This window comes from Coregonus clupeaformis, chromosome 1, assembly GCF_020615455.1.
Source record: "Coregonus clupeaformis isolate EN_2021a chromosome 1, ASM2061545v1, whole genome shotgun sequence".
Taxonomy (NCBI): domain Eukaryota; kingdom Metazoa; phylum Chordata; class Actinopteri; order Salmoniformes; family Salmonidae; genus Coregonus; species Coregonus clupeaformis.
This window is the reverse complement of record NC_059192.1, coordinates 77,005,578-77,077,666: the sequence shown is the minus strand read 5'-3', so window position 1 is coordinate 77,077,666 and position 72,089 is coordinate 77,005,578. Positions and strand designations below refer to the sequence as shown.

General features: G+C 42.0%; 2 protein-coding genes and 1 pseudogene across 13 annotated transcripts; 2 read left to right on the top strand and 1 right to left on the bottom strand.

Moving 5' to 3' along the window:
- The first annotated feature begins 12,286 nt into the window (after positions 1 to 12,286).
- On the top strand, positions 12,287 to 13,847 carry LOC121584350 (annotated as a pseudogene).
- An 843-nt stretch (positions 13,848 to 14,690) lies between these two features.
- Positions 14,691 to 34,739, top strand: exoc7 (exocyst complex component 7). 12 transcript variants are annotated; one of them, XM_041889302.2, is made up of 21 exons: positions 14,691 to 14,883; positions 15,266 to 15,331; positions 15,546 to 15,730; positions 16,090 to 16,195; positions 16,447 to 16,669; positions 17,620 to 17,787; positions 20,413 to 20,505; positions 21,148 to 21,216; positions 23,309 to 23,454; positions 23,922 to 24,074; positions 24,253 to 24,351; positions 24,539 to 24,601; positions 24,740 to 24,806; positions 25,704 to 25,742; positions 26,293 to 26,352; positions 32,255 to 32,375; positions 32,670 to 32,765; positions 32,944 to 33,007; positions 33,620 to 33,661; positions 33,868 to 34,001; positions 34,236 to 34,739. In XM_041889302.2, exons 1-21 carry the CDS (start codon positions 14,824 to 14,826, stop codon positions 34,336 to 34,338), a joined length of 2,157 nt encoding a protein of 718 aa, XP_041745236.1. In that variant the 5' UTR covers positions 14,691 to 14,823; the 3' UTR covers positions 34,339 to 34,739. The 12 variants fall into 12 exon arrangements, with proteins under 12 accessions (XP_041745236.1, XP_041745183.1, XP_041745171.1 ...); XM_041889249.2 differs by lacking the exon at positions 20,413 to 20,505 and adding an exon at positions 18,998 to 19,009; XM_041889237.2 differs by lacking the exon at positions 21,148 to 21,216 and adding an exon at positions 18,998 to 19,009.
- Positions 34,740 to 62,169: 27,430 nt separating this feature from the next.
- Positions 62,170 to 68,199, bottom strand: LOC121584343 (galanin receptor 2a). The gene is made up of 2 exons (XM_041900173.1): positions 67,853 to 68,199; positions 62,170 to 62,977 (listed from the first exon to the last, which is right to left on the bottom strand). Exons 1-2 carry the CDS (start codon positions 68,197 to 68,199, stop codon positions 62,215 to 62,217), a joined length of 1,110 nt encoding a protein of 369 aa, XP_041756107.1. The 3' UTR covers positions 62,170 to 62,214.
- Between the last annotated feature and the right edge of the window lie 3,890 nt (positions 68,200 to 72,089).

Genomic DNA, 72,089 nt, shown 5'->3' with positions numbered 1-72,089 from the left:
GCACGGAAAATGGTTTGATACATTCACCTCTGAAGGTAAATAATGTGCTTACGTTCAGTAATCTTGCTCTGATTTGTCATCATAAGGGTCCCAGAGATAAAATATAGCATAGTTTTGTTTGATAAAATCAATTTTTATATTCAAATGTAGGAACTAGGTTCTACAGTTTGAACCCCTGCTGTCTCTGGCTCCACACCCACCCTGCCCGGCCATCTAAATTTGTGAAAGTTAGTGTATAAGCTAATGATCCATCATGTATGACATTCCTGGGGGTGTGTAAACTTACATTTTGTATTACCATATCATTTTTGTATGTTCTCTATCGTTATGTACTTGAAAATGTATCCATTGACCAATTCGGCACATTTGGGCAGACTTGTGTCACACCCTGACTCAGGGGACGCTTAAGTTGAGTCAGGGTGTGTATATTCTTTGTTGTGCGTTTTCTATGTTGTATTCTAGTTTGTGTGGATCTATGTTGGCCGGTGTGGTTCCCAATCAGAGGCAGCTGTCGCTTGTTGTCTCTAATTGGGGACCATACTTAAGCAGCCTATTGGCACAGTCTAGTTGTGGGATCTTGTTCCGTGTAAGGTTAGTTGTGTGTCTAGCTTAGGACTTCACGTTTCGTTTCCTTTGTTGTTTTGTCGTGTGTTTAACAGTTAAAATAAACATGTACGCATATCACACTGCGCCTTGGTCTGACCCGTCAATGAACGAATGTGACAACTTGATACAAAATAGTCCAGTATTGCAATGTTTCACTGGATCAATCTGAAACTTTGCAGACACACTGCTGCCATCTAGTGGTCAAAATCTAAATTGTGCCTAAACTGCAATATTATGTTGTGGCCTTTCTCTTGCATTTCAAAGATGATGGAACAAAAAAATTAATAGAAAACACGTTTCTTTGTTTGTATTATCTTTTACCAGATCTAATGTGTTATATTCTCCTACATTAATGTCACATTTCCACAAACTTCAAAGTGTTTCCATTCAAATGGTATCAAGAATATGCATATCCTTGCTTCAGGTCCTGAGCTACAGGCAGTTAGATTTGGGTATGTGATTTTAGGCGAAAATTGAAAAAAAGGGTCATTTTCTTAATGGGTGCTTATTAGTAACTGGAATAAGCAATTTAATAAATCTGTCAAGTACAGCGTCTGTTTGTTCCTCATTACACACCATGGACCAACAAATATTATTTATATCAACAACATAGGAATCATTACAAAACATATTGTATGACCTCTTATACACTATATTAGGCCCATCCTTTGGAACTTTGGTTGTCCTAGATATGGCTACTATATTGTGATCACTACATCCGATGGATCTGGATACTGCTTTCAAGCAAATTCCCATAGGCAAAGAAATTCAAAAGGGTTGATGATATTAATTAATAGTAAATTCGATCCGAATGTGCAAATTGTCCAAATAGATACGCAAGGTAGATGGATTATTTTAAATATGTTATTGGACCATAAACAGATATGGCTCATTAACCTTTACGGACCAAATAATGATGATCCACAATTCTTTGACAATATATATGATAAATTATCAAGCGTGCAAGCAACTCAAGACAATATTATTATGGTGGGGGATTATAATACTGTTTTAACTTAAAGCCCAAGCTGTTTTTTTACATGCATTTTTTATTTCTCTTTGCTATTTGGGCTTATTGGAACCTAATTAGAATAAAAACTAAGTATCATCTTTTGATATGATGTACTTTTAGAGAAAAATGATGTCCACATATGTGGATTCATGGTCCGAATTTCCATAAAACACAATAGTCACCTTTGTGTAATAGAATGAAAAACTCTTCATTTCTGCCTTGAACACAGCAGTTTTTTTCCTGACTGTTTTTTAATGTATTAATAACACATACACATATTTTTTGAACATGTTTTGACTATCGGAGAGTAAAAATAATATGGAAACATTGCATTTTTGCCCATTTTGGACAGTTAAAAATAGTGTTTGGAACATTTGATATGCTGCAAAATAGTTGCAGGATGACATTGTATGTCTGTAACAAAATATAAAACATTCAAAGCATTTTAAATAGTCACTCTTGCATTAGGCTAACATTTTCAACACAACTAATTTAAGTATGTATGTATGTATTTAGTGATTTAATTGTTATTTATTTCATTGGGACCATGTACAGCTTTTTAGCTGCATCAGAGCTAGCTTTTTTCCCATTTTACGTGTGTGCATGTTTACAAGCATATTAGCTGTTTCGAGGAGCCTCAGTCCATAAGTACACTTACGTGTACTTCATGTTTAGCGACCTACAAAGTTGCTAGTTTTACACTTTTTTTTTCAAATTTGCATGTCATGACAAATGTACAAGGCTTTTATAAATATCTAAATCAGAATAAGCCATGAAATATGACAGAACTTCTACACAATTGTGGACATAAGAGCTAAAAAGTGCTGTCCACGTATGTGACCACTAAGCCCTAGGAGGTTAAATAGCTCAATGGACCGAAAAGGAAATCACACCACAAACAATCACCCACATGCTCTTAAGGAAATTGTGAATGTCATGGATACATTAGAACTAGTAGATATATGGAGGCTTAAATATACTGATCTAGTGAGATATACATGGCGGAGACTGAATCAAGCTAGTCGTCTTGACTTCTTTCTTATCTCATTCTCGTTGGCACCAAAAGTAAAAAAAGATAGATGGCAATAAAAACTGTAACATAGAGGCTCAGAATAAATTAGAGGAAAAACAAAAAGAAATGGAGAAACTTATTCAAGAAAGATCAAGTGTAATATATTATAAAAATAAAGCAAACTGGATGGAATATGGGGAAAAATGCACAAAATTATTTTTTAATCTTCAACATAGGAATGCTACCAAAAAGAACTTAATGAAACTGGTTTCAATTGACGGAGTCACCCATAATTCACCAAATGATATTTTGAAGGAAGAAACAAAGTACTTTAAGCATATGTTTTCTTTTCAGTCGCCTCCATCTCCTCTAACTGAAGCTAATTGTAGAGATTTTTTTTCTATTGATAATGTCAAATTAACAGCCATACAGAAAGACTCATGTGAAGGTGAAATTACAGAGGAGGAACTTCTGGATGCAATTAAAGACTTTAAGTCCGGGAAAACTCCAGGGTTGGATGGCATACCAGTCGAGGTATACCAAACCTTTTTTATATACTAAGAGGACCGTTATTAGCATGTTTTAACCACTCCTATGTAAATGGTAGATTATCTGACACTCAAGAAGAAGGTCTGATCTCATTATTACTGAAACAGGATACAAGTGGAAAATATAAAGATCCAGTCCATTTACAAAATTGGAGGCCCCTTACACTTCAGTGTTGTGATGCAAAAATCCTAGCAAAATGTATAGCGCATAGAATTAAAAAGGTATTGTCGGATATTATTCATTCTAATCAGACAGGTTTTTTACATGGAAGATACATTGGAGATAATATAAGGCAAGTATTGGAAACAATAGAACACTATGGAAAATATGGGAAACCAGGCCTGCTATTCATAGCAGACTTCGAAAAGGCATTTGATAAAGTTCGACTGGGGTTTATATATAAATGCCTGGAGCATTTCAATTTTGGAGAATCTCTTATAAAATGGGTCAAAATCATGTATAGTAACCCTAGGTGTAAAATAGTAAATAATGGCTAATTCTCAGAAAGTTTTAAACTGTCAAGAGGAGTGAAACAAGGTTGTCCACTATCGGCATATCTATTTATTGTGGCCATCGAGATGTTAGCTATTAAAATCAGATCCAATAATAATATCAGAGGATTAGAAATACAGGGCTTAAAAACAAAGGTGTCATTGTACGCAGATGATTCATGTTTTCTTTTAGATCAGGGGTGTCAAACTCATTTTAGCTCAGGGGCCACATGGAGGAAAATCTATTCCCAAGTGGGCCGGACCGGAAAAATCATGGTATATATAACTTAAAAACAACAACTGCAGATAGTTTTCTTTGTTTTAATACGATCAACATACAACATAAAGCTGGAGCCTGAGGACAGTGTGTCCAAAATAGTACAAGCACAACATCACTATTAATCATAAAACACGTCAAGTTTATTAGAAAATTCTAAAGAAAAAGAACACACAAACACACAATGCCTCAGTGATTAACAGAACTGTTTCACAGATCACAGAACTATATCAGGGTGTCATTTCTCAGGCAGAAATGTAGATAAAAATAATGAAATCCTGTTCCCCAAACAAGTGCAAGAACCACAGAGTCAAGAATAGGTTAAATATACAAATACAATAAAATCAATTAAAAACAATAGCACATCAACATAAAAACATAAATCTGAAAGCGTTGCTCAAACTCCCGTAACTGTCCAGTTATTTTATCTTTGAACCGCTTCATGTCTGCCACATGTTGGGTCACGCACACATTTTTCAGACAGGGGAAGTGAGCTGCATCACCACCGGCAAGTTGCGTCTCCCACAATGACAGCTTCAACTTGAAAGAACATATGCTGTCATAATACTGCGTGACAACTTTGTTGCGCCCTTGCAGCTGTTTGTTCAAGTTATTCAGGTGCTCTGTAACATCCACCATAAATGCAAGGTCCGGCATCCATTCTGCGGAATGAAATTCTAACACTGGTTTGCCCTTTTCTCCCATGAACTGTTCAATTTCTTCTCGTAAATCAAAGAAACGCCTCAGCACAGCACCTTGGCTTAACCATCTTACCTCGGTGTGGTATGGCAGGCCATAGATGTGGTCTTTCTCTCTGAGAAGGCTGTCAAACTGACGGTGATTCAGGCTTCTGGATCGGATGAAATTAACAGTTTGGATGACCACCTTCATGACGTTATCCATCTTTAATGACTTGCAACACAAAGCCTCCTGGTGCAAAATACAGTGAAAAGTCAAAAAATCACGTCCTCCATTTGCAGATTGCACTTTCTCTCTGAACTTTGTCACAACGCCTGCTTTTTTCCCGATCATTGAGGGCGCACCATCTGTAGCCAGGCTGACAGCGCGGGACCAGTCCACTCCGACCCTGTCCAGCGCGCCGACGAGTGCGGTAAAAATATCAGCTGCTGTCGTTGTATCTGTCATCGGCACCAACTCCACGAACTCCTCGGTGACGGTCAATGTGTCATCAACTCCGCGGATGAAAAAATGGCCAGTTGTGCAACATCTGTAATGTCCGTGCTTTCATCAATTGCAACCGAAAACGCAATAAATGACTTTACTTTTTGCTTCAACTGGCTGTCCAAATCCACTGAAAGATCGGAAATCCTGTCTGCAACTGTGTTTCTTGTCAGGCTGATATTTGCAAAAGCCAGCCGCTTTTCAGGGCACAAAATCTCCGCTGCCTTCATCATGCATGTTTTTACAAATTCACCCTCACTAAATGGTTTTGAAGCCACTGCGATTTCATTAGCAATGAGGTAGCTAGCTTTCACTGCAGCGTCACTGATGTCTCGGCTGTGAGTAAACACAGACTGCTGTTTCTTCAGACCCGCCAACAGTTCATTCACCTTCTCTCATCTCCGCTGTCCTTGAAAGTTGTCATATTTGTCGGCATGAAGACTCACATAGTGGCGACGAAGGTTATATTCTTTCAGCACTGCAACATGCTCTGAACACACCAAACATACAGCTTTCCCATTCAATTCCGTGAATAAATAGGATGACCATTTTTCTTGGAACACTCTGCACTCTGCCAAAGCACATAATGTTAAAAGTAGAAGCCGTAATAAATATCGCGGGCAAAACAAAGTAGCTCATTGGCTGCACGTGCTTGACCTACTTGCTCTGCCCCGGTATAAACAGTTTGCTTGCTTAACACAATTGCTATTGCGCCATCCAGTGGACGCAATTGGAACAGCAGTTTATTTTATTGAAAAATTGCAGCGCATTTTTATACTTAAAAAAAAAAAAAAAAGTTTTTTGTGTTTTTTTTTTCAAAATCATCTCGCGGGCCGGATTAAACCCGTTTGCGGGCCTGATCCGGCCCGCGGGCCGTACGTTTGACACCCCTGTTTTAGATCCACAACTAGAATCCCTCCACAGCCTCATAGAGGATCTAGATACATTTTCTAACCTCTCTGGATTAAAACCAAATTATGACAAATGTACTATATTACGTATTGGATCACTAAAAAATACAATTTTTACATTACCATGTAGTTTACCAATAAAATGGTCTGATGGTGATGTGGATATACTCGGAATACATATCCCAAAGGAAATAAATGATCTCACTTCAATAAATTTTAATAGAAAGTTAGCAAAAATAGATAAGATCTTACTACCATGGAAAGGAAATACCTGTCAATTTGTGGAAAAATCACCCTGATTAACTCTTTAGTGTTATCCCAGTTTACATATTTGCTTATGGTCTTGCCTACGCCTAGCAAACAGTTTTTAAATTATATGAGAAAAAAATATTCAATTTGATTTGGAACGGCAAGCCAGACAAAATTAAAAGAGCATATTTATATAATGAATATGAATTCGGAGGACAGAAATTATTAAATATTAAAGCATTAGACCTATCACTAAAATCTTCAGTCATCCAAAAGTTATACTTAAATCCGAACTGGTTCTCAAGCAAATTAGTAAGATTGTCTCACTCAATGTTCAAGAAAGGCCTTTTTCCCTTTATTCAGATTACAACCTCTCACTTTCAGTTATTTGAAAAGGAAATAATCTCCCAAATGTCACTATTTCTAAAACAAGCCATAGAAAGTTGGTTGCAATTTCAATTTATCCTCCAGAAACGACAGAACAAATAATGCAACAAATATTGTGGTTAAATTCAAATATACTAATTGACAAAAAACTTTATTTTTTGACAGAATGTTTAAAAAAGGTATAATCTTCGTAAATGATATCATCGGTAGGACTGGTGGAGTTATGTCGCACATGCAGCTAACAAAAACATATGGAAATGTCTGCTCTACCCAAAATTACAACCAAATAATTGCAGCCTTACCGCAAAAGTGGAAGAGGAAAGTGGAAGGGGGAGAAAGTAAGGAACTTGTCTGTCAGCCTTGCATTAAAGAACATAATTGGTTAAGGAAAACTGTGATAAATAAAAAAGTATATCAGTTTCACTTAAGGACCAAAGGATTGACAGCCGTCCCATATAGATTGCAAAATAGTTGGGAAGAGATCTTTGACGTACCGATCCCATGGCATAGTGTTTATGAACTGACACGCAAAACGACACCGGATTCAAAAATTAGAATCTTTCAATTTAAATTATTATATAAAATTCTTGCTACCAATAGAATGTTATTTATATGGGGGATACAATCTTCCCAGCTCTGCAGATTTTGCTGTGAAGAGATCATTTGTTTTGGTTCTGTCCATTTGTAGCTTGTTTTTGGACACAGGTCCAGGAATGCAATATTTACCTGGAACTAACCTTGCAGATAGCATTACTGGGTGATCTGAAAAGTCATAGTCAATCAATCAATAATATAATAATACTTTTAGCAAAAATGTTTATTTTTAATTCACAATCTGTAGAAGCAATGAGAATAGAAAGGTTCAGAACTTTTGTAAAACATCACAGTACGGTTGAAATATATATGGCAAATAGAAATCCTATATGGATGGTGTTAAGAGATAGATGGGAGGTATTGAATAGAGTTGAAGGATGGGACTAATAACAAATAACAACAAATAATAACAAAGATAGCTAATAATGTAAGCATACTGTGTCCATAATAAGTATATAGGTTGTATGTTGGGAGCTTTTGGGAAAGAGCACAGTTAGAAAGATATGGCATATAGAAGCAAACCGGATGGACATCATGAAAATGATCGGAGAGGTTGAGAGTAGAAGAAGTTCAGGAGCAAAAAAAAAAAAAAAAATAAAATATATAAATATATATATATATATATATATATATATAATAGAATTATTGTAAAATTAACTCTGTCCATAAGGTGTAGATAGTAAGTATAGACCGGAAGTAGAGGCCTGGGCATTGTTGTTCACTAATTTACTCCAAGTAGGGAAAGGATGGTGGGGTTGAAAAGTAATAAAGGGGAATATATATATAAAAAACATGGGGGATTGGAAGTGATGCAGACAATTACATTGATAGAAGATACAATATATCTGCAATATTAAGCTCATCCATTCCCCCCAAGAAAAAAATAAAGAAAAATAAATAAATAAATAAAATTTAAAAAAAATAATAAATAGAAAATAATTTGTAAAAAAATCCTGCAGCATTATTAAAGATGTGATCAATACATGGACTTTCAACTCCCTCCAAAGATTTTCTATGGGGTTGAGATCTGGAGACTGGCTAGGCCACTCCAGGACCTTGAAATGCTTCTTACGAAGCCACTCCTTCGTTTCCCGGTCGGTGTGTTTGGGATCATTGTCATGCTGAAAGACCCAGCCACGTTTCATCTTCAATGCCCTTGCTGATGGAAGGAGGTACATGGCCCCATTCATTCTTTCCTTTACACGGATCAGTCGTCCTGGTCCCTTTGCAGAAAAACAGCCCCAAAGCATGATGTTTCCACCCCCATGCTTCACAGTAGGTATGGTGTTCTTTGGATGCAACTCAGCATTCTTTGTCCTCCAAACACGACGAGTTGAGTTTTTACCAAAAAGTTCTATTTTGGTTTCATCTGACCATGTGACATTCTCCCAATCCTCTTCTGGATCATCCAAATGCACTCTAGCAAACTTCAGACGGGCCTGGACATGTACTGGCTTAAGCAGGGGGACACGTCTGGCACTGCAGGATTTGAGTCCCTGGCGGCGTAGTGTGTTACTGATGGTAGGCTTTCTTACTTTGGTCCCAGCTCTCTGCAGGTCATTCACTAGGTCCCCCTGTGTGGTTCTGGGATTTTTGCTCACCGTTCTTGTGATCATTTTGACCCCACGGGGTGAGATCTTGCGTGGAGCCCCAGATCGAGGGAGATTATCAGTGGTCTTGTATGTCTTCCATTTCCTAATAATTGCTCCCACAGTTGATTTTTTCAAACCAAGCTGCTTACCTATTGCAGATTCAGTCTTCCCAGCCTGGTGCAGGTCTACAATTTTGTTTCTGGTGTCCTTTGACAGCTCTTTGGTCTTGGCCATAGTGGAGTTTGGAGTGTGACTGTTTGAGGTTGTGGACAGGTGTCTTTTATACTGATAACAAGTTCAAACAGGTGCCATTAATACAGGTAACGAGTGGAGGACAGAGGAGCCTCTTAAAGAAGAAGTTACAGGTCTGTGAGAGCCAGAAATCTTGCTTGTTTGTAGGTGACCAAATACTTATTTTCCACCATTATTTGTAAATAAATTCATAAAAAATCCTACAATGTGATTTTCTGGATATTTTTTTCTCAATTTGTCTGTCATAGTTGACGTGTACCTATGATGAAAATTACAGGCCTCTCTCATCTTTTAAGTGGGAGAACTTGCACAATTGGTGGCTGACTAAATACTTTTTTCCCCCACTGTATGCCTCTCTGTTGATATCACATACATTATCAAGCATTTCACACATGTTATCCAGATACTGACTGTTAGCGCAAGAATGGGCTTCAGGTGAGGTAGATGAACCTGTAGCCATATTACTTCAACAATATTTAACATGAGCTTTACAGGAATGTGGTTCTGAATATAAACAGCAACACCTCCACCATTGGTATTTCTGTATTTACTGTAAATGTTATAACCTTGTATTGGTACGACTGTATCATCAAAGGTATTTTCTAAGTGAATTTCAGAGATAGGCAAAATTTGAATATAATCTGTTACTAGCAAATTATTGATTTCATGAACCTTCTTTCTGAAGCTACAGTTGAAGTCGGAAGTTTACATACACTGGTTGGAGTCATTAAAACTCGTTTTTCAACCACTCCACAAATTTCTTGTAAACAAATTATAGTTTTGGCAAGTCGGTTAGGACATCTAGTTAGGATCGCCACTTTATTTTAAGAATGTGAAATGTCAGAATAATAGTAGAGAGAATGATTTCTTTCAGCTTTTATTTCTTTCATCACATTCCCAGTGGGTCAAAAGTGTACATACACTCAATTAGTATTTGGTAGCATTGCCTTTAAATTGTTTAACTTGGGTCAAACGTTTCGGGTAGCCTTCCACAAGCTTCCTACAATGATTTTGGCCCATTCCTCCTGACAGAGCTGGTGTAACTGAGTCAGGTTTGTAGGCCTCCTTGCTCCCACACGCTTTTTCAGTTCTGCCCACAAATGTTCTATAGGATTGAGGTCAGGGCTTTGTGATGACCACTCCAATACCTTGACTTTGTTGTCCTTAAACCATTTTGCCACAACTTTGGAAGTATGCTTGGGGTCATTGTCCATTTGGAAGACCCATTTGCGACCAAGCTTTAACTTCCTGACTGATGCCTTGAGATGTTGCTTCAATATATCCACATAATTTTCCTTCCTCATGATGCCATCTATTTTGTGAAATGCACCAGTCCCTCCTGCAGCAAAGCACCCCCACAGCATGATGCTGCCACTCCCGTGCTTCACGGTTGGAATGGTGTTCTTCGGCTTGCAAGCCAACCCCTTTTTCCTCCAAACATAACGATGGGCTTTATGGCCAAACAATTCTATTTTTGTTTCATCAGACCAGAGGACATTTCTCCAAAAAGTACGATCTTTGTCCCCATGTGCAGTTTCAAACCGTAGTCTGGCTTTTTTATGCCGTTTTTTTGAGCAGTGGCTTCTTCCTTGCTGAGCGGCCATTCAGGTTATGTCGCTATAGGACTCGTTTTACTGTGGATATAGATACTTTTGTACCTGTTTCCTCCAGCATCTTCACAAGGTCCTTTGCTGTTGTTCTGGGATTGATTTGCACTTTTTGCACCAAAGTACGTTAATCTCTAGGAGACAGAACGCGTCTCCTTCCTGAGCGTGGTCCCATGGTGTTTATACTTGCATATTATTGTTTGTACAGATGAACGTGCTACCTTCAGGTGTTTGGAAATTGCTCACAAGGATGAACCAGACTTCTGGAGGTCTACACATTTGTTTCTGAGGTGTTGGCTGATTTCTTTTAATTTTCCCATATGTCAAGCAAAGAGGCACTGAGTTTGAAGGTAGGCTTTGAAATACATCCACAGGTACACTCAAATGATGTCAATTAGCCTATCAGAAGCTTCTAAAGCCATGACATCATTTTCTGGAATTTTCCAAACTGTTTAAAGGCACAGTCAACTTAGTGTATGTAAACTTCTGACCCACTGGAATTGTGATACAGTGAATTATAAGTGAAATAATCTGTCTGTAAACAATTGTTGGAAAAATTACTTGTGTCATGCACAAAATAGATGTCCTAACCGACTTGCCAAAACTATAGTTTGTTAACAAGAAATTTGTGGAGTGGTTGAAAAACGAGTTTTAATGACTCCTACCTAAGTGTATGTAAACTTCCGACTTCAACTGTATGTTAACGTGGGCTATCTTGAGCACTTATCTTCAGCAATGCTTACTTGTTTTCATTGCTTTACTGGGAAGCTTAGCAGAAGTAGATATTTTCATGTTATTTATGTTAGTGCAGGGTGAGCTGCACACAGTGGACTTCCTACTAGAGCGCACCGCCTCAGTGCTAACATTATAACATAAACCTCCCATGCAGAAAAGTTAGCTAGCTTGCATGCTAACGTTAGCTAGGTTTAATTTACATGTTAGGCCTATTTAACAAACGTGTTATTTTATGACAATAGTCATCTAACAAATCATGAACACTAAAACATCAATATCAAGCTAGTGAGGTTAGTTAAGTTGCTAGCTAAGTGGCTATCACACACTGGTAGGTAACGGGTGTTACTGTAACAGCAGTGGATGAGCTAAGCAGATTATAGCATTTTCACATGTATGGAATAATTGTAATATATTAGCACAATGAGGCAGGGATACGGGTAAAATAACAAAGTTTATCAGATGTCATGGGTCAAGTGCAAGTACAGATGATCACATGTACTAATTAGTAACAGCGTCACCCTCAGGCACTCCAGGTAAGTATATGTACATACATGATGTTTTCTGAACGTTTTCATGAATGTTTTCTTCCCTATGTTTGTAGGATGACAACCATGATGATGACGTCCCCCTGTTTGATGCAGAGTAGGATAGTCAAAGAAGACTAAAATCAAGTAATTTGGTTCAGCATTGTACTCAGTGGCTCAGCCAGAAAACTGTACAATGCAATGGCTCTCAACCCTTAATACAAGCCACAGACCCATTCAACTTAACTGTATTTGCTGAGAAAAACGTGAAATGTTTATGTTCATACCATGTTTTCCAGGCATCCAGTGGCCTTCTTCCACCTGTTCCTCCGAGTGAGTGCTATCTTGGTGTACCTGCTCTGTGAGCTCCTCAGCAGTAGCTTCATTGCCTGTATGGTCACCATCATCATCTTCCTGTCAGCTGACTTCTGGACCGTTAAGGTAAGCCCTAAAGAGTAATAGAACAAAACACCAATAGAATAGTAATAGAAAAGAATAGTAATATAACAGTAATAGAACCGCAATAGAAGACCAATATAACATCAGTATAACAAGTGTAAATATTGTCAACCCTCTGTCTCTTTGGTTTTAAGTAAGTGACCTAATGATGTATTGACTCCTCTACCATATTTCAGAACATCACTGGGCGGTTGATGGTGGGCCTGAGGTGGTGGAACCAGGTGGATAACAATGGAAAAAGCCACTGGGTGTGTTTGAGTCCAGAAAGGTAGATCACACACATCCCAGTCCTTCTGGGCAGACAGTAACTAAATGCCCTCCACTGAACTACCTTCTTCTGTAGGGGTAAAACCTAGTTCCATAGGCTGTATCAACTTTGGATTTTGGTGTCATTACAAAGCCTATTAGTTAGTAATATCTGACTCCATCTACTGTATTTACATGTGGTCTCTCCCAATCTTGAGGTGTACTTTCTTTTGGATACACTCAAAGCATTATAACCCTCAATCCTAGAATTTACCCAATACTTACTTGGTCAACAAGCAAGTTGGCATCCACAGATGTGAGAATAACCTCTCTTTCCCATCAGCCTCGGGGGAATTCGAAGCAGCTGGTGTCAGAGGATCTTCTGGTTGGGCCTGGTCATGTGTCCAGTCATCTGGGTCTTCTGGTTGGGCCTGGTCATGTGTCCAGTCATCTGGGTCTTCTTTGTCTTCAGCACACTCTTCTCCTTCAAGGTCAAATGGCTGGTTAGTCAAATCCAGTCCATTTTATTTTAAAGTGAATTTCAATTGGTTGTCAACACACAGCTTGACTTAATTGTTAGTTCTTAGCTTTGCCAGTTTTCTCTCAATTTGTGGAGATTGCTTCATTGTCAAACTGTGTAAGGCATCCCTGCTCACATTCCTCATCAACACCCTCTTCTTTCAAGATGAAGTGGGCTGGTTCATTTTTAGCTTTGCCAGTGCTCTCTCACTATGATGGTGTTGCACCGATGTCAGCCATAAAGGCCCTGTTCTTATAATCTCATACCTCTCTCCTCCACCCAGGCCGTGGTCATCATGGGCGTTGTGCTACAGGGGGCTAACCTGTATGGATGTGTTCGCTGTAAAGTGGGCGGTTTGAAGAACATGGCTACTAACTATTTTGGACGGCAGTTTCTTAAACAGGTAACTTTTCGAATGCATAGTCTGCGTCCCGATTCTCCATCCATTTCCAGAAGTGTTCACTTGAAATCCCCCTGACACACTTCGGAAGAAGGATGGACAATTGAGATGCAAATGTCCTGAAATGGACAAGAATTGTCTGTATTTATTTAAATCAGGATTTTGTGTGCATATCTAATGTTGTGTTTTTGTTTTGTGTGTTTTCTCTCTGACAGGCAATGACTAAACAAGAAGAGTCATAGAGAAGGCCGACTGATCTAAGATTTTAACTTATGTTTGCATTATTCTGAATGCTACAGTTTACCTGGAGTTTTACTAGAAACTAATGCATAATAGAAACCTTTTGTGACATTGCTTACCTTTGAAGAGTTTTCAAATTTGGATACCATTTCAAGTCAGTTAAAGGATCATTTCTAGATAGGTCTGTGCGTTTCCACTGTAGCTATACTGACTCAAAGCAATCCTTTATCTGTTTTATTTGTTGTTTTGCATATTATTCCTAGAATTTATACAATACAGTGAAATGTTGTTTCTGACTTGTATTATACAAACATGTTGCCTGTATAAAACTGATGGTTGTAAAGCAATATATAATATCAAGTTCACGTGTAAATAGTTATTTATGTCAAACAAAAAAATATGTGAGGCATCTTTTTGTGCAAATACATTTATAACATTTCCAAAATGAGCTGTGTGTTTTTCAATTATTCTGGATTTACTTCATGAAGTGCGTTCTACACTACTAAACTTTCTGGAATCTGAAATCTTTCATTTTAATTTGATGTGTGGGGTCAAATAGTACACACAGGAACATTACACCCCTTCTGTTGTATAGCTTTACTCATGGGAACTTAATGGGAAGGTATTTTTATTAAATTAAATGATGTGTCATATTTGAATCAGTAAAGTAACTCATAAGCCTACTTTCATCAGTCGTGCATGTTGGTCATAAATTAGGTCCAGTGCGCCACAAATGTTAGGATCGACAGCGACACCTTGTGGTACATTATTGCGAAGTTTTCTGCCACAACAACGATGGCCGCTGTTCATGACTGATGTGAAGAAGACGGATACGGAAGCGATCTCGTGTTGATTGCCCCGCCCCAGCCGATGAGAATCTGGGGGTCATTGTTATTATTTTGTTGAATAGCTTTTGCTATTATATTTTCGATATTGGTGGCCTTTCTTCTGTATCCACTTTTGCCACAAACACGCAGGATGATTCCGACCGAGGATGCGTCCGCGAGGAAGAGGGAGATAGAGGAGAAACTAAAGCAGGTCGGTTTCAGGAAATGGGAAGGGAAGGAAATGGGAGAAATCTCTAGCCAGTTAGCTAGCGTTATTTACTAGCTAATCTTTACAACATTTGACTCTAGCTATTACATGTCGTCCTCTCTATGCATGTTATAAGTGTAATTTGTCCAAATGAGTTTACAAGTATACACTGCACAGTAATACCAGACTTGACCTGTCGTAACACAGCCACTCAGAGGCGTTTTTCTTTGATCAGCGTTCTCAGACCTGTAACGTTACACTAGGAATGGTTGATAAGCAGATGTTCCAACATAGCCAAGCTAGGCTTTATTGTACACATCCCTGTCCCTATCCTGCCTCTCGGCTGCTGTTGTCATAATTCGTTCATTCCCTCTATGAATAACAGGAACAGGAAACCCTGTCCTTCATCCGAGAGAATATGGAGAAGAGTGATCAGCTGACTAAAGGAATGGTATGTGGCAGGTTGGCACTCGTTTCCCACCCAATACTCTTAGAAATATCATTTCATATAGTTGGTGAATACAAAAGTCAACGGTTCCTTTCCAGCCAACTATTTCCTGACATTGTCATATGTACTGTACTCTTGAAATGTAGATCTAGTTGTTCCACATAAACGGTTTGTTTACTGCTGACTCTTTCTGCGACCCACTCCTGCTCCCATGTAGGTGTCCATCTTGTCATCGTTTGAGAGTCGTCTGATGCAGCTGGAGAACTCCATCATCCCAGTACACAAGCAGACAGAGAACCTACAGAGGCTTCAGGAGAACGTGGATAAGACCCTGTCCTGCATGGACCATGTCATCAGTTATTACCATGTAGCCAAGGACACAGACAAGATCATCAGAGAGGGGTGAGAGTCAGACTGGGCTCCAGGGACAGAGAGAGAGACTGGCATCTATTTACATTTGTAAAGAAATAAAGATAGACAGCTGCACGCTGTTGAATGCTCACACAGTTTTATTGAGTGTAACGTTTTGACCCAAAAGTCTCCGTAAGGCTCTATTTATATTATCGCTCTCTACTTAACTATTATTCTATTATTCTTGGATTTAGTCTTCCATGATATGACAGTCAACATATTTTATTCAGCATTGTCCTATTGCTGTCCTATTGCTACCTGTGTTGGAGTAGAGAGTACTATAAGTGGTGCTGTTAACTACTAGCTAACAGACCAAAGCTAATACCTGGTGCTATGTTTCTATGTTCCAGGCCAACAGGCAGACTAGATGAGTACCTGGCCTGCATCGCCAAGATCCAGAAAGCTGTTGAGTACTTTCAGGACAACAACCCAGATAGCCCTGAGCTCAACACAGTGGTACAGTACTCAAATATCTCTCTTACTCGCTCTTGTTTTTCTTTCTCTCTCTTCTTTCTCTCTTCTTTCTCTCTTTCATCCCCTCTCTCTCTCTCTCTCTCTCTCTCTCTCTCTCTTTCTCTCTCTCTCTCTCATCCCCCTCTCTCTCTGTCTGTCTTTCTCTGTCACTCCCTCTAATCTCATTCCTCCTGTTATCAATAACAATACATTCTCAACATTAACTACTTGTTTCACTGTACTTTTTGCTACAGAAAGCACGGTTTGAGAAGGGTAAGGAGCTGCTGGAGGCTGAGTTCCGTGGTCTGCTGACCCGCTACAGTAAGCCTGTTCCTCCCATCTTGATCCTGGATGCCATCACTGTAGATGAGGAGCTGGAGGTTCAGGAGGAGGTGACTCTAGAACACCTCCCTGAGGCCGTACTACAGGATATCATCTGTATCTCTGGCTGGCTGGTGGAGTATGGACGCAACCAGGGTAGATCACCCACTCTTTACACAGTATCACTGATATCTGTCCCCAGTCATTTCTCCTTTTGTGTAGTCCCTTGGAGTACGGACGCAACCAGGATACTTGTGCTGTACATGAAATGCACTCACTCTTCCATTGATGTCCGCTTCATGTTTGAAGGTGTCATCGGTTACTTTTCAAAGGATGCTGATTCTATTTTACAGTACATAAGTGTAGAGCTAATGCTATTATGTAGATGTTATGTGGATGACATGTTGAGGAGAGATAACAGGGCAATAGGAGATTGCAGTACAGGTCACTCAGATGAAGCCATTGTCAGTGAGGAGGATGATGATTCTGAGGAAGATGATTCAGTCAGCCAACAGGAAGAGCAGTAGCAGGATGGTGGATAGGGTCAGATGAGATCCCTAACAGCATCACTCCACCTCGCCCTCTGGTACTGTAAGTTGTAGAAACAGACTAGCTCAGACTAGATGCCCCTTCTCTCAGGGTTAGTGCTAGCTGGGATCCTTGGGACACCCCTACCCTAAACCCTAACCTTAACCCCTACCATAAACCTAACCATACCCCTTACTTAACCCTAACAGTTTTCAATTTCAACTTCAGTGGGGTGACGTCAGAGTTGGGACGTCCCAAGGATCCCGTTTAGACTTTTCCCTTCTCACAGTCAGCACACAACATAATTATGCTCAAAAGTGGTATAGCTCATCAGTTGAAAACATTTTCCTTGCATTGATGTACTCAAAACCTACCACACCCTTGTCAATTCCATAATTATGGGTTTTATGGTGGTTGTCGTCCAGTTTTGACCACCCCTTCTCTACCTCTGCATACTGATGATTATGCTCAACAGTTGTACTCAAAACCTGCTCCTAACATAGATGTAGATTTCATAACCATATTTCTGTATGATAGTTGTCCTCTCCTCTTGACCACATCTCCTCTCTGCCCTGCAGACTTTATGAACGTGTACTTCCAGATCCGCTCCAATCAGCTGGACCGTTCCATCAAGGGTCTGAAAGACCACTTCCGGAAGAGTTCTGCCTCTTCTGGCATTCTCTACTCGCCCGCCGTGCAGACCAAACGCAAGGACACGCCCACTAAGAAGGCCCCCAAGAGACCAGGTCAGTGCCCTGCTGCGGCCCGGTACACTCTGCTGTGCCTCCATGACGGTTCAACTACAGCCATAGCTACAGTGTCACTATCACTCTCATTCATATACTAAAATCATACCCACCACAAACAGGTTAAAATCTACCACAAATTCACAGAATGCATTACTTCATCACAGTCACCACAGACAGGAATATACACTGAGTGTACAAAACATTATGCTCTTTACATGACAGACTGACCAGGTGAATCCAGGTGAAATCTATGATCCTTTATTGATGTGGCTTGTTAAATCCATTTCAATCAATGTAGATGAAGGGGAGGAGACAGGTTAAAGAAGGATCTTTAAGCCTTGAGACAATTGAGACATGGATTGTGTATGTGTGCCATTCAGAGGGTGAATGGGCAAGACAAAAGATTGAAGTGCCTTTGAACGGGGTATGGTAGTAGGTGCCAGGCGCACTGGTTTGAGTGTGTCATGAACAGCAACGCTGCTGGGTTTTTCTCCCCTTCAACAGTTTCCCGTGTGTATAAAGAATGGTCCACCACCCAAAGGACATCCAGCCAACTTTACACAACTGTGGGAAGCATTGGAGTCAACATGGGCCAACATCTCTGTAGAACGCTTTTGACACCTTGTAGAGTCCATGCCACGACGCATTAAGGCTGTTCTAAGGGCAAAAGGGGGTGCAACTCAATATTAGGAAGGTGTTCCTAATATTTTGTACACTCAGTGTAGATATCAACATGATCAAGATAATCTATTATCATACACTGTAATACAATTTCAGACAGCTCACACACTTAAGAATGTCCTTCTGGTCTGAACATTCTGAATCAGATGGTTGGTTATAGTTCCCCCTTTCTTGCGTAATTCTATTCTGTTTCAAGTGTCTTCCACAATCACTGAGAGCATGATTCATCATTCTCATTACGACTACCGAACTTCTCTATTATCATCAGCCTCTTTAATGGATGACAGTGTCCCTCACCACCCCAAATGGTACCCTATTCCCTATATAGTACACTGCTTTTGACCAGGGTCCATAGGGCTCTGGTCAAAAGTAGTGCACTATGTAAGGAATAGGGTGCCATTTGGGACATAGACTATGTTCCTGTGATTTTGCCTTCTCTCTCGTTGTCATGACACCGACTAACCCCTCTTCCTTTCCTCTTGTTTTATAATCCTCATGTGTATTGTGATGATGATGATGCTGACAGTCTACATCCCAGGTAAAGACAAAAGCTTTAGTGTAGTCTCTCTCTATCGTCTTGTTACCATCACTTGCTTCTGTTAACTGGACGCCACATTTCACCACAAACGAGTGTGCCGTAGTCGGTGACCAGAACACCGTGAACTAGAATCATGCCATCTGATGTGGAAACAGTTATGCTACCACTCGCCTATTCAGAGTGATTGATAGTGTTTGTTGTTTTCGTCACTTAGGTTAGTTGGTCACCTCCAATGAGGTTTCTAGATGTAGTTGGAGACAGGAGGAAGAGGCAGACTTGACAGAAGCATCTTGCATGTCATTGTTTTGACCTCCTAGTTTTGCAGTTTCTTTGGTGTTTGCCAGCAGTGTTTGGGGTGTTGTGCTTAATCTTGTAGTTGATGTGTGTATTGTGACTGCTCTGCAACCAATATAGAACGTTATACTGTTTTTAAAGGTAGTTTATAGATGTTTTATATTGACAAACCTGAAAAGCTAACATTTTCTCCATCACAATCAGCCAATTGCAGAACATGAAAATATTTATACTGCTTGATTTAGAAGTAATTTAACCACATGGCCTGCAACATCAGACAACAAAATGCTCCTATGCTATAACAATGCATTTGCTACATGGCTTACATTCAATTCTATTATAATTTATACTTTTTTTTAGCTCAATAATAGCTTACATTGCTAGAATTAAAAACATCATAGGCAAAGCATAGGTTGAGGAAAATAATTGTTTCAGACATTTCTACGTAGACATATTTCTTAATCATTATTTCTATTCTGTCTCCCACTTAATTGATATTACTAATAATGCATCACATGCTTACTAACACACTAATCCAAGTCATAATTGTGTACTGTTTAACTTGCTCTCTTTCTGTTTGTATTAACTCATGCTTTTGTATGAATCTATAAGATCTAAAACATATAACCATGTAACAATTTGACTCACCAAAGCTACATTAATGTTATAACAGTAGTAGTGGTAGTGAATGTCCATAATAACAATGCTGAAATGAATGTATTGTTCATTCTGATGGCTGTTTTATTTGTTTGTATAATGAACCTAACCTGTACATTCTCTTTTTGTTACCTTGCTGGTGGAGTGTGCTTCAGCTCACCCATCATAGTGTGTTTATCTAGCTGTAGTTCTACATTGTAGTTTTAGTTCTATATTGTATAGTAGCGGAGCTAGGCCATGGTTCCCATTGCTCCGCCCCCCCCCCACATCTCTTCTCACTCCGTTCTGGGATGATTGGTGGTGGTGGAGGGATGTGGTGTTGGTGTATCTTCATCACACTTCCTAGCTCTCGTCCTCTCGTCTCTCTTCCCCCTTTCCTACTTCGTTTCTCTATCTTCTTTTCTTCTCTGTGGACCCCTGGATTGTGTCTGTGTGTCACTCTGTGGGAGAAGGGACCATTCGCAAGGCTCAGAACCTTCTCAAACAGTACTCTCAGCATGGTCTGGATGGGAAAAAGGGGGGCTCTAACCTCACTCCTTTGGAAGGTAACGCACCCTGGCTTTGTTGTCTTCTCTTCGATGTCGTGCTCTCTCTCTCTCTCTCTCTCTCTGCCAGTGTACTGGGGTTACTGGTCTGTTGCTCTTGTCCAGGTTAACTTGTTCTTTTTGTTAAACAACAGACACACAGGAACCTCTTCAGAGTCACATTGGCTGTTAGACGCTGCAAATAATATAAAAGTTATGTTGTTTAATGGATACAAATATAGTGGTAATTCAAATGTTTCATCTTCAGTGTAAGGTGAATGTTATAACTCATTTTTAGCTGCCCAGAAATATACCACATTTGAAATGTAGTCTTTGGTATCAAAACTTTACATACAACACATAATACGTGTTAGAACTGCAGCAGGTCTAAAACTGGTGTGACTTTTGGCTTTCAAAGTCTTGTAAATCTGGGTCCTGTAAAAGCTATAACATCCACTAACTATCTCAGACACAGGTCAAACAAACGCACAAACACACTGGTCCCCCTGACCACCCCCTGCCCCCCAACATGGGTGTTCTCTGCTTTCCCCGCTGGGTGCTTGGTGGTCGGTATATGTTTCTAGGCGAGTCCCAGGCTTACCACTCGGCCTATAGGCCCCAGGAGTGAGCCTGGTTCCATGACTATACCCCCCCACCCATCAGGTCACGATCATGACCAGCGGGTCAAACACCAGTCAGACGCCCTGACCGACAAGCATGGGGCAGCAGCAGGTGAGTAAGGGGGAAGTTTGCTCCAAAATGTCCAGTATGGGGAACAAGAGACACCCACCAGTATTCAAGCCCGTGGATGTGATACCAGTTTCAGCACACATCCATTGACCGCTATGGAAGCCAATGGATATGTGCTGACAGTTAAAAAGTTAGCTATTATTGTTTAAAAACCCTTGTCGAATGTCAATGGTCATAGTAGCCAGTGGTTCCTTTCAGCTAATATACTGGTCAGGTAATGTCACTTTATATCAATGTGAAGTAAATTTTCCCCTACTGCCATTCTCCATTTTGCTTTTGAAATACAGTTGTGGTCAAACGTTTTCAGAATGACACAAATATTGGTCTTCACAAAGTTCGCTGCTTCAGTGTTATGAGATATTTTTGTCAGATGTTACTATGGTATACTGAAGTATAATTACAAGCATTCCATAAGTGTCAAAGGCTTTTATTGACAATTACATTAAGTTTATGCAAAGAGTCAGTATTTGCAGTGTTGACCCTTCTTTTTCAAGACCTCTGCAATCCGCCCTGGCATGCTGTCAATTAACTTCTGGGCCACATGCTGACTGATGGCAGCCAATTCTTGCATAATCAATGCTTGGAGTTTGTCTGAATTTGTGGGTTTTTGTTTGTCCACCCGCCTCTTGAGGATTGACCACAAGTTCTCAATGGGATTAAGGTCTGGGGAGTTTCCTGGCCATGGACCCAAAATGTCGATGTTTTGTTCCCAGAGCCACTTAGTTATCACTTTTGCCTTATGGCAAGGTGCTCCATCATGCTGGAAAATGCATTGGTTGTCACCAAACTGTTCTTGGAGGGTTGGGAGAAGTTGCTCTCGGAGGATGTGTTGGTACCATTCTTTATTCATGACTGTGTTCTTAGGCAAAATTGTGAGTGAGCCCACTCCCTTGGCTGAGAAGCAACCCCACACATGAATGGTCTCAGGATGCTTTACTGTTGGCATGACACAGGACTGATGGTAGCGCTCACCTTGTCTTCTCCGGACAAGGTGTTTTTCGGATGCCCCAAACAATCGGAAAGGGGATTCATCAGAGAAAATGACTTTACCCCAGTCCTCAGCAGTCCAATCCCTGTACCTTTTGCAGAATATCTGTCTGTCCCTGATGTTTTTCCTAGAGAGAAGTGGCTTCTTTGCTGCCCTTCTTGACACCAGGCCATCCTCCAAAAGTCTTCGCCTCACTGTGGGTGCAGATGCACTCACACCTGCCTGCTGCCATTCCTGAGCAAGCTCTGCACTGGTGGTGCCCCGATCCCGCAGCTGAATCAACTTTAGGAGACAGTCCTGGCGCTTGATGGACTTTCTTAGGCGCCCTGACGCCTTCTTCACAACAATTGAACCTCTCTCCTTGAAGTTCTTGATGATCCGATAAATGGTTGATTTAGGTGCAATCTTACTAGCAGCAATATCCTTGCCTGTGAAGCCCTTTTTGTGCAAAGCAATGATGACGGCACGTGTTTCCTTGCAGGTAACCATAGTTAACAGAGGAAGAACAATGATTTCAAGCACCACCCTCCTTTTAAAGCTTCCAGTCTGTTATTCTAACTCAATCAGCATGACAGAGTGATCTCCAGCCTTGTCCTCGTCAACACTCTCACCTGTGTTAACGAGAGAATCACTGACATGATGTCAGCTGGTCCTTTTGTGGCAGGGCTGAAATGCAGTGGAAATGTTGTTTTGGGATTAAGTTCATTTTCATGGCAAAGAGGGACTTTGCAATTAATTGTAATTAATCTGATCACTCTTCATAACATTCTGGAGTATATGCAAATTGCCATCATTAAAACTGAGGCAGCAGACTTCGTGAAAATTAGTATTTGTGTCATTCTCAAAACTTTTGACCACGAATATCATTTGGGACAAGTACATGCCCAATATTTATCTCCCTTGTGGGGGAAAACGCCATTCATAGAAGAGTAGCACATCAAGTAAACATGTTGTAAATACACATATCTAGACAGTCATAGTTCTCAGTCAGGATTGATGGTATTATTTTAACCTGCCTAATGCCCCTGGTCCACCAAATCCCCTCTCCACCCTGTCCCCTAACTGACCTCACCGTGTGCCCCTCAGGGAAGGATGATGTCCTGGACATAGAGATCGACTCTTACATCCACTGCATCAGTGCCTTTGTGAAGCTGGCCCAGAGCGAATACGCCCTGCTCACAGAGATCATCCCTGAACACCACCAGAAGAAGACCTTTGACTCCCTCATACAGGTCAGGCCTCCGCCTCAGACAGGCAAACGACAGGCCATTATCCTTTTGGTTGCCTCCCTTTTCATATGTCAGATGAGGACAGTAATATCATAGTGCACTGTATGGTCAGGTCACAACCAAAGACAGGCAAACAATAGGCATTTCTTACCCAGAAGAAGAAGAATATAACATGATCTATGGTCTCCTGAGTTTACCGTGTCTGTGCAAATAACAAGATTGTGTTCAAAGAGAGAATGTTGTCAAAACAAAGGTTTATTGCACAGAATACAGGGTGTAAACGGAACAGTGAAATACTTACGTGCAAGCTCTCCTCAACAGTACAAAAATAAGTAATAAAAAGTAGTAAAATGAAGTAAAATAGGAATGTTGACAGTGGCATGAAGTACTGGCTCTGACATTGGCTCTCTGATAGAATGTACAGTGAAGCTGATTCCTCCTGTGACTGTGTCTGGTCTCCTGTGTCTTAGGAAGCCCTGGACAACCTGATGCTGGAGGGCGACAACATAGTGGCGGCAGCACGGCGGGCCATCATGAGACACGACTACTCTGCTGTCCTCACCATTTTCCCCATCCTCAGGCACCTGAAACAGACCAAGCCTGACTTTGACTCCACGCTCCAGGTAATGTAGCCTACAGGCCTCACTTAAGCAGACGTATGAATTGACAATAAACAATCTGAAATGTAATGCCAAAGCCAATTTTCCGTTGGACAAAAAATTGAATTGTATTAAAAAGATTAAGGATATTGTTTTTTTAATGATATAATTTACCTTTTCCCTTCATGGTATGTATCTACAGGGCACAGCTGCCAGTACAAAGAACAAGCTGCCTACCCTCATCACCTCCATGGAGACTATCGGAGCCAAAGCCCTGGAGGAGTTTGCAGACAGCATCAAGGTAAGAGCAACTACCCTCCACCGATAACCCCTTAGCTCTTTCAACCCTACTATACACAGCTTGAACCCATTAACAAACTATTCCTATAATATGTATGGACATTCAATAGGACCAGCATCTCCTAGTGTTCTTGTAAGAGAGAAAAAATATTGAAGACAAATTTGTCTATCACTCTTTTCTATTACAGAATGACCCTGACAAGGAGTACAACATGCCCAAGGATGGAACGGTCCATGAGCTCACCAGCAACGTAAACAAACACTCTCCCTCTTGACATACAGTCTGGAGTTTATATAGTGGTATATGTTGCTGTTAACCTCTCCATGTCACATCCCGTCATCCCTTACATAGTTCCTCACCCTGGTCTCTCTCTCTCTCTCTTCCCCAGGCCATCCTGTTCCTTCAGCAGCTGCTGGACTTCCAGGAGACAGCTGGAGCCATGCTGGCCTCTCAAGGTAGGGAGGGCTGAGTGGACTGTCCCGTCTAGGGCCTGGGGTCCGTCCCAAAAAGCACCCTATTCCCTATATGGTCCACTACATTTGACCAGGGCCCATATGGTTGTGCTCAAAAGTAGCGCACCAAATAGGGAATAGGGTGCCATTTGGGACAGGCCCCAGGTCTGCTGTTAGTGTCCACCAGCTTCCGTCTGTCCGTTGTTTGTCTGTTCTGCAACGGTAGTAGTAGACCATCCCATCTTTGTCGGAGAAGTCCCCATGTATCCACCAACTGATGTTTGTAATAGAAACTAGACATCCTCCTCCTCTCCAGTTACGTCACATCAGCATTTCTCTCCTCCAGAGTTCTTTCTGGTCCTACTTCCTCTGCCTGTGTCTGTGACTTCCTCTAATGTGTTGCTGACTTGAACTCATCACTTCCTTCACCTCTTCCTCTTCCTCTTCTTCACCTCGTCCTCACCTTCGCTGCTGCACTGCCTTTCTCTGCCTCTAGAGGGAGGCCGTAGACACTCCATAAACTGTACTATGGACTGGCTGTTCACTTTCTAGGGAGTATCTGGGTAACCATTTCTTCCTCAATGGCCAAATATATCAGCATTTGAACCCTTAGAGAGGGTAAGATATGGACCGTCATAATGAGACCAATCCTACCAGCAATAAGGATGAAAAGGGGCCCCCACTGCCCGGGTTAGTCCGTCCCTCATGCATCCCGGTACCATGACCCTATACCCTCACCCCATGCCCCTTATCCATAAACCACCATACTCCCTACCTATCGCTGTCTGGCTGTTAACAGTACTTTGCTTACTCTGCACTAACAGATCTTTTCTAACCTTTTGCACTTTGCTTCTCTCATCTTTTCTCTCTCTCTTTTTTCTCTTTTGCCTTGCCTTAAAGTACTGGGGGACACGTACAATATCCCTTTAGACCCCCGAGGTAAGCAAACACAAGACAGGTTTCACAGGTGCTTCACTACCAGAGGAGTAGGGAAGGACAGAGTCATTAATACGTTTCTGAATGCATGAATGGTCTCAGGTTTTTATCAACATGTTGTTTAGGATTTAGTTCATGGATGCGTAATGTTACAGAAAACCCACTGACAGAAGTACATCAATAGTAAGTATGGGTAGTAGTATTGCATCCTTATGTGATTGTGAAGGCTGTGGAACATGGATCATGCTACTGAGGCGCTTACAGTATTATTGAAATTGCGTTGTTCATGTTACCATGGAAACACAGCCAGCCAGTCACACTCTCCCATATATTTTAAATTATAATTTTAATTAAACTTTCGCCTCTAATGAAATAAGTTGTTTGAACAGGAATAAAAAATATAATAATTGAAATCCCAAAAGAGATCATGGGAGATTAACAGAAAGATGATATGATATTGTATCCCAGTTGAGGGATTAGCAGTAACACAGTGGATTATGTATCTCAACGGTTATCGATAGATCTTATGTTAACGCTGTTTTACAATCTGCAGAGACCAGTTCGTCAGCCAGCAGCTCTGAGTTCAGTAGGAGACTTCTCAGCACCTACATATGTAAGTTTAGGAAGTAAAGATGCATTTGTACATGTGTATGTTAATAAAGAAAATCAAAAGCTTAATTAAAGGTAGACTCAGCGATGCAAGATTTTGCTCTCACACGGTCCCACAGAGTATCTGCGCATGTGCAAGAGTTTGCTTCACGCTGCTACAGGGTGGTTGCTACGGGACCAAAACAGCGGAGAAGGTTAGCCTTCGTGCTTCAACGCTCTTAGTTGTTGCGGAAATTGACTACTGCTGTTTAATTTGTGCATCTACGTCATCTCGCTGAGTCTACCTTTAAGTAAAGATACATGCTGTATGTAATCCATCTGTACAGTAGCTACAGTTGAAGTCGGAAGTTTACATACACTTAGGTTGGAGTCATTAAAACTTGTTTTTCAACCACTCCACAAATTTATTTTTAACAAACTATAGTTTTGGCAAGTCGGTTAGGACCTCTACTTTGTGCATGCACAAGTAATTTCTCCAACAATTGTTTACAGACGGATTATTTCACTTATAATTCACTATATCACAATTCCAGTGGGTCAGAAGTTTACATACACTAAGTTGACTGTGCCTTTAAACAGCTTGGAAAATTCCAGAAAATGATGTCATGGCTTTAGAAGCTTCTGATAGGCTAATTGACATAATTTGAGTCAATTGGAGGTGTACCCGTGGATGTATTTCAAGGCCTACCTTCAAACTCAGTGCCTCTTTGCTTGACATCATGGGAAAATCAAAAGAAATCAGCCAAGACCTCAGAAAAATGATTGTAGACCTCTACAAGTCTGGTTCATCCTTGGGAGCAATTTCCAAATGCCTGAAGGTACCACGTTCATCTGTACAAACAATAATACGCAAGTATAAACACCATCGGTCCACGTGGCCGTCATACCGCTCAGGAAGGGGACGCGTTCTGTCTCCTAGAAATGAACGTTCTTTGGTGCGAAAAGTGCAAATCAATCACAGAACAACAGCAAAGGACCTTGTGAAGATGCTGGAGGAAACAGGTACAAAATTATCTATATCCACAGTAAAACAAGTCCTATATCGACATAACCTGAAAGGCCGCTCAGCAAGGAAGAAGCCACTGCTCCAAAACCGCCATAGAAAAGCCAGACTACGGTTTGCAACTGCACAGGGGGATAAAGATCGTACTTTTTGGAGAAATGTCCTCTGGTCTGATGAAACAAAAATAGAACTGTTTGGCCATAATGACCATCGTTATGTTTGGAGGAAAAAGGGGTCGGCTTGCAAGCCGAAGAACACCATCCCAATCGTGAAGCACGGGGTGGCAGCATCATGCTGTGGGGGTGCTTTGATACAGGAGGGACTGGTGCACTTCACAAAATAGGTGGCATCATGAGGAAGGAAAATTATGTGGATATATTGAAGCAACATCTCAAGACATCAGTCAGGAAGTTAAAGCTTGGTCGCAAATGGGTCTTCCAAATAGACAATGACCCCAAGCATACCTCCAAAGTTGTGGCAAAATGGCTTAAGGACAACAAAGGTCAATGTATTGGAGTGGCCATCACAAAGCCCTGACCTCAATCCTATAGAAAATGTGTGGGCAGAACTGATAAAGCGTGTGTGAGCAAGGAGGCCTACAAACCTGACTCAGTTACACCAGCTCTGTCAGGAGGAATGGGCCAAAATTCACCCAACTTATTGTGGAAGGCTACCCAAAACGTTTGACCCAAGTTAAATGATTTAAAGGCAATGCTACGAAATACTAATTGAGTGTATGTAAACTTTTGACCCACTGGGAATGTGATGAAAGAAATAAAAGCTGAAATAAATCATTCTCTCTACTATTATTCTGACATTTCTTAAAATAAAGTGGTGATCCTAACTTTTTTTTTTTTATTTTTTATTTCACCTTTATTTAACCAGGTAAACCAGTTGAGAACAAGTTCTCATTTACAACTGCGACCTGGCCAAGATAAAGCATAGCAGTGCGACATAAAACAACAACACAGAGTTACATATGGGGTAAAACAAAACAAAAATCAAAAAAATACAACAGAAATACAATTAATATACAGTGTGCAAATTTAGCAAGTTATGGAGGTAAGGCAATAAAATAGGCTATAGTGCAAAATAATTACAATTTAGTATTAACACTGGAATGATGTGCAAGAGATGATGTGCAAATAGAGATACTGGGGTACAGATGAGCAAAATAAATAACAATATAGGGATGAGGTAGTTGGGCGGGCTAATTTCAGATGGGCTGTGTACAGGTGCAGTGATCGGTAAGGTGCTCTGACAACTGATGCCTAAAGTTAGTGAGGGAGATAAGCGTCTCCAGCTTCAGAGATTTTTGCAGTTTGTTCCAGTCATTGGCAGCAGAGAACTGGAAGGAATTGCGCCAAAGGAGGTGTTGGCTTTGGGGATGACCAGTGAGATATACCCGCTGGAGCGCAGACTACGGGTGGGTGTTGCTATGGTGACCAATGAGCTAAGATAAGGCGGGTTTGCCTAGCAGTGATTTATAGATGGCCTGGAGCCAGTGGGTTTGGCGACGAATATGTAGTGAGGACCAGCCAACAAGAGCGTACAGGTCACAGTGGTGGGTATTATATGGGGCTTTGGAGACAAAACGGATGGCACTGTGATAGACAACATCCAATTTGCTGAGTAGAGTGTTGGAGGCTATTTTGTAAATGACATCGCCGAAGTCAAGGATCGGTAGGATAGTCAGTTTTACAAGGGCATGTTTGGCAGCATGAGTGAAGGAGGCTTTGTTGCGAAATAGGAAACCGATTCTAGATTTAACTTTGGATTGGAGATTCTTAATGTGAGTCTGGAAGGAGAGTTTACAGTCTAACCAGACACCTAGATATTTGTAGTTGTCCACGTACTCTAGGTCAGACCCGCTGAGTAGTGATTCTAGTCGGGTGGGCGGGTGCAAGCAGCGTTCGGTTGAAGAGCATGCATTTTGTTTTACTAGTGTTTAAGAGCAGTTGGAGGCTACTGAAGGAGTGTTGTATGGAATTGAAGCTCGTTTGGAGGTTTGTTAACACAGTGTCCAATGAAGGGCCAGATGTATACAAAATGGTGTCGTCTGCGTAGAGGTGGATCTGAGAGTCACCAGCAGCAAGAGCGACGTCATTGATATACACAGAGAAAAGAGTTGGCCCAAGAATTGAACCCTGTGGCACCCCCATAGAGACTGCCATAGGTCCAGACAACAGGCCCTCCCTCGATTTGACACATTGAACCCTATCTGAGAAGTAGTTGGTGAACCAGGCGAGGCAGTCATTTGAGAAACCAAGGCTATTTAGTCTGCCAATAAGAATGCGGTGGTTGACAGAGTCGAAAGCCTTGGCCAGGTCAATGAAAACGGCTGCACAGTACTGTCTATTATCGATCGCGGTTATAATATCATTTAGGACCTTGAGCGTGGCTGAAGTGCACCCATGACCAGCTCGGAAACCGGATTGCATAGCAGAGAAGGTACGATGGTGGGATTCGAAATGGTTGGTGATCTGTTTGTTGACTTGGCTTTCAAAAACTTTTTGAAAGGCAGGGCGGATGGATATGGGTCTGTAACAGTTTGGATCTAGAGTGTCACCCCCTTTGAAGAGGGGGATGACCGCGGCAGCTTTCCAATCTCTGGGGATCTCAGGCGTTACGAAAGAGAGGTTGAACAGGCTAGTAATAGGGGTGCGACAATTTCGCGGCTAAGTTTTAGAAAGAAAGGGTCCAGATTGTCTAGTCCAGATGATTTGTAGGGGTCCAGATTTTGCAGCTCTTTTTAGAACATCAGCTGTCTGGATTTGTGTGAAGGAGAAGCGGGGGGATTGGGCAAGTTGCAGCGGAGGGTGCAGAGCTGGTGGCCGGGGTAGTGGTAGCCAGGTGGAAAGCATGGCCAGCCGTAGCAAAATGCTTGTTGAAATTCTCGATTATTGTAAATTTATCGGTGGTGATAGTGTTTCCTCAGCCTCAGTGCAGTGGGCAGCTGGGAGGAAGTGCTCTTATTTTCCATGGACTTTACAGTGTCCCAAAACTTTTTGGAGTTAGTGCTACAGGATGCAAATTTCTGTTTGAAAAAAGTTAGCCTTTGCTTTCCTAACTGCTTGTGTATATTGGTTCCTAACTTCCCTGAAAAGTTGCATATCACGGGGGCTATTTGATGCTAATGCAGTACGCCACAGGATGTTTTTGTGCTGGTCAAGGGCAGTCAAGTCTGAGGAGAACCAGGGTGTATCTGTTCTTAGTTCTGTATTTTTTGAATGGGGCATGTCTATTTAAGATTGAGAGGAAATTACTTTTAAAGAACAACCAGGCATCCTCTACTGACGGAATGAGATCAATATCCATCCAGGATACCTGGGCCAGGTCAATTAGGAAGGCCTGCTCGCTGAAGTGTTTTTGGGAGCGTTTGACAGTGATGAGGGTGGTCGTTTGACCGCGGACCCGGTACGGACGAGGCAATAAGGCAGTGATCGCTGAGATCCTGGTTGAAGACAGCGGAGGTGTATTTAGAGGGTAAGTTAGTCAGGATGATATCTATGAGGGTACCCATGTTTACGGATTTAGGGTTGTACCTGGTAGGTTCGTTGATAATTTGCGTGAGGTTGAGGCCATCTAGCTTGGATTGTAGGATGGCTGGGGTATTAAGCATATCCCAATTTAGGTCACCAAGCAGTACGAACTCTGAGGATAGATGGGGGCAATCAGTTCACATATGGTGTCCAGGGCACAGCTGGGGGCTGAGGGGGTCTGTAGCAAGCGGCAACAGTGAGAGATTTATTTCTGGAAAGGTGGATTTTTAGAACTAAAAAGCTCAAACTGTTTGGGCACAGACCTGGATAGTATGATAGAGCTCTGCAGGCTATCTCTACAGTAGATTGCAACTCCACCCCCTTTGGCAGTTCTATCTAGACGGAAAATGTTATAGTTGGGGATGGAAATTTCAGAATTTTTGGTGGCCTTCCTAAGCCAGGATTCAGACACTGCTAGAACATCAGGGTTGGCGGAGTGTGCTAACGCAGTGAATAACTCAAACTTAGGAAGGAGGCTTCTGATATTTATGTGCAGAAAACCAAGACTTTTGCGGTTACAGAAGTCAATAAATGATAGCTCCTGGGGAGTAGGAGTGATACTGGGGGCTGCAGGGCCTGGGTTAGCCTCTACATCACCAGAGGAACAGAGGAGGAGTAGAATAAGGATACGACTAAAGGCTTTAAGAACTGGTCTTCTAGTGCGTTGGGTACATAGAATAAAGGGGGCAGTTCTCCGGGCGTTGTAGAAAAAGATTCAGGGCATTATGTACAGAAAAGGATATGGAAGGATATGAGTACAGTTCAGGTAATCCTAAGTGTTGGGTAACAATGAAAGAGATAGCATCATTGGAGGCATCGATTGAGCCGGTCTCGGCGTGGGGGAACAAAGGAACTATATGAGACAGTTTGAGAGGGACTAGGGGTTCTACATTGAAATTGTATAATAAGAACTAACCCAAACAGCAATAGGCAAGGCATAATTGACATAGGAGAGAGGCATAAAGCAGTCACGTGTTATTAGAGAGAGCTAAGACACAACTGGAAATAGCGATAACGTTTGGGCAACTGACCTAAGACAGGGAATTTTTACTAGGATTAAATGTCAGGAATTGTGAAATACTGAGTTTAAATGTATTTGGCTAAGGTGTATGTAAACTTCCGACTTCAACTGTATATAAAGGACAGAGCTTTGAATTGTTTTGGTATCATTTATCTCTGTCACATTATTTCACTTTTCTCCAAGACAAACGTCCCCTCGAGGACAATAAAGTTAAACTTATATATCTTATATTATATCTCCATAACGAGATGAATCAAATGTGCAAACAGTTGGAACAAACCAAGCACAGTTTACGAATGTCCTTGGCTCTGATTCTGAATCTGGTTCGCTTCTCTCTCAGGTAAAGTGTTGGGGAACCTGCAGCTGAATCTTCTCAGTAAATCCAAGGTGTACGAGGACTCTGCTCTGAGTGCCATCTTCCTCCACAACAACTACAACTACATCCTCAAGTCCCTGGAGAAGTAGACCCCCCCTATCCCCTTATTATCACACCAACATGCCTGCACGACCTCACACACAAACCATTTCAATTGATATCTTTCAAAACTACTAGTAACTCGATTGATATCAGCTACTCAAACGTATATAGCCTACAGTAAACACAAATCAACAAACGCATTGCCACGGACCCAAACACCTTTTCTAACGCAGATGCCCAGGCAGAGAATTGATATGCCACAAAGCAAGAATATACTTTGTCATAGTCACATCTTATTTTAACCATATTACCGTGTGTGTGCGTGTCCGTCCCTCAGGTCTGAGCTGATCCAGCTGGTGACGGTGACTCAGAAGAAGGCAGAGAGTTCATACAGAGAGCTGATAGAACAGCAGATCCAGATATACCAGCGCAGGTAAATACATCATGGGCTGAAGGGCATCAGGGTACGCTCTCATTTACAGCTACAGCATGTTCCTGAATCTCTAGCTAGTACCTGCACTACGTAAACTATCTCCTGTGATCGTACATAACATGCTATGCTATGAGTAAGCTCTTAACCTTTTCTGTTGTTTTGTCTTGCTTTTCTTTAGCTGGTACAAGGTCACAGAGCATATTATGGACCGGAACATGCCTGCCTTCCAACCGGGAACCAAGGTGAGACCGTTTACTTGATATGCGTACGTACACTGAGTGTACAAAACATTATGAACAACTGCTCTTTCCATGACAGACTGACCAGGTGAATCCAGGTGAAAGCTATGATTGCCCTTATTGATGTCACTTGTTAAATCCAGTTCAATCAGTGTAGATGAAGGGGAGGAGACAGGTTAAAGAAGGATTTTTAAGCCTTGAGACAATTGAGACATGGATTGTGTATGTGTGCCATTCAGAGGGTGAATGGGCAAGACAAAAGATTTAAGTGCCTTTGAACGGGGTATGTTAGTAGGTGCCAGGCGCACCGGTTTGTTTCAAGAACTGCAACGCTGCTGGGTTTTTCACAGTCAAAAGTTTCCCATGTGTATCAAGAATGGTCCACCACCCAAAGGACATCCAGCCAACTTGACACAACTGTGGGAAGCGTTGGAGTCAACATGGGCCAGCATCCTTGTGGAATGCTTTCGACACCTTGTAGAATCCATGCCCCGACGAATTGAGGCTGTTATTAGGAAGGAGTTCTTAATGTTTTGTACACTCAGTGCTGTGCACATTTGCTATTTTATCTGTACGTGTGAAGTAAATGGCCTTCCATATGTTCCCTCTCACCAGCTGAAAGACAAAGAGCGTCAGGTGATCAAAGACAAGTTTAAGGTAAGATAACCAACAGCGTACAGGTAACACAAAACAAATTCAATCCCTACCAAGGATATACCGAGGATTCAAGAGTGATGAATTGGTTACTGTAAATGTGCCAACATATCAGTTAAAATGCCTTCAATTTAATCTCTAGATCCATGAACGTATGGTTTAAACGTATGCTTATGGACTGACCTCTTGCTCTCTTGGTTGACCTGTAGGGATTCAACGACGGTCTGGAGGAGCTGTGTAAGATCCAGAAGGTGTGGGCCATCCCAGACAAGGAGCAGAGAGACGCCATCCGCCATGCCCAGAGGAGAGTGGTGTCGGAGGCCTACAGGGCCTTCCTACAGAGGTGAGTCATAAGCACCACCACTACTGTGACATCAGTGTTACTCCCCCTCTCTCACTTATTGTTAAGGATGGTAACCATTGTAAATTGTAGGAAATGTGTTTATTTTCTGCGTTTATCTTCTGTTAGTCAGAACCTCGCTAAAAGGGTTTCCTTTCTCTCCGCAGCTCAGTTAGGAAGGACGGCTGTAAATGTACACAAAACATTGTAATTTATGAATGTTGAATTCTTTCACAGATACGCCAACATTTCGTTCACCAAAAACCCTGAGAAATATCACAAGTATCGTCCAGAGCAGGTGGAGGAGATGATCGAGAGGCTGTTTGATACCTCAGCCTAAGCCACGCCCACTGACCATGCCCAATTGACCACGCCCATCAAGTAACCACACCCCCAACCCTCATAACACTCAGCTCAACCTCCTGGGTCCCCTACAACTAGGGCTTGTTCAGGAGGATGTAACGTTCACATAGAAATGCATTGTGTAGAACAGATATGATTGTCTGTCAGATAAAATAGGGAATTGTCACCTCTATTCATTCTATTTATATCTGCAACATTTGGAAAGTTTTACTGAATAAACCCCTGAGCTCCTGCCTCCCCTGAGACACCCATTGCCCTATGGGTGTCTCATACTTTATGCTATTTTTTTAATATAATAATGTATTTATATGTAATTTACTTGTTGTCCCCCAATCAATGAGCATCTCAATCTAATAAAGCAAAGTCTGTGATTTGCGATTATGTTGTTATTGTTTTGTTGGAGGTGGGTAATGCAATTACATAACAGTACAGTACAGTAGCTACATATAATTGTCCAGTCAGTGTGTTGTGTAACAACAACTAATCTAATTGAAAAACTATCAGATGTGAACAGAATAGAATTACCGGTTGTCACTTATTGTTGTCCTATTGTCATTTATTCCAAATGATGGTTATTCTGGTGTCGGAGCTATTAGTTAGTTTAATCTTTGAAACCATTTGTTTCAAGGTATTAGCTTAATCTAGAATAGATGTTCAGATTGGATGAATACAGCCATATTACATGACAAGGATTGCATGGCCGGATCTGTACATTTCATAAGATACTACCTTCCGCGCACACTTCATCCTGAAATCGTCAAAATGCTAATCATGTCAAGAGTTAGCTAATGTTTTGACTGAGTTGACACATCACAGTCGTAGAGGAGGGCTAGAGGACCTTGGAGATGGGCATTGGAGAGGTAGAGGCAATAGGAAGGTTGAGGAGTAGGATTATTCAGCTCTTCTACGTTAATAATAATCTAATCAAATTTTATTGGCCACATGCGCCGAATACAACAGGTGCAGACATTACAGTGAAATACTTGCTTACAGCCCTTAACCAACAGTGCATTTATTTTTTATAAAAAAGTAAAATGAAACAACAACAAAAAAGTGTTGAGAAAAAAAGAGCAGAAGTAAAATAAAATAACAGTAGGGATATCCAGAAGCTCTTTTTGGTTATAAGAGACGATGGCAGAAACATTATGTACAAAATAAATTACAAATAACGTGGAAAAACACACATAATAGTACAATTGGTTAGAGGGCTGTAAAACGGCAGCCATCTTCTCCGGCGCCATTCTTCTTTATACCCAGCATGCTTTGCAAGAGTTTCTTTTACATTTACATTTTAGTTATTTATCCAGAGCGACTTACAATTAGTGCATTCATCTTAAGATCGCTTGGTGAGACAACAGCACATCACAATTGTATCAAGTACATTTTCCCTCAACAAAGTATATATCAGTAAAGTCAGTGCTAGTGGGAAATAAGTGTTTGTTATAAAAAAAATATGTAAGTTCTTGAGTAGGAGGGATGTTTGTGACAGCAGAGGAGGCCATGTTAATGGACAGGTCTAATGGATTCCCTAATGAATGAAAGAATAGAGAGGTTGGATATAAATAACAGCTATGCACTTGATGACCCACATTTATATTTCACATTATTTTGCATATTGAAGCCAACCAGAGCATGGATTTGTTTTTAAATTGGGTCTTGTTGGAAGAGAGTTTTCCATTTAAAAAGGCAGCATCTTGGTCTAAAAAGACGGAAGTGAATGCACTGAGTGAAGTATTTAATTAGAAGTTGCCTTGGAAACTAGTACTGTGCGGAAGTAGACCTGAGATTCTATCTCTCTGTCCCCAGATTTGTGATTAATTATACTTTTTCTAAGATGCCAACAACAGAATTTTTCAGTGATTAGCTTTTTATTAAAGGTGCATTTCACACCAAGTTCTTCTGACTCTTCTTACTGAAAACACAGATGTACTCTACATGACCAAAGGTATGTGGACACCTGCTTGTCGAACATCTCATTCCAAAATCATGGGCATTAATATGGAGTTGGTCCCCCCTTTGCTGCTATAACAGCCTCCACTCTTCTGGGAAGGCTATCCATTAGATGTTGGAACACTGCTGCGGGGACTTGCTACAAGAGCATTAGTGAGGTCTGGCACTGATGTTGGGCGATTAGGCCTGGTTAGCAGTCGGCGTTCCAATTCATCCCAAAGGGGTTCGATGGGGTTGAGGTCAGGGCTATGTGCAGGCCAGTCAAGTTCTTCCACACCGATCTCGACAAACCATTTCTGTATGGACCTCGCTTTGTGCACGGGGGCATTGTCATGCTGAAACAGGAAAGGGCTGTCCCCAAACTGTTGCCACAAAGTTGGACACACAGAATCGTCTAGAATGACATTGTATGTAGCGTTAAGATTTCCCTTCAATGGAACTAAGGGGCCTAGCCCAAACCATGAAAAACAGCCCCACACCATTATTCCTCCTCCACCTAACTTTACAGTTGGCACTATGCATTGAGACAGGTAGCGTTCTCCTGGCATCCGCCAAACCCAGATTTGTCCATCGGACTGCCAGATGGTAAGGCGTCATTCATCACTCCAGAGAACGCGTTTCCACTGCTCCAGAGTCCAATGGCGGCGAGCTTTACACCACTCCAGCCGACGCTTGGCATTGCGTATGGTGATCTTAGGCTTGTGTGCGGCTGCTCGGCCATGGAAACCCATTTCATGAAGCTCCTGACGAACAGTTCTTGTGCTGACGTTGCTTCAAGAGGCAGTTTGGAACTCGGTAGTGAGTGTTGCAACCGAGGACAGGCGGTTTTTACGTGCTACACGCTTCAGCACTCGGCTGTCCTGTTCTGTGAGCTTGTGTGGCCTACCACTTCATGGCTGAGCCATGGTTGCTCCTAGACGTTTCCACTTCACAATAACAGCACTTACAGTTGACGAACTGACTTGTTGGAAAGGTGGCATCCTATGACGGTGCCACTTTGAAAGTCACTGAGCTCTTCAGTATGGCCATTCTACTGCCAATGTTTGTCAGTGGAGATTGCATGGCTGTGTGTTCGATTTTATACACCTGTCAGCAACTGGTCTGGATGAAATAGCCGAATCCACTAATTGGAAGGAGTGTCCACATACTTTTGTATATATAGTGTAGAAATGTAGAGGTGGCAGCACAGCATAAAGGACTCAACCTATCTTGGGTGTTCTTGTCATTGCTCTCCCATTAAGCATTTCACGTCAGGCGACGTCTTTTTTATTATTATTTTTTATTATTTTTTATTTTTCACGTCAGGCGACGTCTTCTTTATTAGTTTTTTTTTGGGGGGGGGTGTGGTCCGGACCGGCATTCATTTCAGACAGAACCAAAACTGAACCAATCATAGACGTCTATATTTGGTTCAGATTTGGTCCGGTCCGGACCGGCCTTGATTTGACCCAAAAAATGACGTCTATGATTAGTTCAGATTTGGTCCGTTCCGGACTGGCCTTGATTTGGCCCAAATATAAATGTCTATGATTGGTCCAGTAGGGTGTTTGACTTTCACACCATGACCCGGGTTTGTCGTTCACTACATTGGTGTCAGAAATGGGATGGCAGCCATGACCGTGAAACATCATGGCTGGTAGCCTAAGCAATATGGTGGAATTTCCTTCTACTAGCCCAGAATTCCACTGATCCTACTTTTAGATTTGTGGGAAGTACTTTAGTGAAAGATTATAGGCCTACACTTCCCACTAAGCATTTACTGACGGCAAACGTCTTCTGGACGTCTTTTTTTTTGGTCCGGATGTCTTTTTTTGTCTTTTTTGGTGCAGTCCAGACCGGCCTTGATTTCCACGGCCAAGGATGTCTTATTTTGGTTCAGATTTGGTCCAGCCCGGACTGGACCAAATCTAAACTAATCATAGACATCTATGTTTCACATATTGGAAAGCACAGTACAGTACAGTAGAGCACAACAGAGGACAGTACATTACAGTACACAGTACAGTAAAGAAAATTAGAGTGCAGTAAAGTAAAGAAAAATTAAAGTATATTGTACTGTATTGTACCCTACTTTACTCTAATGTACTCTACTCTACTGAACTAAACTGTACTGTGTACTGTAATGTACTGTACTCTACTGAATTAAACTGTACTCTACTGTACTCTACTGAATTAAACTCTACTGTACTGTACCATGCTGTACTCTACTGTACTCTACTCTACTGAATAAAACTCAACTGTTCTGTACCATGCTGTACTCTACTGTACTCTACTCTACTGAATAAAACTCAACTGTTCTGTACTGTACTGTGCTGTACTCTACTATACTAAACTGCCATTCTGAAATGTGATGTTGAAACTTGTCAAACAAAGCCTAGACGTTTATGATTAGTTCAGATTTGGATCTGGTCCGCACCGACCAAATTTGTACTTGTTTGGGGCGTAGCTCATTCTAATAATACCTAGCATGCTTTGCAAGTGTTTGTTTTTACATTTACATTTTGGTCATTCAGCAGCCGCTCTTATCCATAGCGACTGACAGTCAGTGCATTCAACCAACGTAGACAAAAAACAACATATTACAGTCATAGCAAGAAAACAAACAATCTGTAACCGTTACTGAGAATGTTATTGTTATTTGAAGTCTGTTGGTTAATTCAATAGATTGAAATACTTTGAACATCATTGCTGCCAGTTTTAAAGCTTATGACCAAGCTAACATAAGTACATGTGAAAGATGGACTTATGACCCCTGAAGGAGAAAGGGTCGAGAAAGACGGCTCTGGAGAGATGGTGAGTGAGAGCTCCCCAAGTGGGTCTGACAGAATGATGACAGTGTCGGAAACGACACTGTCAAGTGAGGAGAGTGCAGGAGAGGTGGGAGAGACTTTGATTGTAAACTTTTTACCAAGGTTTTAACACTCAGAATGTCTTCTGTTTTAGGGGAGGTGATCCACCCGGATCAAGCCTGTCCCATTCCGGGAAGGAAGATCACGGACAGCCTAGTACTGATCAGAGATGCCATCTGTTATGCGAGAGACAGAAACATGCGGCTTATAGTCCTAAATTTAGATTTTGAGAAAGCTTTTGATCGGGTCTCGCACCAGTACCTCTTCAAGGTACTGCAAAAAATGGGGTTCCCTGAAAGGTTTCTAGCTTGGGTGGGATTGCTGTATGGGGACATCACCAGCAGAATCCTTGTAAATGGGCATTTGTCAAGAGCAGTGGGAGTACACTGCGGCGTCCATCAGGGATGTCCATTATCTCCCCTCTTGTTTGTGGCTTGCATCGAACCACTGGCACAGGTCTTGAAAAGGGACCAACGGATCAGTGGGGTGGGTATCCCGGGGAGTGGGGGGATGACCGCCAAGTGCGTTTTTTACATGGACGACGTCAACATTTTATGCACCGACCTTTTATCTGTTGACAGGACTCTGGACAGGACTGACTGATATGGACGAGCCTCTGGGGCGAGACTGAACAGAAACAAGACAGAGGCCCAATTTTTCGGACCGTGGGCAGACTCAGACTTGACAGGACTACCACTGACAGTAAAAATGACGGACATAAGGGTTCTGGGGGTAAAGTTTGACAGGGAGGGAGGAGGCAGCGGGAATTGGACCGGGATTTTAGGGACTGTAAGACAGAGACTGGGTTTTTGGGGACTGAGACGACTGACTTTTGAGGGCAAGGTTTTAATCATCAAGGCTGTGATTTTACCTGTCCTTTTATTAATCAGTTCTGTTTTTATCCCCCCTAGGAAAACATTGCTAGCTCTGGACCGGATGCTTTTTTATTTTCTGTGGGGAAGCAAGTGGGAGAGGCTGAGGAAGGAGGTGGTAAAGAGGCCCAAGCTCAAGGGGGGGGAAAGGCTTGCCTGACCTCTACTTGTTCCTGGGCAGCCGCTATACAGCGTTACATCTCACTCTTGCCACTTCCCCGGTCAGCAACAAGACCCATGCCCTCGCACGGTTCTGGCTGGGGTCTTACCTCAAGTCTCCCAGTCGACCTGCAAGCCCCAGTCTCTTTCCTGCTCCCCACACACTACATGGGGGAAAAAAGTATTTAGTCAGCCACCAATTGTGCAAGTTCTCCCACTTAAAAAGAGAGAGAGGCCTGTAATTTTCATCATAGGTACACGTCAACTATGACAGACAAATTGAGAAAAAAAAATCCAGAAAATCACATTGTAGGATTTTTTATGAATTTATTTGCAAATTATGGTGGAAAATAAGTATTTGGTCACCTACAAACAAGCAAGATTTCTGGCTTTCACAGACCTGTAACTTCTTCTTTAAGAGGCTCCTCTGTCCTCCACTCGTTACCTGTATTAATGGCACCTGTTTGAACTTGTTATCAGTATAAAAGACACCTGTCCACAACCTCAAACAGTCATACTCCAAACTCCACTATGGCCAAGACCAAAGAGCTGTCAAAGGACACCAGAAACAAAATTGTAGACCTGCACCAGGCTGGGAAGACTGAATCTGCAATAGGTAAGCAGCTTGGTTTGAAGAAATCAACTGTGGGAGCAATTATTAGGAAATGGAAGACATACAAGACCACTGATAATCTCCCTCGATCTGGGGCTCCACGCAAGATCTCACCCCGTGGGGTCAAAATGATCACAAGAACGGTGAGCAAAAATCCCAGAACCACACAGGGGGACCTAGTGAATGACCTGCAGAGAGCTGGGACCAAAGTAACAAAGCCTACCATCAGTAACACACTATGCCGCCAGGGACTCAAATCCTGCAGTGCCAGACGTGTCCCCCTGCTTAAGCCAGTACATGTCCAGGCCCGTCTGAAGTTTGCTAGAGTGCATTTGGATGATCCAGAAGAGGATTGGGAGAATGTCATATGGTCAGATGAAACCAAAATAGAACTTTTTGGTAAAAACTCAACTTGTCGTGTTTGGAGGACAAATAATGCTGAGTTGCATCCAAAGAACACCATACCTACTGTGAAGCATGGGGGTGGAAACATCATGCTTTGGGGCTGTTTTTCTGCAAAGGGACCAGGACGACTGATCCGTGTAAAGGAAAGAATGAATGGGGCCATGTATCGTGAGATTTTGAGTGAAAACCTCCTTCCATCAGCAAGGGCATTGAAGATGAAACGTGGCTGGGTCTTTCAGCATGACAATGATCCCAAACACACCGCCTGGGCAACGAAGGAGTGGCTTCGTAAGAAGCATTTCAAGGTCCTGGAGTGGCCTAGCCAGTCTCCAGATCTCAACCCCATAGAAAATCTTTGGAGGGAGTTGAAAGTCTGTATTGCCCAGCGACAGCACCAAAACATCACTGCTCTAGAGGAGATCTGCATGGAGGAATGGGCCAAAATACCAGCAACAGTGTGTGAAAACCTTGTGAAGACTTACAGAAAACGTTTGACCTGTGTCATTGCCAACAAAGGGTATATAACAAAGTATTGAGAAACTTTTGATATTGACCAAATACTTATTTTCCACCATAATTTGCAAATAAATTCATAAAAAATCCTACAATGTGATTTTCTGGATTTTTTTCTTCTCATTTTGTCTGTCATAGTTGACGTGTACCTATGATGAAAATTACAGGCCTCTCTCATCTTTTTAAGTGGGAGAACTTGCACAATTGGTGGCTGACTAAATACTTTTTTCCCCCACTGTAATGCTTACTTTATTGAGAATGTATGTGCAGTTGAAATTTGTCCATAGAATCAATGACTGAAAAATACATACAGTATATTCAACGTCCGGAAAATACGTATTTTCGATGTCCGGAAAAGACATCTAACCTTTCATTCAGCACCTGAAATGCACGATGTCAATGTCTGGAAAAAATGTATTTTCAACGTTATTTTGGGCTCTCTCATTCATTTGACCCATTTTACAGAGGGAACTACTACTCTGAGACTCTTTTGTGAATAGGGGCCCTGATCACGACTCCTCTATCAGACCCTATTAGGACAATCAGGCCAAAGGGTGCCTGACCTGACACTGAGGGTAGGTAGAACCCTCCGTTCACTACCCCCTTCTGAGGCACAACACTCAGTTCACTACCCCCCTCTGAAACAAAGGCTGAATCCTAAATGGCACCCTATTCCCTACAAAGGGCCCATAGGGCTCTGGTCAAAAGTAGTGCACTAGGGAATAGGGTGTGAATTATTGGACACAGCCAGAACCCTCAGTTCACTACCCCCTCTATGATGGAGAATGGAGACCTGGGGATATGAGTCTCAGCAGGATGTCCTCATTCTTTATCATGTAATTTCTCAACAACAACACAACTCTCCATCATGCCTTATTGTATTATCAGAATCATTCTGAACTCAAATGTACCATTATTAGGTCTCTTCAACTTCTTCGAACGCATCATCAGCAGGCTACTGGGGAGAGCTGAACAACATCCATGCTCACAACACACACATGCTGTAAAGATGTAAGCTTATACGTGCAAAAACTCTGAACACACTGATCACCTCACATCATTCTTCATTACAGAAAGGCACCCCATTGCCGACTAAATTGGGTATGGCTTGCTGCTTGCAACATCAGTACTTTTCTGAAAGTGTCTTCAATCAGATGAAATATACGCAATGAGGAAAATCTTGAGACAACAACAACAACAACAACAAAGAAAACATGTTAAAGTCAAGCCGGAATCTGTCCCAACAATAGGTCAAAGGTTTGAACTTATAATCAAAGGTAACACCAGCCCTGCTCCTGGACGTAAACACTCCATAAACACAATTACTGGTACTTTCTTAGAGACTGTTATATTGGACAAAATGTCCTATTCCTCATTATAACTCCTGGAAACAAGTGACAGTGACTCAGCTTGTTGATGGATACTGGAGAAGGTCATTCCTGTCATATTTGTACCTATAATACCATGCTGAGAAAAGGAATCAACAAGGCTTTAATTGGTGAACTGTCCAACTGTTACTCTAGAAGTTGGAGCCCTAGACTCAGGAAGGCTACTAAAATGTGTGAATAAGAAGAGTGACGCGTCACGAAGTGAACATACAGGCAGGAAGGAACTTTGGTGACCCCTTATTCTTCAGACTCCAGACAGACTCAAGTCAAGTTAAATACTTTTGGTTATAACCTTCCAAACTTTGAAAGTAGTTTTGTAGATAAACATCTCACTGCATGAAAAGCAGAGTTTCTGGGTGAAATTGGATCTGCTATATTCCCAAGGTCGTGAGTGGGAATTTCCCATGTGAGTGTGTGAATTCCTGCACACTCCCGTGCATCCCAGAACACTTGCGTGATACGGGTATTTCTGGGATAGTAAAATCCCGATTATGCATTAAAACGTTTCTGGAAATTTCCGGACTGTGCACATCACATAAACTCTCAACGGTTGCAGGCGCATGCCTCTCTACTTCTTCATGTTTTGGAAGAGAATGCCAGTGAACAGCCAACTCTCTGTGTCTTCTTATTTATCCTGTTTTCAGGTTTGTAACATCGTTTTCAAAATCTATAGATGACATGTTTATCTAAACTGTGATGAGTTTTCTGGTCCTTTTGATGTATAATTTAAGTGTTTTGACCCGAGTGAAAAATGTGTGAGATTTTCCAATTTATATGAATGTAGCCAAGCTAAGATAGCTAACTTTGTTTGTAAATTAATGAGAACAAGATGGCGTCTCAGATAATTTGTATATTTCTATTATAAACATTTTGCCTCTTAAATCTTTATATATACACTACCGTTCAAAAGTTTGGGGTCACTTAGAAATGTCCTTGTTTTCGAAAGAAAAGCAATTTTTTGATCAAAATGATCAGAAATACAGTTATCATGAGCTAGGTACACATGTCCTACTCTAGTCTACATGCATGTAGCTCTGTGCACTGACAGAATCACATGCAAAACTTGTTGCATATCTCGTTTGATTATAATGACCTTTGGGTAGGTGTTTGTGGGTGATGCTTGATTAATTGTCATCCTTCAAGAAGTGATTGAGTGGATTTGTGTGTTTTATTCAAGGAACTAAGAGATATTTTAGTATTGGAAACAATAGAACACTATGGAAAATATGGGAAACCAGGCCTGCTATTCATAGCAGACTTCGAAAAGGCATTTGATAAAGTTCGACTGGGGTTGATATATAAATGCCTGGAGCATTTCAGTTTTGGAGAATCTCTTATAAAATGGGTCAAAATCATGTATAGTAACCCTAGGTGTAAAATAGTAAATAATGGCTATTTCTCCGAAGGTTTTAAACTGTCAAGAGGAGTGAAAGAAGGTTGTCCACTATCGGCATATCTATTTATTGTGGCCATTGAGATGTTAGCTATTAAAATCAGATCCAATAATAATATCAGAGGATTAGAAATACAGGGCTTAAAAACAAAGGTGTCATTGTACGCTGATGATTCATGTTTTCTTTTAAATCCACAACTAGAATCCCTCCACAGCCTCATAGAGGATCTAGATACATTTTCTAACCTCTCTGGATTACAACCAAATATATATGACAAATGTACTATATTACGTATTGGATCACTAAAAAATACAATTTTACATTACCATGTAGTTTACCAATAAAATGGTCTGATGGTGATGTGGATATACTCGGAATACATATCCCAAAGGAAATAAATGATCTCACTTCAATAAATTTTAATAGAAAGTTAGCAAAAATAGATAAGATCTTACTACCATGGAAAGGAAAATACCTGTCAATTTGTGGAAAAATCACCCTGATTAACTCTTTAGTATTATCCCAGTTTACCTATTTGCTTATGGTCTTGCCTACGCCTAGCGAACAGTTTTTTAAATTATATGAGAAAAAAATATATATATGTGGGATACAATCTTCCCAGCTCTGCAGATTTTGCTGTGAAGAGACAGAATCATTAGATCATTTGTTTTGGTTCTGTCCATTTGTAGCTTGTTTTTGGACACAGGTCTAGGAATGGCTAAAGGATTGCAATATTTACCTGGAGCTAACCTTGCAGATAGCATTACTGGGTGATCTGAAAAGTCATAGTCAATCAATCAATAATATAATAATACTTTTAGCAAAAATGTTTATTTTTAATTCACAATCTGTAGAAGCAATGAGAATAGAAAGGTTCAGAACTTTTGTAAAACATCACAGTACGGTTGAAATATATATGGCAAATAGAAATCCTATATGGATGGTGTTAAGAGATAGATGGGAGGTATTGAATAGAGTTGAAGGATGGGAATAACAACAAATAATAACAAAGATAGCTAATAATGTAAGCATACTGTGTCCATAATAAGTATATAGGTTGTAAGTTGGGAGCTTTTGGGAAAGAGCACAGTTAGAAAGATATGGCATATAGAAGCAAACCGGATGGACATCATGAAAATGATCGGAGAGGTTGAGAGTAGAAGAAGTTCAGGAGCAAAAAATAATAATATATATATATATATAATATAATTATTGTAAAATTAACTCTGTCCATAAGGTGTAGATAGTAAATATAGACCGGAAGTAGAGGCCTGGGCATTGTTGTTCACTAATTTACTCCAAGTAGGGAAAGGATGGCGGGGTTGAAAAGTAATAAAGGGGAGTATATATATAAAAAACATGGGGGATTGGAAGTGATGCAGACAATTACATTGATAACCAGGTGGCGAATCGCATCTCTGCATGTCTGGCAGACATATCAGTATGGATGACGGATCACCACCTCAAGCTGAACCCTGGCAAGACGGAGCTGCTCTTCCTCCCGGGGAAGGACTGCCCGTTCCATGATCTCGCCATCACGGTTGACAACTCCGTTGTGTCCTCCTCCCAGAGTGCGAAGAGCCTTGGCGTGACCCTGGACAACACCCTGTCGTTCTCCGCTAACATCAAGGCGGTGACCCGATCCTGCAGGTTCATGCTCTACAACATTCGGAGAGTACGACCCTGCCTTACACAGGAAGCGGCACAGGTCCTAATCCAGGCACTGGTCATCTCCCGTCTGGATTACTGCAACTCGCTGTTGGCTGGGCTCCCTGCCTGTGCCATTAAACCCCTACAACTCATCCAGAATGCCGCAGCCCGTCTGGTGTTCAACCTTCCCAAGTTCGCTCACGTCACCCCCCTCCTCCGCACACTCCACTGGCTTCCAGTTGAAGCTCGCATCCGTTACAAGACCATGGTTCTTGCCTATGGAGCTGTGAGGGGAACGGCACCTCCGTACCTTCAGGCTCTGATCAGTCCCTACACCCAAACGAGGGCCTGCTGGCTCCCCTTCCTCTGCGGAAGCATAGTTCCCGCTCAGCCCAGTCAAAACTGTTCGCTGCTCTGGCACCCCAATGGTGGAACAAGCTCCCTCACGACGCCAGGACAGCGGAGTCACTCACCACCTTCCGGAGACATTTGAAACCCCACCTCTTTAAGGAATACCTGGGATAGGATAAAGTAATCCTTCTACCCCCCCCCCAAAAAAAAACAACAAAAAAAACAATTGTAAAGTGGTTATCCCACTGGCTATAGGGTGAATGCACCAATTTGTAAGTCGCTCTGGATAAGAGCGTCTGCTAAATGACGTAAATGTAAATGTAATACAATCTATCTGCAATATTAAGCTGATCCACCCCCCCCAAAAAAAAAGAAATAAGATGAAAAAGAAATATAAAAAAAAGAGTGGTGCTTGCATTTTATTTCTGAAAAAGTGTAGGAAACCTGATGTGATGTGTGATGTGGCGCAGTGGTCTAAGGCACTGCATTGCAGTGCTAGCTGTGCCACTAGAGATCCTGGTTTGAGTCCAGGCTCTGTCGCAGCCGGCCACGACCGGGAGACCCATGTATTTGAATGATTTTTAAAATTGAGCGTAATTATTTCTATATATCCTACACTTTCTCATTCTGAACTTCTAACATGAGTGGGGCGGGTGTGGCTTCATGACAATGATCGGTGAGCGTGACAATGATCGCAAGCAGTGGCGTGTATTCATAGAAGCCAGGCTTCCCCCAAAAATGTACCCCCCAAAAATGAAAAAAACGTATAAAATAATTTAGCTTTTGTCTATCTGTGTTTCAAAATTTTCTTCAATTCGCAAGAGGCTGAATGTCTCTCACCAGAGAAAGCATCCGAGCGAGCGAAACAAGGCCCCTCTGTCTCAATACACTAAGCGTACAAAACTTTAGGAACACCTTGCTAATATTGAGTTGCACCCCCTTTTGCCCTCAGAACAGCCTCAATTCGTCGGGGCATGGACTCTACAAGGTGTCAAAAGTGTACCACAGGGATGCTGGCCCATGTTGACTCCACAGTTGTGTCAAGTTGGCTGGATGTCCTTTGGGTGGTGGACCATTCTTGATACACACAGGAAACTGTTGAGCGTGAAAAACCCAGCAGCGTTGCAGTTTTTGACACACTCAAACTGGTGAGCCTGGCACCTACTACCATACCCCGTTCAAAGGCACTTAAATATTTTGTCTTGCCCATTCACCATCTGAATCGCACACATACACTATCCATGTCTCAAGGCTTAGAAATCCTTCTTTAACCTGTTTCCTCCCCTTCATCTACACTGACTGAAGTGGATTTAATCAATAAGGGATCATAGCTTTCACCTGGTCAGTCTATGTCATGGAAAGAGCAGGTGTTCCTAATGTTTTGTACACTCAGTGTATGTGTAGCCCATGTATCTGATGGTGTTTGGCCTAAAAGTGTGTGACATTGTTGCCGCCCATAGCATTGAATTCAATAGCAAGGGAAGCCAGCGAGCATTTGGCCTCCCTTAATAAAAAAATGTAAAATAATAGCCAATTGGCGTTGAGCTAAAATAAGTGAGTTCAACTGTGAATGGTCCTGGCTCACCAAAAAAAAGTGTCAAGGGAAGCCAGTTTGGATTTGGCTTCACACCAATCACATCAAAAGCAAAACGTCACTGACAGAAAAAACTTGAATTGTTGCATCTCGTTGTGTCATTGTCCCCCTGTGGCTAGATAGCTTGCTAAAATTGTCCCTTTCCTAAATTAGCCATGGATAGAGATACTTGATTTGGACTTGTGTGGACTTGTGGTTTTACTTAATTCTCCTACTGGCCAATGATTATAATGGCGATTCTGATCCAACCATTAATTCATACATTGTGCCCCTGGCCTGAGTGGATGGAAGTTCAATATGTAGCTAGATGTAGTAGGGCTAGAGCAAGGCATATGGCTAGCTAAAATTAGCTATCTAGCTTATTGTCTTTAAGAAGGTCTGTTACTTATGCACTACTAGATAGCTAGTTAGCTATCTACTAGCTAGGAGTCCAATTAATGTTCAACATAGCGCGGACTCGTCTGATATCAAATTATGTAGTTATATTTACCATTTGTATGTCATGTGAACCTCATCCACAACAATCCCCATGTGGTTTTCTCAATAACGTTACACTGTTGATGCCACCATATTCCGTAACCAAGACTCTGGGCTACTGAAAACAATCTGTCAACATCCATGGAGGATATCTACTTCATTATTTACACCGAGCTGCATAGTATTGATCCCCAGCTTTGCAGCTGGTCCGGTCCTCCATGAAGGCATCCAACAGTGACACAACAGTGAGAATTGGGTTCTCAATCCATCCCAGTGGAGCTAGTAACTCAAGCTCTTGCCGAATCCAGTCGGGAGAAGAGCGAAAACATCTTCTCCCCCGAGAATAGCCTTCAATGCAGTTATTTGCTGTTCTTTCAATGAAGTTATGCCCTCCAGTTCTGATATAACTGCTGCTATAGCAACCAATCTCCTCAAGAGCGGTCATTGTTGTTATGATTTTCGACTTCAGCGCCCAGTACAGACACTTCTCCTTGTCGCCCTGAACTAAACCACGCCCACAGATTATCATAGGACGCTGATTGGTCCGGCCATACGGTGGAGGGAAAGGGAGGGGCTCAAACGGTTTGAATCTGGTCGTGGCCTGACTGTATCTGTGTAGAGAAACAGAATGTAAGCTCCCAAGATCAGGATGGTTCAGTCGAGGCTACAGTTCCACCTCAGACAATGCCAAAACATCTGCTATGCGGGTATCTAATAACGCCGGTTAACGCTTGATCTGATTGAATCTAGGCCTAAATCATTTTTCTGATATTAAATTGGTTATACAGTTGAACTGTATTGTCCTCGAGGGGAAGTTTGTCATTGAGAAAAGTGAAATAATGTGACAGAGATAAATGATACCAAAACAATTCAAAGCTCTGTCCTTTATATACATGTATAATATGAAATAATGACTCCAAACACTTTCTTTTCATAAGACTTTCACATTAGCTGGTTACAATATTGTAACCAAATGGTGACCATCTCATCAATGGAAACCTTTCCAGACTCTTTAGTATCATAATACTTACACAGATATAATTTACGATTCAGTGTTGGCAGTGAACATACAATGCAAAAAAACAGAAAAAACACAGACCACATTACCTGGAATGACATTTACTCTCACGGGTGGCCAAAAATAAACTGAACTCCACGCTCCCAATAGCCCACGCCTCCAACTCTTCTGATAGGCTTCCGCAGCTACATTGCACCCACCGCTATGCAACGTGAATATGCATAAGGTGTTGAAAGCAATTTAGAAGCTTTCATTCAATAAAAAAATAATCTAATTTATCTGTCAAATTCGTTATTTGATTTCAGACAAATTGAAAAGAATAGGTTGAATGAACCAAAGCGTAATGTTGGATCATACCAATCAGAAAAAGCACTTAGATGACAACAGTACCGTCCCACTTTATACAGTGCAGCCAAATCACCGCTGTGCCACTTAGTTGGCTATAAAGCGGAGGGATGGGGCAATATTGCAGATTGTACCTTTAATTATAACCATTCAGCAGTAAGCCTCTATATTAAGGAGGGCTTATTTCCATTGTTGCAGATTGCAACAACTGCTCCGAGGACAATGTGTATGACATAACAGGTATTGAGGTTTCTCTCCAGTACAGTCACAGTGATTTGTCTTTGTATTCTTCTGGTCCTCTGTTTTCTCTCCCAATTATTCTATAATCAGATTGGCACAGAGAAAGACTTTCAAACAGCAGTTTTATAGTCCAGAGTACTAAATCTTTGTGCAAAGGGATTATTATTTAATGCGACTCTAATTGCGTCACGCCCTGGCCTTGAGAGGCCGGTCGTCTTTAGTTGGTTTGGTCAGGGCGTGAGAATCTATGTTAGAATTTCTATGTTTAGGATCTAGATGTGTATTTCTAGGTTTGGCCAGTGTGATTCCCAATCAGAGCCAGCTGTCGCTCGTTGTCTCTGATTGGGGATCATACTTAAGTAGCCTGTTTGCCTACCTTAGTTGTGGGATCTTGTTCCGGATAGGCTTGTATGTGTATAGCCTGAGGACTTCACGTTACGTTGTTTTTTGTATTGTTTATTTGGGTGAATAAACATGTACGCATATAACGCTGCACCTTGGTCTGACCCGTCTCTCAACGAACGTGACAGAAGATCCCACCAAACGAGGACCAAGCAGCGTGGCCAGGAGGAGCAAACACCCGGGACACAGCGGGAGGCTACGTTGGTAGATGTCCTCCTCGGTTGGGGGAATCACCGAGGAGGAGGCCGTCCGTTACGGTAGGGCAATGAAGGAGGAAGCCCGGGTAGGAGAGGATCAACGGCGACATCAACGGTGCCGGCCGAAGAGGAAGCCCGAGAAGCAGCCCCAAGAAAAAAAATTGGGGGGGCTCACGGGGTGGACGACGAGGCAGCAGGAGGCCGGGAAAGGTCTGACTAGAGAGGAGGAGGCCGCTATTTTAGAGGTCCTCCAAGACCTGCGGATCGAGAGTCTGAGAGAGGAGGCCACCATGTTACGGGGGCTGTTAGATCAGAGGGAGCAGGAGTTATCCGTTCAGAGGGAGGCGCTACAGGAGGCTCAAAGGGAGAAGGAAGTAGTGGAGGCAAGGAGAGAGGAGCTGGTCAGGCAACAGAAGGAGCGTGTGTTCATAGAGGAACCTAGGTATGCGGAGATACGCACTGTGTCGCCAGTGCACGTTCACAGCCCAGTGCGTCCTGTGCCAGTGCCCCGCACGTGTCGTGCGAAAGTGGGAATCCAGCCAGGACGGATTGTGCCAGCTGTACACTCCAGACCTCCAGTACGCCTCCACGGTCCAGTATATCCTGCTCCGGTTCTACGCACTGTGTCACCAGTGCGCCTCACCAGTCCAGTACGGCCCGTACCTGCTCCCCGCACCAAGCCAGTGGTGTGTGTATCCAGTCCGGCACGGTCCGTTCCTGCTCCTCGCACCAGACCAGTGGTGCGTGTCCCCAGTCCGGCCCGGCCCGTTCCTGCTCCTCGCACCAAACCAGTGGTGCGTGTCACCAACCCGGTACGCCCCGTACCTGCTCACCGCACCAAACCAGTGGTGCGTGTATCCAGTCCAGTACGGCCCGTTCCTGCTCCCCGCACCAAACCAGTGGTGCGCGTGTCCGGCACGGTCCGTTCCTGCTCCTCGCACCAGACCAGTGGTGCGTGTCCCCAGTCCGGCCCGGCCCGTTCCTGCTCCTCGCACCAAACCAGTGGTGCGTGTATCCAGTCCGGCACAGCCCGTGCCTGCTCCTCGCACCAAATCAGTGGTGCGCGTCTCCAGTCTGGCATGACACGTTCCTGCTCCTCGCACCAGACCGGCCCGGCCTGTTCCACTGGTGCCTGGTCCAGCAACGGTCAGCGGCTCCACTCCGGAGCCAGAGCATTCCGCTCCACCGGTGCCCAGTCCAGCTCCGGTCAGCTGTTCCACTCCAGAGCCAGAGCATTCCGCTCCACCGGGGTCCAGTCCAGCTCCGGTCAGTGGCTCCACTCCGGAGCCAGAGCATTCCGCTCCACCGGGGTTAGTCCAGCTCCGGTCAGCGGTTCCACTCCAGAGCCAGAGCATTCCGCTCCACCGGGGTCCAGTCCAGCTCCGGTCAGCGGCTCCATTCCGGAGCCAGAGCATTCCGCTCCAACGGGGTTAGTCCAGCTCCGGTCAGCGGATCCATTCCGGAGACAGAGCAGTCCGCTCCACCGGTGCCAAGTCCAGCTCCGGTCAGCGGCTCCACTCCGGGGCCGTACTGTCACACCCTGGCCTTGAGAGGTTTGGTCAGGGCGTGAGGATCTATGTTAGAATTTCTATGTTTAGGATCTAGATGTGTATTTCTAGGTTTGGCCGAGTGTGATTCCCAATCAGAGGCAGCTGTCGCTCGTTGTCTCTGATTGTGGATCATACTTAAGTAGCCTGTTTGCCTACCTTAGTTGTGGGATCTTGTTCCGGATAGGCTTGTATGTGTATAGCCTGAGGACTTCACATTACGTTGTTTCTTGTTTTGTTTGTATTGTTTATTTGGGTGAATAAACATGTACGCATATCACGCTGCACCTTGGTCTGACCCGTCTCTCAACGATCGTGACAAATTGTGCGTAATGATTTTGTTTACATTGGATATTCCTCCATGGAGGGAGACATTGAAGTGCACCATGGTGAACAGTATGAGCCTTTCACCACAGAGGTTGTCCATAGAGATATAACATCTCTATAGCTCTGTAAGTGCTGTCTGACATTGTGATGAATGTGTTATGAACAGGGCTAATATATGGCGTTGTATGTGTGATACTATGGCTGCATTTACATAGGCAGCCCAATTTTGACCTTTTGCTCAATTAATTGCAAAATATCGATTCTGATTAGTCAAAAGACCAATTAGTTGCAAAATATCAGAATTGGGCTGCCTGTGTAAACACAGCATTTGTGTTGTTTGAAAGGTGTCAAAGGATATGTTTGAATGATTGATTAATTCAAACAGTGTATGGTTTTGTTTTTGTCATAGCTTACTGAATTAAAAGACAGTAAAGCAACACATCAAGTATACTTATACTTATAAATATACTGTATTTATTAATAAATATATACAGTACAGAGTATTCTGTAGGCCTATGTTCAATATGGCTGATACCACCTTTTATGGTAATATATACACCTCTTGATTCTCCTCTGGTAATGGCATTCTTCTTGAGACACTTCTTCACTCACACACTGCTCATCAGGAGAAATATATATAGCCAAGTATCCTCCTTTGGAACACCTTCACAGGGCTCATACATTTTTGTCTGCGTTCGTGCTGAATAACATGGGCCCAAATTCCTAGTAAATTGTAAGGTCATTATGTGATGTATAAAGATACCCACTTGTTCAAGATAATCGTCATGGTGACGGAGGGAAATAGAGGAAGTCCCAATGGACTGATGAGGCATTCATTAGTGAAAATATGAATTTCTCAAGCTTCCTGAACTGTTAGTAACCCCGAAGGGCTTTTTATTACATGTTTTTGGTAAAGTTATGGGTCTATATAACACGAAGAAAATGCCTGCTATGCCTGCATTCATAAAATACCTGTTATACCTGCTTTGCTGTGAAACTCTGTCAAACAAATTGATTCACAACCTGGGTTATTGAACAACCACATTCATTTCTTTTCAGAACAGTTGAGATGCGGTGTAAAACACATGACACACTGCAAGCATGATACTATTCAATGCATATCAAACAGATATATTTTCATTAAAGTGGTATTTTTCTTACACTGCACAATGATTTTGAACAACAGAGGACATTACTTTCAATATGCAGCAACCATGATAGAGAAAACCCCACCACGCGACTCTAAGGTGCAAGCTGTCACAATGGCACTGTTGCACTCACCTACCCAACGCTGAAGCACCACAGATGTTAAATGAGCCTGCAACACTTTGCTTTTTTCCACTGACAGCACAAGATCACCCAGCTCATCATTTTAATGGCCCCTGACACCAGGCAACAGGTAGGCAACAGCTAGGTCTCGTACAGAGACACGTATGTGAGCTCTCATGGCAGATCAATGGGTACTACTAGAAGTATATACAGGGGTAATTTGAGAATACATCTTGGTTCTTGGGTTGGCTTGCACAATGTATTATGGATGGGGTACTGTAGTAACTTCCAAACTGAAGTGGGAGCTCTCAAGGCAGACCAGAAGGTACTATGCCTACTACAAGTATATACAGGAGTAAGTGTACATTTGGTTGGCATGCACATTGCATAATGGTTGGGTTAGAACTGAAGTTCAAAGACACCCACAGTTGCTTACATGAAATATCCACATAAAGATCCTCTTGTGCTTCTCTGTCCAGGATGGATTGTGAAATATGGTCCCACTTAAAACCAAACATAACTTCAAAGGCTTAGGGCTTGATTCCATCCGTATCGCGGAGGAGCTACGGTATAGCGCAATTTAAATGTAAAGGTAATTTCTAAATGAGCCCACATATGCAGCATTTACCGTGAATGTAGTCTCTGCAAACTAGTGAACATTGCCTTTAAAGACCCACTCCAGCCTCCCTAGAACCTAATTTATCACCTGAAAGGTGTATGATAGGTAGTCCAGGTGTCCTCTGACATGGCACAAGTGGGGGGGTGGGCCTTTCATCTTTGGTCCTCAATTTCTCCTCTATTGTTCCTGCAAGCAGGGGGGAGGTCGATGACATCAAAATGCACCATCAAATTCCTTGAATTGCCAAATCCTTAAATTTCGCAATTGTGTCTCAAAACACTATTTTGCTCAAAACATGTATTTATACTTGGAATATCGTTTTTTTAACATGAAAAATACAAAAATAGCAGGAGTGGGACTTTAAATTGAAATCGCCCTATACAGTGGATCTTTCACGAATTGAGCCCTTATTTGTTTTACTACAAGACAGCATCTTAAGAGTGTGTATGTGTGTGTCAAGACTTATGATCTCAGGGTCCTGTTTCTACAGTCAATTCCATTCAGGTCAGTGCTGTTGTGTTCCAGATTCAGATTCAGAAAAGGAAAACTTCAAGCCCTCAATGAGGCAATTAATTTTGCAGCAACACAATACATACCAGCCAGGTCACCCTTGATACAAGTCAGTTTTCGACGTCCATCCATGTCTGAGGATGTCGGGAGATTACGTGGAAACCAGCCACTAGGGGCAACAGTGAGCGCTGTTACCTTCAAGTAGGTTTCAGTTTTGCTAGGGCGTTGTGGACAGGGTTGATGGATGGGAGCATCAGCCTCTGATTCCAAAGGTTGCAAGTTCAAATCCAGCAATAGAAAGTTGCTTTTGAGATTTTTGTTTTAAGCCTATCCCAAACCTTAACCCTTACCATAAGCATTCTGAGTTAATGCCCAACCTTAAGATTTCGGAGTTAATGCCTTAACTTAACCTTAAACACTTCTAAATTTGACGTTTGCAACAACGTTGAAATTTTTGAGAAACATGGATGAACGTCTAATTCTGATGTGAGACTGTGAGAGCTAGTTGAAATCACACATACAAAACAAATAACAACAGACAGTAACAGATATTTACAAGCGAAGCTGAATAAGTGCAGTTTCCAGGAAAGACACTTCAGAAGACACCAGCTAACTATCCTCATAAGTCAATGACAGAGTATGTGTAGAATGTAATCAGTGTAGGCCTTGCCACATTATGGTGACTGTCTGCAGTTACAGAGACCACATGCTCACCACATGCACCAATGTTTAGGGTCAGAGTTTGCCCATTGCTATCTTCATTTCCCCACACATGCGCGAGTGTGTGTGTTCAAGAGTCTATGTCACACTGAAGTTAATTTATCCATTGTTCAGTAGGCTCTTTCTCTTGGTACTATTGTCATTCCCCATCTTGGCCGAGAGCTTATCCTTAGCCGACCCTCCACGCATGGCCCGATTACCGATGGGGCACACATGGCACATGCCCTGGGGCCTCGACCTCTAGGAAAACAGTTGGGCTCTCAATTTACGGTTGAGAGTTAGAATAGTAGAATTCTCAAGGTGCAATTTTGAAGTTAGGGACAGTTCGACATTTACTGGGGTTGGGTTCCAAATTAGGGGAGGGTTGCAGGATTGGGGTCAATTCAAAACTACAATTCCTAATTCAATATTCTGCCACAACAATTCACTCAATTCAATTGATCTCAAATACCAATTATAAGTCAATTCAAAACTACAATTCTTAATTCAATATTCTGTCACAACATTTGCATAATTAAATTCCCTATGTAGACCAATAACCTGAATTTAAATTCCTTCACTTCTTTCTACTCAAGCCAAACTCAACCCAACTATCTCAACTCATGGCAGATTACAAAGACAAACTTAACCTCTTAACGAACTAAGAGGGAATATTCCTGGTAAACCTCAAAATGTCCCCTGAATTCTGAAAACTTTCAGGAATTTGGGGAATTAGCTTAACATGCAAAATATATTAAATAATACAATAAGATGCTTTTCAAATTTAAACATACAATCATAAAGATGTGAAACATTGTCCTAAATATAACCCATCCAATTAGTGAATATCATTGATAAGATAAAGCTGTTTGATATGAACAGCATGAAATAATGCAGAAAATGTGAAATACTCTATTCCACTCGGAAGTGGCTGCTGTATTATTCGTTATACTGTTTCCCCCCCAATTGGTTTGGCACATTGGGGAACAAAGCTCCATGCTCCCCCCACAATTTTTTTTTTGAGATTTAATGAGATTGGGAAACACCTAAAATATATTTGCGACACATTTTTTATATTCAAACAAAACCCTTTATGTAACATATCCTTCAATTTAACCTTGGTCTCCGTTGGGGATGCACACAGTTGCCCACATGACCACAGCTCTGGACCATCCTCTCTTTTCTATCATGAATCTTGTCTCGAATTTAAACAAATGACAATATGATGTGTAAATGTTATATAAAGGGTATGTTATTCCCATCTCCACCTTTCATGCTATGTGTCTGTCTAAATAAAGAACAAATACCACTCTCCATAAAATGACTGAGAGGTTTATTTATTCAGGAGTTAAATTAACACTCAGTTTGTAAAATAAACTGTTGGTGTTAATAATCAGAGTTGAGTGTGATTGTGTCATTTTTACTCTGTAGTAAAACACTTAAACGATCAAAACCACGCCCATCATTATTATATTTCCCAGCATGCTTTATTGCTAAACTAATTCAATCTGTTAGTAGTTGGACTTCTTGCACCAGTAACTGAGATGGTTGTTCCAGTTTAAATGATTTAGGTAGTCTCCCTTCTCCAAATACTTGCAGTCATTCTAAATGCAGGTTGCGGTTGATTAAGAGTTCTAATTTGTCTATATCAAATTGTTGTTAAAATACCAGAATGTACATTTTTGATTGCCTGTTCACTCCCTTGCACAGCAAAATTACGTATTTGGCTTGTACACCACCTCAAGCCATTTTATCAAATTATGATGATCTTCAGGGTGGTGTTTAATTCCCATTGAAATCTAGCCAAATGGCAGATTTAGAATACTCCATCACACACCTTTTACAGTGCCTTGCAAAAGTATTCACCCCCCCCTTGGCGTTTCTCCTATTTTGTTGCATTACAACCTGTAATTTAAATTGATTTTTATTTGGATTTCATGTAATGGACAAATTGGTGAAGTGAAATTAAAAAAATAACTTGTTTCAAGAAATTCTAAAAAATAAATAATGGAAAAGTGGTGCGTGCATATGTATTCACCCCCTTTGATATGAAGCCTCTAAATAAGATCTGGTGCAACCAATTACCTTCAGAAGTCACATAATTAGTTAAATAAAGTCCACCTGTGTGCAATCTAAGTGTCACATGATCTGTCACACAGTATATAAACACCTGTTCTGAAAGGCCCCAGAGTCTGCAACACCACTAAGCAAGGGGCACCACCAAGCAAGCGCCACCATGAAGACCAAGGAGCTCTCCAAACAGGTCAGGGACAAAGTTGTGGAGAAGTACAGATCAGGGTTGGGTTATAAAAAAATATCAGAAACTTTGAACATCCCACGGAGCACCATTAACTCCATCATTGAAAAATGGAAAGAATATGGCACCACAACAAACCTGCCAAGAGATGGCCGCCCACCAAAACTCACAGACCAGGCAAGGAGGGCATTAATCAGAGAGGCAACAAAGAGACCAAAGATAACCCTGAAGGAGCTGCAAAGCTCCACAGCGGAGATTGGAGTATCTGTCCATAGGACCACTTTAAGCCGTACACTCCACAGAGCTGTGCTTTACGGAAGAGTGGACAGAAAAAAGCCATTGCTTAAAGAAAAAAATAAGCAAACACGTTTGGTGTTCGCCAAAAGGCATGTGGGAGACTCCCCAAACATATGGAAGAAGGTTCTCTGGTCAGATGAGACTAAAATTGAGCTTTTTGGCCATCAAGAAAAACGCTATGTCTGGCGCAAACCCAACACCTCTCATCATCCCGAGAACACCATCCACCATGTTTTTCCATCGGCAGGGACTGGGAAACTGGTATGAATTGAAGGAATGATGGATGGCGCTAAATACAGGGAAATTCTTGAGGGAAACCTGTTTCAGTCTTCCAGAGATTTGAGACTGGGACGGAGGTTCACCTTCCAGCAGGACAATGACCCTAAGCATACTGCTAAAGCAACACTCGAGTGGTTTAAGGGGAAACATTTAAATGTCTTGGAATGGCCTAGTCAAAGCCCAGACCTCAATCCAATTGAGAATCTGTGGTATGACTTAAAGATTGCTGTACACCAGCGGAACCCATCCAACTTGAAGGAGCTGGAGCAGTTTTGCCTTGAAGAATGGGGGGGGTGAATAGTTATGCACACTCAAGTTTTCAGTTTTTTTGTCTTATTTCTTGTTTGTTTCACAAAATAAAATATTTAGCATCTTCAAAGTGGTAGGCATGTTGTGTAAATCAAATGATACCAACCCCCCCAAAATCCATTTTAATTCCAGGTTGTAAGGCAAGAAAATAGGAAAAATGCCAAGGGGGTTGAATACTTTCGCAAGGTAAAGAACATAATGTTTACAAAATAACCTAAACCATATGAACTGGCTCCACCATCTCAATAACAGATGCAAAAAAAATCAACCACTAACAGATTAGAGTAGACTTTAAAATGTTATTTATCATATAAATGAAAAATGGACCAGCAAAACAGCATGCTGGGAATTATTTTAATCAGCCCCCTGACATCATTTAAAATGTATTTTTCCAAGGCTAAAAGTAAGCAGTACAGAATGTTGCAGTCCTCTGAAGCTCAGTTGGTAGTGAATGGCTCTTGCAACACATTTGTCATTTAGCAGACGCTCTTATCCAGCGCGACTTACAGTAGTGAGTGCATACATTTTTGTTCTGGTCCCTCATGGGAATCAAACCCACAACCCTGGCGTTGCAAGCGCCATGCTCTACCAACTGAGCAACATGGTACCAATGACAGAATAGTGGGTTCAATTCCCGGGAACACCCTTACGTCAAAAATGTATGCATACATCACTGTAAGTCGCTTCGGATAAAAGTGTCTGCTAAATGGCATATGTTGTAGATGCAATACAGAATAATTGAGTAAACAATAATCAGTGGAATTTGAATTCTGCCTCCATATAAAAGGCATCACCCAAATTAGTTCACCCAAATTACATAGTTCATAGACTGCTTAAGGGTAAAGAAACCAATATGTAATTTGTCTGAACTATCAATTTAATTGGACCAAAATAACCTAAAACATTGAAACAAATTATTTATAAAACAGTAACGTATATACTTATAATTATTTGATTTAAAACAACGTTTGCATTCAATTTCACTGCTAACTGCATTAACTCCAGTAAATGGAATTTGTACAATTATAATACAATTCAAGTAAAAACATTTTTTATTTGAATTCCATTCTAATTATGTTTTTATTTATCCAATTCAATTCCAATTCAGACAGTCTAAATTCCAATTCAATTCCAATTCCATTCCCATTCCAAGGATGGTTTTTTTCTTCAATTCTTCTTGTTTCGGGACATCATAATTATCCTACCTAGACTAGCCTACAACACCACATTGCAATGAATAATTAATAGCATTATTTTTTCTCAAGTGAGCACAAAATTCTACTCTATTCTGTAAACGGCATATTTCATTCCATTTGGATCAGTTGTGGGTCTACTCTCGACAGTTTATAAGGTCTAGAAAGACACCGTAGCAGGCCAGTCTAGCTGTGCTTTAAGTTCTGATACTGAGATGCAGTGTCTGTTGCAGATCATCATTCTCCCAAGTCGTCCTATAATAGTGTAGCCACATATGCTCCCAGCAGGCCCAGTTATTCAGGATAGCTTAACTCTGCTTCCCATCCTATTACTTGTGCACCTAAACGCTTCAATATAGCAAAAAAAATTGTTATTTAACTTTTTAAATGTATGACATTTTATGTGTCGCATAAACACAACCAGTCACAATGTTTTAAATGATTAGGCTAGTTCAAAAGTCTCCTGTAGTCTACCTTCGCACGTTCGTCCAAAATATTTTTCCAGCATCCAAACTATGCAGATTGTGGTGTTGAAAATGCAAACCATGATGTTGAAGCGCTCAAAGTCAGTATGCTTTGCTTATTGGTTGTGGTGCATTGGCACAGAAACCTGTTGGTGGAAAATTGGTTGCATATATTTTATATAATTATAAATATAGCATCAAAATGTAAAATCTGATTTCCACCTAGCTGATCATTGTGTAGGTCTATTGAAACAGGCAGGGAGAGTTAGCTCGTCCATGGTAAGTCCAATTTGTAAGTTGCTCTGGATAAGAGCATCTGCTAAATGACGAAAATGTAAAATGTAAATGGTGGTCAGCGAACCCTCAACCTTCCTGCCCACAGCCCTGTGTGGCATCGACTGTGCCATAAAAGCACGCTAAAGTGGCAAAGTCAATGACCATGTTATTGTTATTTGTGGTGTGGTTGTAAACATTATTTTGAGTTAATTTTATGAGGGAGAAAATATTTGTACATTTCGAACTGTCCCTTACGTATTTCAATTTTGAATTTAGTAGTGCAAATATTCTAAGGTTCAGTAGCATCACCCTCAGCAGGTGACTGTTCACTGACAGTTTGTTTCATGGACAGTGCCTTATTTATTAGGTTGGGAGGCCCCCAATCAAAACGTACTTAGGTCCCCCAAAAGGCTAGAGCAGGCCCTGCTCAGATATAACATAAGGCATAAGAGAAATTAGCTTTAAATCGGGAAGATTTTCTCTCAGCCCCATGACAAAATGTACTGTATAGAATAGGAAGAGATACGGTTTAAAACTGCAAAATCGTCTCTCAGCCCCATGGCAAAATTTGTGGAATAGTAGGAAATCTAATTTAAAACAGCAACATTTTACCTCAGCCCCTTGGCAAAAAGTGTAGAATTGCAGGAAATCTGCTATAAACAGCATAGTTTTCTCTCTGCCCTATGGCAAAATGTTTAGAATTGCTAGTCTGGCCTCAAAGACTAGACGTAACATAGTAGCAGTAAATCTGTGACACTCTAATTAGCATGATATGTTACGTTTGGTATGGTTACATAAGTCATAAGGTTACTTAAGCTAAAAACAAAAGGTGGGAAGTTGGTTGGGGATGATGGGTGGGCATATAACACAAACGCCTAGCAATGCAAAAGTTGTGTGTTCACATCATGGCAACTTTGCAACTACTTAGTAAGTTAGCTAACCCTAACCTTAACCCCTAGCCTAGCTTACATTAGCCAACTAGTCACCTAGCTAACGTTAGCCACAAAAATGTTTAATTTGTAACATATCATAAGTATTGCAAATTCGTAACATATTGTTCAAATTGCAATTCGTAACATGCAAAAGTTGTGTGTTCACATCATGGCAACTTTGCAACTACTTAGTAAGTTAGCTAACCCTAACCTTAACCCCTAGCCTAGCTTACATTAGCCAACTAGTCACCTAGCTAACGTTAGCCACAAAAATGTTTAATTTGTAACATATCATAAGTATTGCAAATTCGTAACATATTGTTCAAATTGCAATTCGTAATATATCATACAAAATGGGTGATGGACATCCACAAATTAATACATTCCATACGAAATGTAACATATCATACTAAATGGAGGGAGAGATTTTCTATGTTACAGCTACCCCTGAGTCTAGCTTAAAAATAAAATCTCTCCACTGCCATGAGGGGAGCCTCCAAATTCTTCTTTCCCAGGGCCCCAGATGTGGTTAGTCCGGCCCTATCTCGACGCTGTGACCCCTGGCTCTGATTGGACGTCTCACTGGACCCCACCTCCACCGTACTGACAGGGTGCGCCGCCTGAATCACATGCACCCGGTTCACCACCCTCTTACTCAACGCACAGTCAAACACCTTCCGGAATCCCTTCCGGAAGTGTTTGGACACCAGGGCATACACTATAGGGTTAAGGCAGGAGTTAGCATAGGCCACCAGGTGGGAGAGAATACGGAGTATATAGGTGGTGTGGTTTAGTGGAAAGTGACCAAACCACATACACAGTATAACCAGGTGATGGGGAAGCCAGCAGAGGCAGAAGAGCACCGCTACGATAATAATCATCTTGGTGACTTTCCTCTTGGCTCTCCTGGACTCAGACATGTCCTTCATGGGGTCCACCGTGGTCCACAGGTAGCAGATGGTTCTGGCGTAGGTTAGGCTGAGGATGAGGACAGGGATGAGGTAGCCGAAGAAGAAGGTGCAGACGTCCATGAGGCGCCTGTCCTGGATCTGCCAGGCGGGGATGCAGACCACGGTGCCGTCCAAGTCCATCTGTCGGTAATAGCTCAGGTACGGGCCAGAGAAGACCAGGGACAAACCCCAGACCACACAGATGGACGTCAGGGCGTTACGATGGGTCCTCATCTCCCTGGAACGGAGAGGGTAGCGGATGGCCAGATACCTTGGGGGTCAACAATAGGAAGAAGATGTGGACTCAGATAGTTGGACAGACAGGACTTAGTGACACATAATATAATACCCAGGCACGTCCTCCTATGAGAAAAAAGTGCCCTTTCAGATTGGTAGCATTTTTTTATTTATACATTTTTATTTTACTTCTAGTTAGTTTTTTCACTGTCAGGTAAATAATTGTCCATCAAACTAGCTAATTTCTCATTTTTTAATCTTGGAAAATTATTTCTCCCCGCTACTCTGCCCCCACGCGAGCCGTGGACTGCAGTTGTCCTCCTGTTGCTGCACAAGCAGAAGCTACCAGCGCCTAGCGGTAGTAATGTTATAAGCAGGGTTGAAATTACACTGCTCAAAAAAATAAAGGGAACACTTAAACAACACAATGTAACTCCAAGTCAATCACACTTCTGTGAAATCAAACTGTCCACTTAGGAAGCAACACTGATTGACAATACATTTCACATGCTGTTGTGCAAATGGAATAGACAACAGGTGGAAATTATAGGCAATTAGCAATACACCCCCAATAAAGGACTGGTTTTGCAGGTGGTGACCACAGACCACTTCTCAGTTCCTATGCTTCCTGGCTGATGTTTTGGTCACTTTTGAATGCTGGCGGTGCTTTCACTCTAGTGGTAGCATGAGACGGAGTTTACAACCCACACAAGTGGCTCAGGTAGTGCAGCTCATCCAGGATGGCACATCAATGCGAGCTGTGGCAAGAAGGTTTGCTGTGTCTGTCAGCGTAGTGTCCAGAGCATGGAGGCGCTACCAGGAGACAGGCCAGTACATCAGGAGACGTGGAGGAGGCCGTAGGAGGGCAACAACCCAGCAGCAGGACTGCTACCTCCGCCTTTGTGCAAGAAGGAGCAGGAGGAGCACTGCCAGAGCCCTGCAAAATAACCTCCAGCAGGCCACAAATGTGCATGTGTCTGCTCAAACGGTCAGAAACAGACTCTATGAGGGTGGTATGAGGGCCCGACGTCCACAGGTGGGGGTTGTGCTTACAGCCCAACACCGTGCAGGATGTTTGGCATTTGCCAGAGAACACCAAGATTGGAAAATTCGCCACTGGCGCCCTGTGCTCTTCACAGATGAAAGCAGGTTCACACTGAGCACATGTGACAGACGTGACAGAGTCTGGAGACGCCGTGGAGAACGTTCTGCTGCCTGCAACATCCTCCAGCATGACCGGTTTGGCGGTGGGTCAGTCATGGTGTGGGGTGGCATTTCTTTGGGGGGCCGCACAGCCCTCCATGTGCTCGCCAGAGGTAGCCTGACTGCCATTAGGTACCGAGATGAGATCCTCAGACCCCTTGTGAGACCATATGCTGGTGTGGTTGGCCCTGGGTTCCTCCTAATGCAAGACAATGCTAGACCTCATGTGGCTGGAGTGTGTCAGCAGTTCCTGCAAGAGGAAGGCATTGATGCTATGGACTGGCCCGCCCGTTCCTCAGACCTGAATCCAATTGAGCACATCTGGGACATCATGTCTCACTCCATCCACCAACGCCACGTTGCACCACAGACTGTCCAGGAGTTGGCGGATGCTTTAGTCCAGGTCTGGGAGGAGATCCCTCAGGAGACCATCCGCCACCTCATCAGGAGCATGCCCAGGCGTTGTAGGGAGGTCATACAGGCACGTGGAGGCCACACACACTACTGAGCTTCATTTTGACTTGTTTTAAGAACATTACATCAAAGTTGGATCAGCCTGTAGTGTGGTTTTCCACTTTAATTTTGAGGGTGACTCCAAATCCAGACCTCCATGGGTTGATAAATTTGATTTCCATTTATAATTTTTGTGTGATTTTGTTGTCAGCACATTCAACTATGTAAAGAAAAAAGTATTTAATAAGATTATTTCATTCATTCAGATCTAGGATGTGTTATTTTAGTGTTCCCTTTATTTTTTTGAGCAGTGTAGATTTAATTTATTTCTGTTACGGGACCTCCTACACACTAAAAAATGATGGTTCCTCAAGGTTTCTTAGGGAAGGATGATGGTTCTATCTGGAACCATAAGGACTCAAAGAACCCTTTGAGCTGTTCAATAGTTCTTTAAAGGTCACAAAAGCGTTCTTTGCTCTTTTAGTGATAATTCAAATGTGGGGGCAGTGCATTAGAATATTTTGGGGCATGGTTTGCGCACAGGTATTTTTGTGCAACCGTGAGTGAGTGTCATTCCAGTTTATCTAATGTGTTGTGTTATGCAATTGCACTGAATACAAAATATAAATGCAATGTGTTTATGTTTCATAAGCTGAAATAAAAGATCCCTGAAATTTTCCAGATGCACAAAAACTGTTTTTCTTTTATGAACAAATTTGTTTACATCACTGTTAGTGAGCATTTCTCCTTTGCCAAGATTATCCATCCATCTGACAGGTGTGGCATATCAAGAAGCTGAATAAACAGCATGATTACACAGGTCCACCTTGTGTTGGGGATTATAAAAGGCAACTTTAAAATGTGCAGTTGTGTCACACAACACAATGCCACAGATGTCTCAAGTTTTGAGGGAGTGTGCAATTGGCATGCTGACTGCAGGAATGTCCACCAGAGCTGTTGCCAGAGAATTGAATATTAATTTCTCTACCAAAAGCCGCCTCCCAATGTTATTTTAGAGAATTTGGCACTACGTCCAACTGACCTCACAACCGCAGACCACGTGTAACCACTCCAGCCCAGGACTTCCACATCCGGCTTCTTCACCTGTGGGTTTGCACGACCGAAGAATTTATGCACAAACTGTCAGAAACCATCTCAGGGAAGCTCAACTGCGTGCTCGTCATCCTCACCAGGGTCTTGACTTGACTTCAGTGGGCAAATGCTCACTTTCGATGGCCACTGGGGGGGGGGAGCTCACCTTGACTGGGTTCTTTGAAAACGCCTATCAAGCAACATGGACGCAGTGAGCAGTGTTGCAGTGAGATTATCTCAAGCAAATTTGCTGATACACAAAGCAACTCAAACAACCTTGAACATCAAATCTTGTCATATATTGCATCATGGTTTCCCAAATGATTTGCTTATCCAACTGTTTGGTTAACAGCATTAATATAGACAAAATGTTGGCTGTATAATTTTGCTAACTAGCCCAAATGAAACTGTCAGCACAGTTTATCAAACTAGCAAGCTAGTTCACCTTGGACAGTTTCAGTTGAAACTTTACAGGGTGAGGTCTGGGTACTTCTCATTGAATATATAGTAAATTGACTGCCAGATAATGTTAATATACAGTATCATGACTATCAATGATGTCAAGACGTTTGTATCGATGTTCCGTTTTGGCATGTCTCTTGATGTAATGACATGACAACTGCGTAACAGTTTTGGGCTACCCTTACCCCGCTTTTGTTCCATACTGGCTGAAGACCTAGCTAGCCAGTGAGGGGGTTCGATTAATCTCGCCCATGCGCCCGTGTAGGCGTGTTTTGCACCAGGTGGAAGTTGATTGCGTTCGTTTTGGAACCGGGCTGCCTCCCGGGCGTGAGCCAGGTGCCCCATTCAAAGCCCATGGTGAAGTCAGCTCAAAACAAAGTGACGTGGGAGCACGTGGAGTTATGAGTAGGATTCTGTGTTTTCACATGCAACAGTGATTGCTTTTGAGCTTTATCTGCATTCCCAATGAAAACGAGTTGATTTTATGGAAAAGAGATGTATGTTTCTGAACGATGTTGACAAAAATGACAGAGCGGTGCAGATTACTGGTCGATTTGAGAAGGGCGCTCTTGCTCCTCCCTCCCCGCTTTCGCCAGATGACGTAACGAGCCTTTGCCCGGCTCCCTGCGGGTCAGCATAATCGAATCCGGCCAATTAATAGCTAGCACCAGACACAGATGAAAGCGGAAACCTATAAGTATCTTTGCCTTAGAAGAATAGGGGGAAATCTCTAATTATTTGCTGACACACTGCAGTCAAATTTTGGAACTTCTAGACTAGCTACCTAGCTATGTAAACCACACCCCTCTGTGAACACGACTTCTGTGGTACTTATTTTTAATTACGTAAGAGAATAAGATGTGATGTCACACAATACCCTTAATAATCCCTATTTCTTTTCACTTTGAGCACCTGCCCGTCCAAATGTCTTTGCCCTGCCCTGATTGTACCCTAAACACTGACGTTAGACTGTATTAGAGAGGAAGAAACAAAGCGAGAGGGTTTACTCTGCCCAAAATCTGTCCACAAAAATAAGACCACGAAGTAAGGAATTTTTGTATGGAGATCAACGAGGGAGTATCGAATTTGTTCAACAAAAAAATGTAATTGCTGATTTGAGGATTATTTGATTGCATAGAAGTTTCCTACTGGTTAGGTTGTTACGAATGCACTGATATAAGTGAACGCACGTGGCATTTCGGCAACTTTGAAAAAAATGTAACATGTTATATCAAAGTTGTGCCTGTTGCGCACACGCGTATCTTCCTTCTCATTGGCTAGAATGTTCCCACCTGATCTTGCCTTCCATCTTTAAGGACATGTATTTCCATTGTTAGAGCGGTCACTCGACCAGCTTGTCAATATAATCTTTAAGGAACTCAGAGTGTTCTTTCAAATGTTTTAATTGGTCAGAGAGTATCACTGAACTAAATAATCAAGAATGACTATCATGCACCCTTTTTCACTTTCCCTCTGTAGGCTATTTGCCTATATACACCATCTTCATACCATTACAGTACTGTATATACAAGGGGAACAAGACTGTTCTTCCACAATTTTTTTTTTTCTTCTTTTCAGCAAAAATGTATATTGACAATATAATAAATCATTAAACTACTTAAAATGTTACCTTTCACAACACGACCCAATTCAACTTGAATGGGGGAAAAAACTGTTATTAACGGTAAGTGAAACGCACCTGTCCAACGACACAGCGGTGAGCGTAAAGATGCTGGCATACATGGTAAGGTAGATGATAAAGTGTACGACTTTGCACAAGAACGGTCCAAATACCCATTCATCCATAGTGTAGATAGTGGCTTGAAAAGGTACGCAGAACACTATAAAGCACAGGTCTGCCACGCCGAGGTTCAGAATAAACAGGTTTGTTGTTTTGGTGTTCATCTGTCTGTTCCAGAGGAGGACAGTGAGGACCAATCCGTTCCCCAAGGTACCGACCAAGAAGATGAGCGAGAAGACCAGAGAAATGATAACCGATTCCGTTCTCCAGTTCGCACCAGTTTGATTCTGCAGAGAGTTAATCATTGTTACTTTTTATTCAACTTCTTTATAAATCTGAGGTTTCGGTATTTGAAATCCTTTAATTTAGTGAATCTCAGAGATGCTCAAAAGGTCCTTTACGCACCACATTGTTCATATCCAGATGCTGCGTAACACGCACAGGTTCTAAGCATCGATAAATAATTGGTTGTTGTTCAAACAGGTGGAAAGTTTAAGCATCCACCCCCCTGTCTAGTCTAGTCCTCCTATCTCTGACAAAAGGGGGAGAGTGTTTTCTGTCTCTGGCTGGGCTAGGTGGGGTGTCCTCTCTCTTTCTCTCTCTGCCACACACCACCTACGATGACATCTCTCTTCACTCTCTTGCATTTTCAGTCCTGCATGTTATCAATATCAAGCCACATTCACATCCCTCCCATCTTCAGTATAATTCCTAGAGTTGATAGATATTTTTTATCTGCCCATTTACAGTACATTATGGGGTTACTATCAAAAGGATGAAGATTTATGCCCATGTCCAAATGGCACCCTATGCACTACTTTTGACCAGAGCCATATGCTTTTCCTGTTTTCATCCAGCTCTTTCTATTCTGTGGATGGTGTCTAGTGTTTCTTATTTTCTCATCACAATAAAGCTTCATTGATTGCTTTATTGAATGTATTTTACATTAAAATACATATTTTATGCTGCTTCAACCGGAGACAACATTACATACATTTAATAAAACAATTATTGAGGATAGACACTGCTTACAGTGGGGAAAAAAATTATTTAGTCAGCCACCAATTGTGCAAGTTCTCCCACTTAAAAAGATGAGAGAGGCCTGTAATTTTCATCATAGGTACACGTCAACTATGACAGACAAATTGAGAAAAAAAAATCCAGAAAATCCCATTGTAGGATTTTTAATGAATTTATTTACAAATTATGGTGGAAAATAAGTATCTGGTCACCTACAAACAAGCAAGATTTCTGGCTCTCACAGACCTGTAACTTCTTCTTTAAGAGGCTCCTCTGTCCTCCACTCGTTACCTGTATTAATGGCACCTGTTTGAACTTGTTATCAGTATAAAAGACACCTGTCCACAACCTCAAACAGTCACACTCCAAACTTCACAATGGCCAAGACCAAAGAGCTGTCAAAGGACACCAAAAACAAAATTGTAGACCTGCACCAGGCTGGGAAGGCTGAATCTGCAATAGGTAAGCAGCTTGGCTTGAAGAAATCAACTGTGGGAGCAATTATTAGGAAATGGAAGACATACAAGACCACTGATAATCTCCCTCGATCTGGGGCTCCACGCAAGATCTCACCCCGTGGGGTCAAAATGATCACAAGAACGGTGAGCAAAAATCCCAGAACCACACGGGGGGACCTAGTGAATGACCTGCAGAGAGCTGGGACCAAAGTAACAAAGCCAACCATCAGTAACACACTACGCCGCCAGGGACTCAAATCCTGCAGTGCAAGACGTGTCCCCCTGCTTAAGCCAGTATATGTCCAGGCCCGTCTGAAGTGCATTTGGATGATCCAGAATAGGATTGGGAGAATGTCATATGGTCAGATGAAACCAAAATATAACTTTTTGGTAAAAACTCAACTCGTCATGTTTGGAGGACAAAGAATGCTGAGTTGCATCCAAAGAACACCATACCTACTGTGAAGCATGGGGTTGGAAACATCATGCTTTGGGGCTGTTTTTCTGCAAAGGGACCAGGACGACTGATCCGTGTAAAGGAAAGAATGAATGGGGCCATGTATCGTGAGATTTTGAGTGAAACCCTCCTTCCATCAGCAAGGGCATTGAAGATGAAACGTGGCTGGGTCTTTCAGCATGACAATGATCCCAAACACACCGCCCGGGCAATGAAGGAGTGGCTTCGTAAGAAGCATTTCAAGGTCCTGGAGTGGCCTAGCCAGTCTCCAGATCTCAACCCCATAGAAAATCTTTGGAGGGAGTTGAAAGTCTGTGTTGCCCAGCGACAGCCCCAAAACATCACTGCTCTAGAGGAGATCTGCATGGAGGAATGGGCCAAAATACCAGCAACAGTGTGTGAAAACCTTGTGAAGACTTACAGAAAACGTTTGACCTGTGTCATTGCCAACAAAGGGTATATAACAAAGTATTGAGAAACTTTTGTTATTGACCAAATACTTATTTTCCACCATCATATGCCAATAAATTCATTAAAAATCCTACAATGTGATTTTCTGGATTTTTTTTTCTCATTTTGTCTGTCATAGTTGACGTGTACCTATGATGAAAATTACAGGCCTCTCTCATCTTTTTAAGTGGGAGAACTTGCACAATTGGTGGCTGACTAAATACTTTTTTTCCCCACTGTATTTTGGTCATTGTGGTCCTTGAATCAGACAAACATTAGCAGAAGTTTGTCATAAAAAACGGTCATATAAGTTTTTGGTTGCACCTTGTCTCACTTTGGTTGAGAACCCTCTACTTCTCTCCTTCATTTCAGCATGAGAGGGAGGGTAAGAAAACATGGTCATTGGGATTACTGAAGCCATGGCAAGATGGCAAAATGGAGTCAATTTAGATTTCTTATCTCTCCAAAAAGGTAATTATTACTACTATTCTCCATCTTGGCAGGGTTCAGGTAGTTATAGGGCAGTGTAAGCTTGGTATTGCTCTCCATGACTGAATGGTTGAGGAAGGACAACTCTGCCTGCAGTTGCTTCATCATCTGCTTGGGGGCCGTCTCATCAAAGTATTCATCTGGGTATGTACCAAGGGCAATCTAATATTAAAACTGGTGGTCGTCTCACCTAGCTACCTTAAGATGAATGTACTAACTGTAAGTTGCTCTGGATAAGAGCGTCTGCGGAATGACTAAATGTAGATGGTGGTCCTCTGTAGCTCAGCTGGTAGAGCACGGCGCTTGTAACGCCAAGGTAGTGGGTTCGATCCCCGGGACCACCCATACACAAAAAAATGTATGCACGCATGACTGTAAGTCGCTTTGGATAAAAGCGTCTGCTAAATGGCATATTATTATATTATTATAGATGTAAATCATTGGGGACAAAACTCTCAAAGTCTGAGTATTTCTTGCTGAGCGACCATTCGAAAGCCATGACCCTGACAGTTGAGCCGACGTCTGGTAGCGCCTCCAAAATGGTGCTAATGCTGGAGGTCCTTTTAGTGGTGGGAGGAGCACAGAAACTTGGGGCTGTTGTGTACCCAACCGTAGTCAGACTAGGAAGGAGACATACAGTACCAGTCAAAACTTTGGACACACCTACTCATTCAAGGGTTTTTCTTAATTTTTTACTATTTTCTACATTGTAGAATAATAGTGAAGACATCAAAACTATGAAATAACCATATGGAATCATGTAGTAACCAAAAAAGTGTTAAACAAATCAAAATATATTTTAGATTTTAGATTCTTCAAAGTAGCCACCCTTTGCCTTGATGACAGCTTTGCACACTCTTGGCATTCTCTCAACCAGCTTCACCTGGAATGCTTTTCCAACAGGAGTTGGAGTTCCCACATATGCTGAACACTTGTTGGCTGCTTTTCCTTCACTCTGCGGTCCAACACATCCCAACCATCTCAATTGGGTTGAGGTCGGGTGATTGTGTACATATTACACAGCCTGGAGGTGTGTTGGGTCATGGTCCTATTGAAAAACAAATGATAGTCCCACTAAGCGCAAACCAGATGGGATGGCGCATCGCTGCAGAATGCTGTGCTAGCCATGATGGTTAAGTGTGCCTTGAATTCTAAATAAATCACAGACAGTGTCACCAGCAAAGCACCCCCACACCATCACACCTCCTCCTCCATGCTTCATGGTGTGAACCACACATGCGGAGAACATCCGTTCACCTACTCTGCGTCTCACAGAGACATGGCGGTTGGAACCAAAAATCTCAAATTTGGACTCATCAGA

Coding starts and splice junctions, on each gene's coding strand:
- exoc7 (XM_041889302.2), top strand. CDS start 14,824: ATGATTCCGACCGAGGATGCGTCCGCGAGGAAGAGGGAGATAGAGGAG. Junction 21,217..23,308: donor CAAGCATGGGGCAGCAGCAG/GTGAGTAAGGGG, acceptor TGTGCCCCTCAG/GGAAGGATGATGTCCTGGAC. Junction 32,376..32,669: donor ATCCTCAAGTCCCTGGAGAA/GTAGACCCCCCC, acceptor TCCGTCCCTCAG/GTCTGAGCTGATCCAGCTGG.
- LOC121584343 (XM_041900173.1), bottom strand. CDS start 68,199: ATGATTAACTCTCTGCAGAATCAAACTGGTGCGAACTGGAGAACGGAA. Junction 62,978..67,852: donor ACCGCTGTGTCGTTGGACAG/GTGCGTTTCACT, acceptor TTGACCCCCAAG/GTATCTGGCCATCCGCTACC.